This window comes from Triticum dicoccoides, chromosome 5B, assembly GCF_002162155.2.
Source record: "Triticum dicoccoides isolate Atlit2015 ecotype Zavitan chromosome 5B, WEW_v2.0, whole genome shotgun sequence".
NCBI classification, from domain to species: Eukaryota; Viridiplantae; Streptophyta; class Magnoliopsida; order Poales; family Poaceae; genus Triticum; species Triticum dicoccoides.
Window position 1 is genome coordinate 392,387,001 of NC_041389.1, and position 72,089 is coordinate 392,459,089.

General features: G+C 46.2%; 1 protein-coding gene across 1 annotated transcript; it reads right to left on the minus strand.

The window, feature by feature from the left end:
• Positions 1-41,643: 41,643 nt before the first annotated feature.
• Positions 41,644-46,461, minus strand: LOC119309370 (putative receptor-like protein kinase At4g00960). The gene is made up of 3 exons (XM_037585387.1): positions 45,791-46,461; positions 42,506-42,927; positions 41,644-42,408 (listed from the first exon to the last, which is right to left on the minus strand). The coding sequence occupies exons 1-3, from the start codon at positions 46,254-46,256 to the stop codon at positions 41,977-41,979; spliced, it is 1,320 nt and encodes a 439-aa protein (XP_037441284.1). The 5' UTR covers positions 46,257-46,461; the 3' UTR covers positions 41,644-41,976.
• Between the last annotated feature and the right edge of the window lie 25,628 nt (positions 46,462-72,089).

Below are 72,089 nucleotides of genomic sequence, written 5' to 3' on the forward strand. Positions count from 1 at the left end.
CATATTTTCCTTCCATTGTTGATTTAACCTTTCTTGTGATCTATATGATCTGAGCAGTAATATTCTCCTGCTTATGTAAGCACCTTGTGGTACAAATCTGCCAGTAAGACCCTGTTACTATTGTTGGTGACATTTCGGTAACCACCGATGGACGAGAACTTTGCCTATTGGTCCGCCTCGATGCAACGAGCAGGAAAATGGTTCTCTTCGTCCCTCGCCCTTGGTACCAACGTTGTTGCCGACATAACTGACATGGTACTCTCTGCATGCCTTGCTATCATGACCGTGCAAGATGTCACTGCTCCTATAAAAAAACCACATGGTGGGCCCATAACCCACAGTTCCATAGGATCGAAACCTGACTGTCCTGTACACCCCCCTATTCCCAAAGTTATTCCTCGCGCGTGGCCTCGTATGTAATTCACGGGCCACCGTCCTAGTGATCTATTCTGGTACCAGACGCAATACTTACTCTCGCTACTCGGAACCCCTTTCTCACTCTGGTTCAGGCTTCGAGCAACTATCTATCCGCTTGGAGCCTCTTATGGTACCTTCGTACCTTACTCTCGAGGTATTTCATATGTTCAACTCGAGAGATAATCTTATACTCATTCATGGGTTAACCCCAGATTGTTTCCCTCAGAAGCATTATGTCGTAGTGAGCTGCCCCTTATCCTTTCGTAAGTACGATGGAGTTCCCGAAGAAATGATGACAAGTTTATCATGATGCATTGGAATAAAGAATTGAAGACATCAACGAAAGGGATTAACTTCTTCGAGAAGATCCGTTAGAATATCGTAACCAGAACTTTCCCCCTTACTCCCCTCTTAAATCTCGGGACGAGATTTCTTGTAGTGGAGGAGAATTGTGACGCCCGGGTAATTGAGCTACAGTAACCCCCCTCGTAATGATGCCACATCACCCCAGTTACTATTGACAAATCTCGCGTTAGTTCAAAACGATTCAAATTCAAATTCGAATTAGAGGCAAACAACAAAAGTTTTTAAAATACTAAACTAAAATGTTCGAAGTGTGCAAATAAATGCTTAGGTATTTATGGTGAGGGAACCATGCTTTTATAAAAAAAACTAAATACATAAAATTAATTAAAATAGAAAAGAGAAATAAATAAAAGGAAAAGGAAAATACAAAACAAAAAACAAAAAGATAAAAGAAGAGAACCCCCCCCTGGCCAACTGGGCCAGACGACCCAGCCGGCCAGCCCATCTGGCCCTAACCGGCCCAGCCCTACTCCCTTAACCACCCACTACGACCGAACCCTAACCCCTATGCACCCCAATCGCTGCCCACGACCCCCTCTCTGTCGGTCGCTCCTCTCCTCCTCTCCCGATCCGATCTGGGGGGGATCGAACCCCCCCGCGCCTGAGGCCGCTGCCCCTGATGCCGCCCCTACGGCCGCGCCCCTCCACCCGGTGCTGCCAGACGCCGCTTGCTGTTGCCCGCCGACGTCGTTGCTCGTCGCCTCCTCGACCCCGTCGCTGGTGCCGCCCTGGACCGCCGTCGTCGCTCGCCGGAACCACGACGCCACGACTCTGTCGCCGCCCGTCATCCCCGACTCCTCCTCGACCCCCACTGCCCCGGACCCTACTCCCCGCAGTGAGCACCGCACCTCCCTCCTCTCTGTCTCCCCCACGCTACCCCGCGCGCGCCCCCGCGAGCATCTGGCCGGCGCCCTCCTCCGCCACAGCCGGCGCCAGGGACCAGTCGGGCTGCGCGTGCACCATCGCCACGGTGGCCTCGCCCCACTGCACCGCTCGAAGACACCCGCGCCCTGCCTAGTTCGCCGTGGCCATCGGCCTTCCCCGCTGCTCCCCCTCCCCTGAACCCACGACTGCCTCCCCGCGCCTTGTCCTCCTCGTTACATGCCACCCTGGGCCCCCTACGCCCTGCTGCCGCTTGTGCGGTCGCCGGTGGCGCGCCGCCAGCCTCGACCCTCTCTGCGCCTCGCTGGCGCCCCCCTCGGGCGCCTTGTTGGGGGCCGGCCACCACGCCCGCGCCTGTTACCTGCAGCCCCCGTGCCCGCTAAGGGCCCCTGGGCCAATGACAGGGGGGCCCCGCCCCTAAACGTTTTATTAAAAAAAGAATAATTAAGTAAACAATTAAGTAATTAATTAACTTAATTAATCTTGATTAGATTAACCTAATCACTTAGGTTAGTTAATTAATTTGTTGGGTTAATTAGCACTCAATGATAGCTGGGACCCACATGCTAGATTGACCCAGTCAACACCCTGTTGACTGCTGACGTCATGTTGACATCATGATGACATCAGCATACACTATTCTGGATAATGTTAGAATTAAGTAGATAAATAAATTCAAAAAATGATTAAAACTTTAGAAACACATAGAAAAGAAACCGTAGCTCAAATGAAAATGTTTTCTACATGAAAGTTGCTCAGAACGACGAGACGAATCCAGATACGCAGCCCGTTCGTCCGCCACGCGTCCCTAGCATAGTGAACCTGCAACTTTCCACCTCTGGTTCATCTGTCCGGAAACGCGAAACACCGGGGATACTTTCCTGGATGTTCCCCCCCTTCACCGGTATCACCTACTACCGCATTAGGGCACACCGAACACCGTGTATTGCCTTGTTACGCTTTGTGATGCTTTGTTTGCTTTGTTATTTATTGTGTTCCCTCTCCGTTACTTCTTTCCGATAGACCCCGAGACTGCCGGCGACCCCCAGTTCGACTACGGAGTTGACGACCACTCCTTCTTGCCAGAGCAACCAGGCAAGCCCCCCCCCTTTGATCACAAGATATCGCCTATTGTCCTCTATACTGCTTGCATTAGAGTAGTGTAGCATGTTACTGCTTTCCGTTAATCCTATTCTGATGCATAGCCTGACATTGTTGCTACATCTGTTGATACCTTACCTGCAATCCTAAATACTTAGTATAGGATGCTAGTTTATCATCATTGGCCCTACCTTCTTGTCAGTCTGCCTTGCTATACTATTGGGTCGTGATCACTCGGGAGGTGATCACGGGTATATACTATACATACATACATACTATACAGATGGTGACTAAAGTCGGGTCAGCTCGATGAGTACCCGCAAGTGATTCTGATGAAGGGGCTGAAAGGACAGGTGGCTCCATCCCGGTAGAGGTGGGCCTGGGTTCCCGATGGCCCCGGACTGTTACTTTGTGGCGGAGCGGCAGGGCAGGTTGAGACCACCTAGGAGACAGGTGGGCCTGGACCTTCTGCGTTCGCGGATACTTAACACGCTTAACGAGATCTTGGTATTTGATCTGAGTCTGGCCATTTGGTCTATACGCACTAACCATCTACGTGGGAGTAGTTATGGGTATCCCGACGTCGTGGTATCAGCAGAAGCACTTCAGACGTCAGTGACGGAGCGGCGCGCGCCGGATTGGACTGGAACGCCTGCTAGGCTAGGTCTGCTTCCGGCCGCCCTCGCAATGTGCAGGTGTGCTATGGGCGATGGGCCCAGACCCCTGTGCACTTAGGTTTAGACCGGCGTGCTGGCCTCTCTGTTGTGCCTAGGTGGGGCTGCGACGTGTTGATCTTCCGAGACCAGGCATGACCCAGGAAAGTGTGTTCGGCCTAATGGGATCGAGCGTGTTGGGTTATGTGGTGCACCCCTGCAGGGAAGTTAATCTATTCGAATAGCCGTGATCTTCGGTAACAAGACGACTTGGAGTTGTTCCTTGACCTTATGACAACTAGAACCGGATACTTAATAAAACACACCCTTCCAAGTTCCACAGACAACCCGGTGATCGCTTTTCCACAGGGCGACGAGGGGAGGATCGCCGGGTGGGATTATGCTATGCGATGCTACTGGAGATGCTACTTGGAGATGCTACTTGGAGGACTTCAGTCTACTCTCTTCTACATGCTGCAAGCCGGAGGCTGCCAGAAGCGTAGTCTTTGACAGGATTAGCTATCTCCCTCTTATTCTGGCATTTTGCAGTTCAGTCCACTGATATGGCCTCCTTACACATATACCCATGCATATGTAGTGTAGTTCCTTGCTTGCGAGTACTTTGGATGAGTACTCACGGTTGCTTTTCTCCCTCTTTTCCCCTTTCCCTTATACCTGGTTGTCGCAACCAGATGCTGGAGCCCTGGAGCCAGACGCCATCGTCGATGACTACTACTACACGGGAGGTGCCTACTACTACGTGCAGGCTGCTGACGACGACCATGAGTAGTTAGGAGGATCCCAGGCAGGAGGCCTGCGCCTCTTTCGATCTGTATCCCAGTTTGTGCTAGCCATCTTATGGCAACTTGTTTAACTTATGTCTGTACTCAGATATTGTTGCTTCCGCTGACTCGTCTATGATCGAGCACTTGTATTCGAGCCTCGAGGCCCCTGGCTTGTATTATGAGGCTTGTATGACTTATTTATGTTTTAGAGTTGTGTTGTGATATCTTCCCGTGAGTCCCTGATCTTGATCGTACACATTTGCGTGCATGATTAGTGTACGATTGAATCGGGGGCGTCACATTAGTATCAGGGGCAGCGGTTGCCGTTAGGTGTCATTACGTATCCTCCCAACATGGATTCAATACATGAATGACAAAGACGAAACCCAGTTCAACACCTTCCTCGACCATTTATCTGTAAGTATGGTTATGTATGGAAACTAGTAATATCGTCTTGCTCTGTCCCATACTTTCTAGGTTGCTGATAATGATACTCCCATAATTTTCAACAGATGAGGTTCAAGTTGGATAGCCAAGATGATGCAACCAGACAAGCTTGCACCAATGTTTTCAAGTCTACTCTACGACAGTATCGGTATAACTTGAGGAAAACTCACTTTGAAGGCAAGGCTAACCGTGAACTTTTCCAAACATCTCCAGTGGAAAATATATCGGATGAAGACTGGAGGGGCCTTGTTAAACACTGGTCTGATCCGAAGTATCAGGTACATTATATATATGTGATCAGATCACAAGTTGAAGTCCTATTTACGCATGTGCCACACAAATCTATCTTCTTGTAGGTGAACTGTTCAAAGAACAAGGCCACCATATGAAAGTGAAATTCCAACAGATGACAGGATCTCATAGCTATATTGCACACTGCGAGGCTCTTGTAATTAGATATTGTTTCACTCTTTTCGCTGTACCATATTATCAGATCTATATTGACATGTTCGAAATGCAGAGGAAAGCCCGCAAGGACCAAAAAGTACTTGAACCAAATGTTGTGGAAATCTCCAAGGACTGTCACACTAGCAAGAAGAAGGGCATGACTACACCAGTCAAAGCCGCTGTTGTAAGTCCTTAATCCTCATGCCTTTTAGCTACTACTTACTCTGACTTGTGCCTTGAACTGCATGGTTTGCAGCCAATGTCTATTACTCTTTTCAATTTTATACACAATTGTCTTAGCGTATCATTGCACCTTACAAGGTTTAAAAGAGAGGAGTGATGTTCCTTTGATCTTGAACCGTAATCTAGTTCCGTGCTGGACTTGCCCACACAATGTTACAATTGCCTGTTTGTCTGTTCTAAGTTGTTATGTGATATGAATGATGTTATACTATGCTTACCGTATTATAAACTTCGTCTCTTTATCCTTAGCCCTCAATACAATATGAATAAATAGACAATACATTAGCGATGGTACATGGTCATATGTTTGGAAGCTGGTTTTATTATGTACTTTGCAATAAAATACAACTAATATTTTACATGGGTTCACTAGAATAAGTTCTGTATATAGACCAAAGCTATTTTGTTTGGTTTTGCTGCCTCCTTAATATCTTCTGTTCTGGTACTACTAATGTAAAACCTCAACTTTTCAGCAAACTATGAAAAAATTGGTGGAACCGCCACCTTCTGAAGGTGGCGAGGCAACTATAACCGCAATGTCAGCTCTTGCTGCAGTGGGTCAGTACCTGTCCACTAACAGTGCCAAAAGCATGTTCCTGCGTAATACTAGGTTGGTTGTTAAGGCAATATCGTCCAAACTGCCTCATGATCAAGATATGCAAGCTCAAAGCAATGTTGTATCTACGCTCTAAACACATGTCCATTCCCTAACAGAGGCCCTTTGTGAAACAAGGAGAAACATTGCTCAATGTCGTCAAGATATGCATGGTTTTGAAACCAGACTATCAGACATTTGCTATGTTGTCCAGGAGCTTAGGGGAAGTGAAGGCGAAGGTTATGGTGCTCCATCGGACAATACAACATGAAAACGTAACAGTCAGGTCAAATGAACCGAGCTTCTGAACTTCAGGTGGTGCATTTATCTGCTAGACTGTTAAGTTTTATGCCAACCTTCCTTTTGTTATATAGTTGTAATTTGTTTTGGTGCGATACAAAATTTATTCTAATGTGCAGCTTCCGGCTGAAGAAAACAGCAAGCCATTTTTGTATAGTGTAGGGTGTTCCCTACATTTGCACTGGTGGCGATCTTTGATGCCGAGTGGATGTAATCTGTGCAATCGCCTTAATAGCCTAGCGTTAGTTTCGGCCTTATTTATTTCCTAGTTTTCTTTTTCCCTGGTTTGCTAGTGGCGGCAACTACCATGGGCCATATACGGGACGCAGGATCCATGGGTCTCCTACGGGCCATCGATAAATGGGCCTGTAATCGGTGGGCCTCGGGCCGTCGATAAATGGGTCTGTAATCAGTGGGCCTCGGGCCGTCGGATAAATGGGTCTACATGGGCCGTAATCGGGCGTAATTGGTATCAGCCCAGCACGGTAACGGGTCGTTAACAGGCCGTAGGACTGCAAAAGCTTAATTCTATCACAGGCTTAACGGGTCGTTAATGGGCCAGAATATAGGATGGGCTGGCCAGAAACGGGCCGACTCTTGCCATGGGCCGAATTTGGCCCATTAGGGTAACAGGCCAGTAACGGGCCGACTCTTGCCATGGGCTGAATTTGGCCCATTTGGGGAACATGCCAGTAACGGGCCGACTCTTGCCATGGGCCGAATTTGGCCCATTAGGGGAACAGGCCAGTAACGGGCCGGAAGTAATCGAGGGCCGAAAAGGAGCCCAAGAACGTATGGATCGTCAATAGGCCACTGCTAGAGAAAAACTTGCTAGTGGCACTGGTTTTTTACATGCCAGTAGCGCGGGCACCCGCGCTACTGCTAGGGCGCTACAGCTATTATTTACCAGTAGCGCGTTTCTGAACAAGCGCTGCAGCTAAAATACTTATTAGTAGTGATGCTTCCTCCACCAGCGCTACTACTATCATCACGTAGTAGTAGCGCCCTATTTCCTCCCCACGCTACTACTAGGCAAATAGAAATAAAAAATAAAAAAGCAGTCAGGTGCAATATTCATGAAAATCAAGACAAGTCCAGTGCAAATAAATTAAGTTCACAGAACCATCTCACAAACATTAACGATAGTACCACATTTAATATAACCACACAATCTCACAAACTCATATAGTAGTCAACAATGCATGGATAGATCATAGTTGATAAGTCTACTAGGTAGTCATACTAGCATATATATGGTTCAACAGCCACACGCATGCATATGAAGTTCTAGATGATGTCGATGACGACCATCATCCTCAAGCCTGGGCGGTGGGTGTTCCTGATAGTAATGAGGATTGCTTGTCCAACATGAAGATTCTTGCCGACGAGGAAGCTCTTCCACCCAACCGAGTTGAAGTGTGTGCGACCGTCCGTGTCCAAGCCGTACGCACAAGTGGTGACGGAGCCCCTTGCGGTAAGGCGTATTCCAACAGAGCCTTCGTCATCAGGCTTGATACCACAACTCTTAGATAGGCTCTTTGGCAATTTCTGAATAAGAAAAACATATCAATTAATAAGTAGCCTCACACATTCTACACGAAGCATATATATCATCGGACTCTACACTAAGCATATAAGATTCACTAAGCATATATATGATCGGACTCTACACTAAGTATAACAATAAAGCATATAAGATTCACTAAGCATATATATCATCGGACTCTACACTAAGTATAACAATAAAGCATATCATCAAATTACTCTAAAAACTACAGTAAATGCAACATACCATCATATGCCGATCAACCATGGTACTTGTCAAGCGGGTCACGAATGGCACCCCGACAAAGTCAGCACGTGGCGGAATGATGTCCCATAGGTTGCACACCTCCTCCTCACTCAACTTCATTCTTTAAGCTATGATGGCATCACCGAGTGGGTTGTCATCATCCTCATCATCCTCATAATCTTCTGCTTTGTTGATATAAATCACGGCCAGCTTGGGTCTTTCAGCTCTGAAGGAGAAGCTGATCAACTCACCACCGGTGATACGCATGTTGTCGATGAAACGGACCCATCCATCTCCTCCCACCCGCGTCGTCTTTCGTCCTTTCTCGATCTCCATAGTGTAGGGGGCCCAGGAGCCTCAAAGGTCACAGAGTCTCCAGTCAGATTGTTGAATTCTGACCTCCCATTGCATGGGATGATCTGTGTACAAAAAGCAAAATGATATATACACGATGCATTAATGCCAATAACACTAAAAACAAAATAGTGTTACTAGTTTCATATAATTTATTACAGCCGCATGAAGAAAACTAGACTCGAAGTAGATGCCAAATAGTGTGCCAGTTGCAAGGTTGCTGGCGCACCTTGACTTGCACCGTGGACATGGTGGTGGTGGTGGTGGTGGCGCCATTTCCCTAAAGCAATAGGATTAACGCTCCAAAAAGTAAACATAAAGTTTTCATAGCTAGAGTTCACATGGCAAGCAAAATAACAACTAAAAAGTAAACATAAAGTTCAGTCCAACAATCATAAAGCTAGCAATCTAGTAAACTACCCCAACTCTTCAGATGAAGTGTCGCTATCAGCATGAAATTTGCACTAAACACAAGGTTAAAACAATACTAGTAGCTCAATAATCTAGAGATGTAACAAACAAATATATGGCAAAACATAACAATACTTTGATCTCATCTCATATTTGTTAATCACAACAAAGCACACTAAAAAAACTACCCCCTTTTTATCAGTAATCCTAAATCTTGATGATTTCTCACAACAAAGCACACTAAATAAACATGAGCTTGTAGCTTTGTGTCTCACATGAACAACACCGAACCGAGCACTTGATACAACCCGAACCGAGCACTTACACTCCTATAGAAGCAATATCCATAACATGACATCAGAAAAGTCGACCTATAGAAGCAATACTAGTGTATGTGATGAACTACTACTCGGTCTCGGCCTCATGGCTTCACACAAAATTGACTGACAGAAATGCAATATATAAATTACTGCCATGCTAGGAGTAGTTTATGGTAAGGATGAAAAAGAAAACATTAATAAGCAATGGCATGTCAAGTCAAGCAAAATATTGGTACTCCTTCCTGCACTAGACACGTCCAAATCCTATACTACTTTGGCAGGTCAAGTCAAGCAAAATATTGCTCTCTGTTTCTCACTCTCACTCCACTGCTCCCTGCTCTGCTCTACTCTGCTCTCCACTCCACTCCCCGGCAACTACAAGCCCTGCTGCTCCTCGTCTCCGCCTCACCGGCCGGCAGCACAGCGCAGCCCCCGCCGCCTCCTCTCCTGCCCGAACCGCCGTTACTTTGGTGCCCCTATGATGAACCCTAACCGAGAGATCGAGAGGAGCTACTGTGGCGCGCGTAGGAAGGAGTAGATCGAGAGGGGGACTTACGGGGCTGGAGCGTCGGAGGAGGCCGGGGACCACGCGTGGTGGCGGCGCACGGCACCATCGACGGGGGTGAGGAGGCCGGGGACGAACCCTAACCGCGGCGGCGGCGTTGTCGGGCGAATGGGATTGTGTGAGACGAGGGGGGTGTGGGGGCGCTCGCGGGCCGGTTTTCTTTAGCTATAGTAGTAGCGCTGGTTGGAGCACCACGCTACTGCTAAGCCCACCAGCTGTAGCACCCTTTCAGAACAAACGCTACAGCTAAGTGGGCTACAGATGCTGCCCTGTGGCCCATGTAACAGTAGCGCGGCCCAAACAAACAAAAGTTGCTGCTATATGTTAGTAGTAGCGTGTTTTCTACACAACGCTACTGGTAATTACTAGTAGCGTGGGGTAAAAAAACTCGCTAGTCGTAAACTTCTATCTATAAGCATTTTCCTAGTAGTGGGCCGAAAGCTAACATGGGCTGGAAACGGCCCATGTAAATCACGGGCCGTTAACGGGTACAAAGAAAATTACTGTTCATTATGGGCTAGAGTCACCGTGGGCCTGTAAAGGGCCGAAAGATACGAAGGACTCATATGGGCCGAAAGACGTCATGGGCCATACATGGGCCAAAAGTGAAATGGGCTGGTGTTATATTCGACGGCCCACATGACGTTGTTGGGCCGATTTCCTTTAGTGCCTAACGGGCCTTGAGTTAACGGGCCGTAAAATGGGCTATTTGCAAAGAGACCATTAACAGGCTTTTCATGGGCCAGCCCGTTAACTTTTGACCAAGTCAAACCGGCCGGCTTTGTAAGCAAAATGGGCCAGTGGTGGGCCGTGGCACGTGTCGACATATCATAGGCGCCTATCTGACCCACTGACGAGCTGACATGTGTTTCGTCCGGCCAATAAGAATTTTACACGTGGAAATTTCCCATTGGTTGGGGCTGTTAACGGGTTATCGGATCCAAAACCCGACCCGATAGCTTAACGGCGTTCCGTTACGGTGGATGCGATGTGTCGGTCACCCTTGACAAAAGCACTTCTGTGACGCGCGATTTATCATCATGGAAGTGGACACTTCCGTGATGATAATTTTGGTAATGTCATGGAACACTTCTACGATAGCACAGGTATGACTATCTTGATTCTATCATAAATTTGTCATCGATGTACATGCATGACAAAAAATGCAACCTACTATAAAAAATAGGTATCATCACGAAAGTGTATTTTTTGTAGTGTAGGCTCGTCAAGTTTAACCTGAGTATTCCGCGTGTGCAACTGTTTTGCACCCGTTGTATTTGAACGTAGAGCCTATCACACCCGATCATCACGTGGTGCCTCAGCACGAAGAACTTTCACAACTGTGCATACTTAGGGAGAACACTTATATCTTGAAATTTAGTGAGAGATCATCTTATAATGCTACCATCAATCAAAACAAAATAAGATGCATAAAGGATAAACATCACATGCAATCAATATAAGTGATATGATATGGCCATCATCATCTTGTTCTTGTGATCACCATCTCCAAAGCACCATCATGATCACCATCGTCACCGGTGCGACACCTTGATCTTCATCGTAGCATCATTGTCGTTTCGCCACCTATTGCTTCTACGACTATCGCTACCGCTTAGTGATAAAGTAAAGCAATTACAGGGCGATTGCATTGCATACAATAAAGCGACAACCATATGGCTCCTGCCAGTTGCTGATAACTCGGTTACAAAACATGATCATCTCATACAATAAAATATAGCATCACGTCATGACCATATCACATCACAACATGCCCTGCAAAAACAAGTTACACATCCTCTACTTTGTTGTTGCAAGTTTTACGTGGCTGCTACGGGCTGAGCAAGAACCGTTCTTACCTACGCATCAAAACCACAACAATAGTTCGTCCAGTTAGTGTTGTTTTAACCTTCTCAAGGACTAGGCGTAGCCACACTTGGTTCAACTAAAGTTGGAGAAACTGACACCCGCCAGCCACCTGTGTGCAAAGCACGTCGGTAGAACCAGTCTCGCGTAAGCGTACACGTAATGTCGGTCTGGGCCGCTTCATCCAACAATACCGCCGAACCAAAGTATGACATGCTGGTAAGCAGTATGACTTGTATCGCCCACAACTCACTTGTGTTCTACTCGTGCATATAACATCTACGCATAAAACCAGGCTCGGAAGCCACTGTTGGGGAACATAGTAATTTCAAAAATTTCCTATGCACATGCAAGATCATGGTGATGCATAGCAACGAGAGGGGAGAGTGCATTCACGTACCCTTGTAGACCGAAAGCGGAAGCGTTAAAACAACGCGGTTGATGTAGTCGTACGTCTTCACGGCCCGACCGATCAAGCACCAAAACTACAACACCTCCGAGTTCTAGCACACGTTCAGCTCGATGACGTCCCTCGAACTCCGATGCAGCCGAGTGTCGAGGGAGAGTTCCGTCAGCACGACAGCATGGTGACGATCTCGATGTTCTACTGTCGCAGGGCCTAAGCACCGCCACAATATTATCGAGGAGGACTATGGTGGAGGGGGGCGCCGCACACGGCTAAGAGATCAAGAGATCAATTGTTGTGTCTAGAGGTGCCCCGCTGCCCCCGTATATAAAGGAGCAAGGGGGGAGGGGGCGGCCGGCCTAGGAGGGGGCGCGCCATGGGGAGTCCTACTCCCACCGGGAGTAGGACTCCTTCCTTCCTTGTTGAACTAGGAGAGGGGGAAGGAAAGGGAGAGGAGGAGAAGGAAAGACGGGGGCCACCCCCCTTTGCCCTAAACCAATTCAGTTTGGGCCTTGGGGGGGCGCGCCCCACACTCACCTTGTTGTCCTCTATTTCCACTAAGGCCCATGTAGGCCCATTAAGCCCCCGGGGGGTTCCGGTAACCCCCCGGTACTCCGGTAAAATCCCGATTTCACCGGGAACACTTCTGATATCCAAATATAGGCTTCCAATATATCAATCTTCATGTCTCGACCATTTCGAGACTCCTCGTCATGTCCGTAATCATATCCAGGACTCCGAACAACCTTCGGTGCATCAAAACTCATAAACTCACAATATAACTGTCATCGAAACCTTAAGCGTGCGGACCCTACGGGTTCGAGAACTATGTAGACATGACCGAGACATGTTTCTGTTCAATAACTAATAGCGGAACCTGGATGCTCATATTGGCTCCTACATATTCTATGAAGATCTTTATCGGTCAAACCGCATAACAACATATGTTGTTCCCTTTATCATCGGTATGTTACTTGCCCGAGATTCGATCGTCGGTATCTCAATACCTAGTTCAATCTCGTTACCGGCAAGTCTCTTTACTCGTTACATAATGCATCATCCCGTAACTAACTCATTAGCTACAATGCTTGCAAGGCTTATAGTGATGTGCATTACCGAGAGGGCCCAGAGATACCTCTCCGACAATCGGAGTGACAAATCCTAATCTCGAAATACGCCAACTCAACATGTACCTTCGGAGACACCTGTAGAGCTCCTTTATAATCACCCAGTTACGTTGTGACGTCTGGTAGCACACATAGGGTTCCTCCGGTAAACGGGAGTTGCATAATCTCATAGTAATAGGAACATGTATAATTCATGAAGAAAGCAATAGCAACATACTAAACAATCAAGTGCTAAGCTAACGGAATGGGTCAAGTCAATCACACCATTCTCCTAATGATGTGATCCCGTTAATCAAATGACAACATATGTCTATGGCTAGGAAACTTAACCATCTTTAATTCGACGAGCTAGTCAAGTAGAGACATACTAGTGACACTTTGTCTGTCTATCTATTCACACATGTACTAAGTTTCCGGTTAATACAATTCTAGCATGAATAATAAACATTTATCATGAAATAAGGAAATAAATAATAACTTTATTATTGCCTCTAGGTATTTCCTTCACTAAGAGCCCCCTCCCCACGTATATAAATGAGGGAGGGGAGGGAGGCAGCCCTAGGCGCGCCCCAAGTAGGAGGAGCCCTACTTGGGCTCCTAGTAGGATTTGGCCTCCCCCCTTTCCTTTTACCAGAAGGGGGAGAAGGGAAGAGAGAGGGGGGAGAAGGAAAGAGGGGGGCACCGCCCCCTCCTTCTAATCCTATTTAGCCTCCTTCCTTGGGGGGGCACCCCTTATGGGCTGGTGTGCTCCCTTCCTATGGCCCATATGGCCCATATCTTCCCCTGGGGGGTTCCGGTAACCCCCCCGGTACTCTAATATGTACATGATACATTCTGGAACACTTCCAGTGTCCGAATACTAGCATCCAATATATCAATCTTTACCTCTCAACCATTTCGAGACTGCTCGTCATGTCCATGATCTCATCCGGGACTCCGAACAACATTCGATCACCAAATCACATAACTCATATAATACAAATCGTCATCAAATGTTAAGCGTGCAGACCCTGTGGGTTCGAGAACTATGTAGACATGACTGAGACACCTCTCCGGTCAATATCTAATAGCGGAACCTGGATGCTCATATTGGCTCCCACATATTCTACGAAGATCTTTATCGGTCGAACCATTATGACAACATACGTTATTCCCTTTGTCATCGGTATGTTACTTACCCGAGATTCGATCATCGGTATCTTCATACCTAGTTCAATCTTGTTATCGGCAAGTCTCTTTACTTGTTCCATAATGCATCGTCCTGCAACTAACTCATTAGTCACATTACTTACAAGACTTCTTATGATATGCATTACCGAGAGCACCCAGAGTTACCTCTCCGATACTCGGAGTGACAAATCCTAATCTCGATCTACGCCAACCCAACAAACACCTTCGGAGATACCTGTAGAGAATCTTTATAATCACCCACTTACGTTGTGACTTTTGATAGCACATAAGGCATTCCTCCGATGTCCGGGAGTTGCATAATTTCATAGTCGGAGGAATATGTATTTGACATGAAGAAAGCAGTAGCAATAAAATTAAACGATCATTATGCTAAGCAAACGGATGGGTCTTTTCCATCACATCATTCTCCAAATGATGTGATCCCGTTCATCAAATGACAACCCATTTCTATGGCTAGGAAACTTAACCATCTTTGATCAACGAGCTAGTCAAGTAGAGGCATACTAGGGACATAGTGTTTTGTCTATGTATCCACACATGTATCAAGTTTCCGGTTAATACAATTCTAGCATGAATAATAAACATTTATCATGAATAAGGAAATATAAAATAACAACTTTATTATTGCCTCTAGAGCATATTTTCTTCACCTGAGGGGGGCTCTGAGGGGAGCACAATTCACTGCGTGAGTAGTTCATTGTAGACCTACAGGTTTGTTGTTAGTAGCTACATGGCTTCCTCTCTCTCTTTTTATTCTCAATACAATGGTCTCTTGGAGATCTATTTGATGTAACTCTTTTTCCGGTTTGTTTGTTGGGATCCGATGAACTTTGAGTTTATGATTAGATCTATATTTTTATCCATGAAAGTTATTTAAATCTTTTGATCTCTTATAGCCTCGTATTTCTTCTTAGAATCTTTGGTTTAGTTAGGCCAACTAGATCGATTTTTCTTGCCATGGGAAGAGGTGCTTTGTGATGGGTTCGATCTTATGGTGCTTGATCCCAGTGACAGAAGGGGAACCGACCCGTATGTACCGTTGCCATTAAGGATAACAAGATGGGGTCTAATCCCTACATGAATAGATCTTGTCTACATCATGTCATCGTTCTTATTGCATTACTCCCTTTTCCATGAACTTAATACACTAGATGCATGCTGGATAGCGGTCGATGTGTGGAGTAATAGTAGTAGATGCAGGCAGGAGTCGGTCTACAAATCTTGGACGTGATGCCTATATAATGATCATTCCCAGGATATTGTCATAATTATTTGAAGTTCTATCAATTGCGCAAAAGTAATTTGTTTACCCACCGTATGCTATTTTTCTCGAGAGAAGCCATTAGTGAAATCTACGACCCATGGGTCTCTTCTTTATCATATTTTCCTTCGAGATCTATTTTTATTCACTTTTATTTTCAGATCTATTAATCAAAAAACTCAAAAAATACCTCGTTGAATTTTATTTGCTTTTATTTGCATCTATCAATCTACTACAGTTTTATCGCGTCAACTTGACAATTTCTGGCACCGTTAGCCGAAAGGGATTGACAACCCCTTTCACACTTCAGGTTGCAAGTATTTGTTCTTTGTGTGCAGGTACCGTTTATGTAGTGTTGCATGGTTCTCCTACTGGTTCGATAACATTGGTCTCATCATTGCGGGAAATACCTACCGTTGTTGTGCTACATCATCCCCTCCTCTTTGGGGCAATACCGACATAGTTCAAGCCAACATCAAATACTGACATAAAGACAATAATACTTTAAGTATACTAGAAAGCAAAATCACGAAGCTTCAAAAATAATAAGTTATCCCTACAAAATCGTATAGTCTTGTTATGCTCCCTCTTCTCAACACAAAGTATAAATAATGCCCATCCCGGTGTCAGCCAAGCAATTGTTTCATATTTTTTTAATGTGCTTCAGCCTTTTCAACTCTTCATGTAATACATGAGCGTGAGCCATGGACATAGCACTATGGTGGAATAGAAAATGGTGGTAGACAAAATAAGGGAGAAAGTCTCACATCAACTAGGCAAATCAATGGACTATGGATATGTCCATCAATTGATATCAATGTGAGTGAGTAGGGATTTCCATGTAATAGATGAACTAGAGCTATAAGTGTATGAAAGCTCAAAAGAAAACTAGTGGGTGTGCCTCCAAATTGCTTGCTCATGAAGACCTAGGGCATTTGAGGAAGACCATCATTGGAATATACAAGCCAAGTTCTATAACAAAAAATTCCCACTAGTAATATATGAAAGTGACAAAATAGGAGACTCTCTATCATGAAGAACATGGTGCTACTTTGAAGCACCAGTGTGGAAAAGGGTAGTAACATTGTCCCTTCTCTCGTTTTCTCTCATTTTTGGGCTCTTTGGCCTTTTTTCTTGTTTTTTATTTGGTCTTTTGCATTTTTTTATAACATCACATGGGACAATGTTCTAATAATGATGATCATCACACTTTTATTTACTTACCACTCAAGGTAAACTCAAACTCATAATGACGGAACGGTGGAGTTACATGGCAATATATCTCGGGATGGCTATGGAAATGCCACAATAGGTAGGTATGGTGGCTGATTTGAGGAAGGATGTAAGGTGGGTTTAATGCACCGGCGGAAGTTGCGGTACTAGAGTGGCTAGCAAAGGTGGAAGGATGAGGGTGCGTATAATCCATGGCCTCAACATTAGTCATAAAGAACTCACAAACTTATTGCAAAAAGTTTATTAGCCCTCGAAGCAAAGTACTACTACGCATGCTCCTAGGGGAGAGGTTGGTAGGAGTTAACCATCGCGCGCTCCCTACTTTCACACAAAGGAAGACAATCAAGAATAAATTGCGCTCCAATTTCATCACATAACTAGAAGACCATACGTGCATGGTACGGGAATAACAAACCTTAACACAATTATTTCTTTAATTCCACAATTCACTACTATCATGACTCTAATATCACCATCTTCATATCTCGAAATAATTGCAAGGAATCAAACTTCTCATATATTCAATGCTCTTTATGAAAGTTTTTATTATATCCCCCTTGGATGCGCATCATATTAGGACTAAATTCATAAACCAAGAAAATTACCATGATGTTTAGAGACTCTCAAAATCATATAAGTGAAGCAAAAGAGTTCAATAATTTCTATAAAATAAAGCCACTACCATGCTCTAAAAAGATATAAGTGAAGTACTAGAGCAAAAAAACTGCCTAGCTCAAAAGATATAAGTGAAGCACATAGAGTATTCTAATAAATCAGGATTCATGCGTGTCCCTCTCAAAAGGTGTGTACAGCAAAGATGATTGTGGCAAACTAAAAAGCAAAGACTCATATCATAAAAGATGCTCCAAACACATATCATGTGGTGAATAAAATATAGTCCAGAGTAAATTTACCGATGTATTTAAGACGAAAGAGGGGGTTGCCATCCAGGGCATCCCCAAGCTTAGATGCTTGGTTATCCTTGATTATTACCTTGGGGTGCCTCAGGCATCCCCAAGCTTAGGCTCTTGCCACTCCTTATTCCATAGTCCATCAAATCTTTACCCAAAACTTGAAAACTTCACAACACAAAACTCAACAGAAAACTCATGAGATCCGTTAGTATAAGAGAATAAATCACCACTTTTTGGTACTGTTGTGAACTCATTATTTATTTAATATGGTGTTAAATCTACTGTTTTCCAACTTTTCCATGGTTCATACCCCCAATACTACCCACAGATTCATCAAAATAAGCAAAGAACGCAATATAAAACAGAATCTGTCTAAAACAGAACAATGTAGTAATCAGGAAACTTCGTATACTTCTGTAACTCCAAAAATTCTAAAAAATTCAGAAAACATGGGAAATTTGTATGTCAATCTTTTGTAAAAAACTCAGATCAAAATCACGCTTCTTTGATTTTTGAAATTTATTTACTGGGCGCAAAAGTTTCTGGTTTTCAGCAAGATCAAATCAACAATCTTCCAAACTATCCCAAAGGTCTTACTTGGCACAAAACTAAATTAAAACATGAAAAAAAAATCTAACAAGAGGCTAGATGATAAATTTTTTGGAATTGTGGAAATGATAGCACCCAAATCACACAAAGCATGGCACTCATAATATTTAATTTTAATCTTAATAGCAGGTTCCCACTCATCATAAAGCTTTCTAGGGATTGAAACTTCCAACTCAAATTTTTCTTCAAAAGATCTCATCATAGCATCAGTGGTATGTTTAGTAAAAGCTTTATTTTGATTATAAGCATGAGGAGAATTCAACATGGATTGCAACAAGGAAATTCAATCCATCAAAAATCAATTATCATAATTAAAGTCCTTGAAATCCAAAAGAGTGGGTTCATCACTACTTAAAGTTTTGACCTCTCCAATCCCACTTTTATCAATTTTTTCATTAAGATCTTTAAACTCTGAATCACTGGGACGCCTTCTAGCTAAAGTTGACTCATCTCCAGTCCCATATTTATCAAGATTTATATTTGAAAAGATTCAGTAGGAGTCAAACCAGTCACTTTAAGATCTTCATCATTATTATCACAAGAAATAGAAGAGCACGCTTTTACAAACCAATCTCTCTTAGCACGCGTCTTAGCAGTTCTTTCCTTACACTCATCAATAGAAATTTTAATAGCTTTTAGAGATTCATTAATATCATGCTTGGATGGCATAGATCTAGTCTTTAAAGAATCAATCTAAAGAGAAATTCTATCAGCGTTCCTAGCCAAATCATCAAGCTTAAGCAATTTTTCTTCAACCACGGCATTGAAATTCTTTTGAGAATTTATAAAATCTTTAATATTGTTCTCAAGATCAGAAGGCATCTTATTATAATTACCATAAGAATTGTTGTAGGAATTACCATCATTATTAGAGGAATTGCTAGGAAATGACCTAAGGTTGAAATTTCTGAAGGAAATATGCCCTATAGGCAATAATAAAGTTGTTATTTTATATTTCCTTATTCATGATAAATGTTTATTATTCATGCTAGAATTGTATTAACCGGAAATTTGATACATGTGTGAATACATAGACAAAACAACGTGTCCCTAGTATGCCTCTACTAGACTAGCTCGTTGATCAAAGATGGTTAAGTTTCCTAGTCATGGACATGAGTTGTCATTTGATAACGGGATCACATAATTAGTGGAATGATGTGATGGACAAGACCCATCCGTTAGCTTAGCATAATGACCGTTCAGTTTTATTGCTACTGCTTTCTTTGTGTCAAATATATATTCCTCTGACTATGAGGTTATGCAACTCCCGGACACCGAAGAAATGCCTTGTGTGCTATCAAACGTCACAACGTAACTGGGTGATTATAAAGATGCTCTACAGGTATCTCCAAAGGTGTTTGTTAGGTTGGCATAGATCGAGATTAGGATTTGTCACTCTGAGTATCGGAGAGGTATCTCTGGGCCCTCTCGGTAATGCACATCATATGAAGCCTTGCAAGGAATGTAACTAATGTGTTAGTTGTGTGATGATGCACCACGGAACAAGTGAAGAGACTTGCTGGTAACGAGATTGAACTAGGTATGGAGATACCGATGATCGAATCTTGGGCAAGTAACATATCAATGACAAAGGGAATAACTATGTTGACATTGCGGTCCGACCGATAAAGATCTTCGTAGAATATGTGGGAAACAATATGAGCATCTAGGTTCCCCTATTGGTTATTGACTGGAGAGGTGTCTTGGTCATGTCTACACAGTTCTCGAACTCGTAGGGTCTGCACACTTAACGTCCGATGATGATTGGTATTATATGAGTTATGTGTTTTGGTGATCGAAGGTTGTTCGGAGTCCTGGATGAGATCACGTACATGACGAGGAGTCTCGAAATGGTCCAGAGGTAAAGATTGATATATTGGAAGGTTATGTTCGGACACCGGGATGGTTTCAGAAAGGTTCAGACATTTGTTTTCAGAATACCAGGAGGTTACCAGAACCCCTCGGGGAATTGTTGGGCCAACATGGGCCATATGAGAGAGGGGAGGCAGCCCACAAGGGGTGGCCGCACCCCCTCCCATAGGGAGTCCGAATTGGACTAGGGGAGGGGCGCGCCCCATTTCCTTTAACTCTTCCCTCTCCATTCCTCTTTCCCCCCTCTGGTTGAAGGTAACAAAGGGGGGCGAATCCTACTAGGAATGGAGTCCTAGTAGGACTCCTCCCCCCATGGCAAGCCCCTTGTGGCCGGCCTCCTCCCCCTCCTCCTTTATATACGGGGGTAGGGGGAACCCCAAGGACACACCAATTGTTTATCCATGTGCGTTGCACCCCTTCATCGTTTACTCCTCCGGTCATATCGTTGTAGTGCTTAGGCGAAGCCCTACGCGGATCCCTTCACCAACACCGTCATCACGCTGTCGTGCTGATGGAACTCATCGACTCCATCGATACTCTACTGGATCAAGAGTTCGAGGGACGTCATCGAGATGAACGCGTGCAGAACTCAGAGGTGACGTACGTTCGGTACTTGATCCATTGATTTGACAAGACGTTCAACTACATCAACCGCGTTAAGTTAATGCTTCCACTTTCGGTCTACGAGGGTACGTGGACACACTCTCCCCTCTCATTGCTATGCATCTCCTAGATAGATCTTGCGTGAGCGTAGGAAAGTTTTTGAAATTGCATGCTACGTTTCCCAACGGTGGCATCCGAGCCAGCCTATGCATAGATGATATGCACGAGTTGAACACAAAGAGTTGTTGGCAGTGATCGTCATGCTGCTTACCACCAATACCTTATTTAGATTCGACGGTATTTAATATGTGCAGTTTTTATTATGCTTTCCTACTGTTATTTATGTTGTTTTATTGTATAATAATGCTTTTTGGAGTAATTCTAATGCTTTTTCTCTCATAATATGCAAGGTATGCACCAAGGGGGAGAATTCTTGCAGCTGGAAATCTGGACCTGAAAAAGCTACGTCAAGCTACCTATTCTACACAACTCCAAATGAGTTTAAACTCCCCGAGGATTTTTTTGTGGAATATTTAAGTAATATTGGAGCAAATAAGTACCAGAGGAGGGCCACCAGGTGGGCACAACCCACCTGGGCGCGCTAGGAGGCCTAGGCGCGCCCTGGTGGGTGCTGCCCTCCTCGGCCCACCTCCGGCGCACATCTTCTAGTATATAAGTCATTTTGACCTAGAAAAATAAAGGGAGGACATTCAGGATGAAGCGCCGCCGCCTCGAGGCAGAACTTGGGCAGGAGCACTTTTGCCCTCCAGCGAAGCAATTCCACCGGGGGAACTTCCCTCCCGGAGGGAGAAATCATCGTCATCAACATCACCAACAACACTCCCATCTTGGGGAGGGTTATCTTCATCAACATCTTCACAGCACCAACTCCTCTCAAACCCTAGTTCATCTCTTGCATTCAATCTTTGTATCAAAACTATAGATTTGTGCTCGTGGGTGACTAGTAGTGTTGATTACATCTTGTAGTTGATTACTATATGGTTTATTTGGTGGAAGATCATATGTTTAGATCCATTATTTCTATTCAATACCCCTCTAATCTTGAGCATGTTTATCATTTGTGAGTAGTTACTTTCATTCTTGAGGTCACGGGAGAAATCATGTTGCAAGTAATCATGTGAACTTGATATGTGTTTGATATTTTGATGGTATGTATGTTGCCATTATCTTAGTGGTGTCATGTGAACATGAACTACATGACACTTCACCATATTTGGGCCTAAGGGAATGCATTGTGGAGTAGTTATTAGATAGTGGGTTGCGAGAGTGACAGAAGCTTAAACCCCAGTTTATGCGCTATTCCGTAAGGGACCGATTGGATCCAAAAGTTTAAAGCTATGATCAGAATTTATTCTTAATACTTTTCTCGTAGTTGCGGATGCTTGCAAGAGGGTTAATCATAAGTAGGAGGCTTGCTCAAGTAAGAACAACACCTAAGCACCAGTCCACCCATATATCAAATTATCAAAGTACCGAACACAAATTAAGCCAACATGATGAAAGTGACTAGATGAAATTCCCGTGTACCCTCAAGAACACTTTGCTTATCATGAGAAACCGTTTTGGCATGTCCTTTGCCTCAAAAGGATTGGGCTACCTTGCTGCACTTTTGTTACTACTATTGTTACTTGCTCGTTACAAATTATCTTGCTACCAAACTACTCCACTGTAACATCCCAAATTTTCAATTTTGAATGTTATACATTAGATCATCATTGCATATCATATTTTATTGCATTTTGGATTGATCCTAGAAATTTCACCCAACTCAAGGATCCACGGAGAGAGTTGGAGATTTTGTTATTTTCATATTTGAGTTTTTCTTAAATTTTGAAAATAGGATCAGTTGATTTTAATTATTTTATCTTCGAATATTTCTTATACAAAAATAAAAGAGAGGGAATAAAATGACTTTCCCAAAATAAAGAAATATTGAGGATTTAATAATAAAATCAAATAAGATTTTATTTCAGAGTTTATCGCTATTTTTATTTGAATTTAGGAAAAATGCGTGTTTTTCAAAATTGCATTTAGGCCCCAAATGAATGTTCATCTTGTCCTGCTTATTTTTAGAGGACGGGAAAAATTTATTTCGGGATTTTTGGAGTCTGTTTAGTATTTCTTTTCTTTCTTTTTCTGCACGTCTGAATTGTTTAAAAAAACGAACCGACTCCGGGCCGTACCCGAGCGGGACTCCGCCCGAGGGGCCTTTATAAGCCGCGCTGCCCCGGCGCCCGAAGCCCACATCGCCAGCCTAGCCCGCCATCGCTGAAACCCTGGCCGTTGCCCCGTCGCCGCCTCTGGCCGCCGTCGCGCCGTCGCCGACGCCGCCGCCCCACGCCGCCGCCGCTGGAGCCGCCGGACCCCGCCGCCTCGCCGGAGCCGCCGGACCCTGCCGCCACTGAGGGAGTCCTGGATTAGGGGGTATCCGGACAGCCGGACTATATACATCATCCGGACTATTGAAGCGTGAAGATACAAGACCCAAGACTTTGTACCGTGTCTGGATGGGACTCTCCTTTGCGTGGAAGACAAGCTTAGCGATCCGGAGATTGTATTTCCTTCCTTATAACTGAATCCATGTAAACCCTAGCCCTCTCCGGTGTCTATATAAACCGGAGAGCTTGGTCCTTAGAAGGCCGATCACAATTACAATCATAATCATCATAGGCTAGCTTCTAGGGCTTAGGCTCTATGATCTCGTGGTAGATCTACTCTTGTACTAGTCATATCTTCAATATTAATCAAGCAGGAAGTAGGGTTTTACCTCCATCGAGACGGCCTGAACCTGGGTAAACATTGTGTCCCTTGCTTCCTGTTACCATCAGCCTAAGACGCACAGATCGGGACCCCCTACCCGAGATCCGCTGGTTTTGACACCGACATTGGTGCTTTCATTGAGAGTTCCTCTGTGTCGTCGCTGCAAGGCTCGATGGCGCCTTCAATCGTCAACAAAATGGTCCAGGGCGAGACTTTTCTCCCCGAACAGATCTTCGTGTTCAGCGGCTTCGCACTGCGGGCCAATTTGCTTGGCCATCTGGAGCAGATCGACAGCTACGCCCCCGGCCACGAGGTCAAGTTCGGAAACTTGAACTACACGGCCGACATTCGCGGAGACTTGATTTTCGACGGATTCGGGCCTGTGCCAGGAGCACCGGATAGTTAGGATGAGCACGGCTTAGACCTGCTGCCGGACAACGCTCAGGATATCACCCCTGCAGTAGCCCCGGACCTAAATCCGGGGCAGTCTGCGTTGCCTAAGGACGGAGGGATGGACCCCGCCCCGCAGGTCGGACACTCTTCGGCGGTGGAGCCGAACATAGGTCTCACCTCTGTGGAAGCCAGTGACTCCGGACCCCCGGACTCGTGTCCAGTTGTCGGTTCCGGTCCGCGCACTCTCGAGCCAGCCGAGCCAGCCGAGCCAGGTTGGGCTCCGGTAATGGAGTTTACCGCTGCGGATATCTTCCAGCACTCACCCTTTGGCGACATGCTGAATTCATTAAAGTCTCTCTCTTTGTCAGGAGGCTCTTGGCCGAACTATGTCCGGCTCGAGTGGGAAGTAGGCGACGAAGGAATTCGCTGCCCACACACCACCCACTTCATTGCCACGGTCGATGATCTAACCACGTGCTTGACTTCGACTCCGAAGACATTGACGGTATGGATGACGATGCAGGAGAAGTACAGGAACCACCGCTCACAAGGCGGTGGACAGCCACCTCCTCATACGATATGTATGGTGGACACTCCGAAGGAAACCAATGGTGATGAGGCAACGGAGGATAACCCCTCAGGGAGAAAAACAAAGCATGGGCGTCATCAGCGCTGCTCCAAGCCCCACCACAGCAATACCGGCCCAGGAGACAAAAACAATCCAGATGGTGCCGAAGAGGAATACAACCCTGATCAGCCTGCCTTCGAGCAGGCCGAGTAGGAAGATGAGTAGGTCACCCCAGACGAACAGGCGACGGATGTATATCCGGAGGAGGATAACTACATGACCCCCTCCGAAGAGGAGATTAGCCTCGACGACGACGAGTTCGGCGTGCCTGAGGATCCCGTGGAGCAGGAGCGCTTCAAGCGTCGGCTTATAGCCACTGCGAGGAGCCTGAAAAAGAAGCAACAACAACTCCAAGATGATCAAGACCTTCTCACAGATAGGTGGACTAAGGTCCTGGAAGCCGAGGAATACGGACTCGAGCGCCACACGGCTGATCGGCCACCCCGCGGCAGGGATAAAACGGCATATCAGCCCGAATACCAGCCCTCACCCCGACGCCGATACACTACGGCCCGGGGCAATTGGCAAGACCTGCAAGATATATTGGAAAACAAAGAAGGACAGCCAAGATCGATCTACGGATCACGGGGGTGCGCCCCAGCACGCAACGATGACCGTCGCGACGGACACACCATAAACAAGTCCGGCTGGTCCGAACATAGCCACCCAGACCAATTCGAACTGTGTAGCCACATAGCCTGGCACAGAGGCGCCGCACACCCCCTCTGCTTCACCGATGAAGTAATGGATCATGAATTCCCGGAAGGGTTCAAACACGTAAACATCGAATCATACGATGGCACAACAGACCCTGCAGTATGGATTGAAGATTTCCTTCTCCATATTCGCATGGCTCGCGGAGACGACTTACACGCCATCAAGTATCTTCCCCTTAAGCTCAAAGGACCCGCTCGGCACTGGCTAAACAGCCTGCCCGCAAATTCCATTGGCAGTCTGGAAAACCTCGAAGGCGCATTCCTTGACAACTTCCAGGGCACATACGTGCGACCACCGGACGCCGATGATTTGAGCCATGTTACTCAACAGCCCGGAGCGTCAGCCAGGAAATTCTGGACTCGATTCCTAACTAAAAAGAACCAAATAGTCGACTGTCCGGACGCCGAAGCCCTGGCGGCTTTTAAGCATAATATCCGTGACGAGTGGCTCACCCGACACCTCGGCCAGGAAAAACCCAAGTCCATGGCAGGTCTCACGACACTAATGACCCGCTTTTGCGCGGGCGAGGACAGCTAGTTGGCTCGCAGCAGCAGCACACCACATTTTGGCACTTCGGACATCCGTGACAATAACGGCAAGCCACGGCGCAACAGACACAAGCGACGGAACAACGGCGACAACACCGAAGACACGGCAGTCAATGCCGGATTCAGCGAATCCAAATCCGGTCAGCGGAAGAAGCCATTTAAAAGAAATAATCAGGGACCGTCCAGTCTGGACCGCATACTGGAACGCTCGTGCAAAATTCATGGCACCCCAGACAAGCCAGCCAACCACACCAACAAAGACTGTTGGGTGTTCAAACAGGCCGGCAAAATAAACGCCGAAAACAAGGATAAGAGGCTGCACAGCGACGATGACAAGGAGCCCCGGTGTCCGAACACGGGGGGACAGAAGAAATTCCCCCCCCCCCCCAGGTGAAAACGGTCAACATGATCTACGCCACTCACATTCCCAAGCGGGAACGGAAGCGAGCACTACGGGACGTCTATGCGATGGAGCCAGTCGCCCCCAAATTCAACCCATGGTCAGCTTGTCTGATCACCTTTGATCGCAGGGATCACCCTACTAGCATCCGTCATGGCGGCTCCGCTGCATTGGTCCTAGAACCAAGCATCGACGGATTCCACCTCACGCGAGTCCTTATGGACGGCGGCAGCAGCCTGAACCTGCTTTATCAGGACACAGTGCGCAAAATGGGCATCAACCCTTCAAGGATCAAGCCCACCAAAACCACCCTTAAAGGTGTAATTCCTGGAGTAGAGGCCCGTTGTACGGGCTCTATAACATTGGAAGTGGTCTTCGGATCTCCGGGTAACTTCCGAAGCGAAGAGTTAATCTTCGATATTGTCCCTTTCCGTAGTGGTTACCACGCGCTGCTCGGACGAACCGCATTCACTAGATTCAATGCGGCACCACACTATGCATACCTCAAGCTCAAGATGCCAGGTCCGCGCGTGGTCATAACAGTCAACGAAGACATGGACCGCTCTCTCCGCACAGAAGAGCACACTGCAGCCCTAGCGGCAGAAGTACAATGCGGCCTCCTCCGACAAACCACCAATCCGGCGACGACAACCTCGAGCACCATCAAGCGAGTCCGGAGCACCCCGCAACAGGATCACTAGGCACGCCAAGAGCGCGACTAGCAGTCCGGCCTCCGCTCAAGCCCCATCAAAGCAGCATTTGTGCCACGTGTACACAATTACGCACTCAAAATACCATGGGCACAGGCGGAGGCGCAGCAGTGACTCAGTCAACAGTGCGGTATCACTGCAACATACTTTCATACCCCCCCCCCTTTTTTACCATTCAGGACACTGCCTTAGGGCAACCTCTTTAGAAGAGCCGGATTGTCGGACTTATACAGGGGAGAAAACCAAGGAGGCAGCAGGCTTTGCGCACAGAAGGAAATACCCAGGTGGAATCTATTCACGATCGTTATACCTATTTTATATACCTGTACGCGGCCTGCCCCTGGATAGGACATGTCAAATAGTCCTATTTATCTCCGCTTAATGCATTCATTGTAAACATATGCTGAAACCTATTATTCATCAATGGGAGATCATATATAGCGTCAGCTTATTATTCTTATTTGAGCATTTTTTCTTACAAATGTTTATTTGATATTGCATCCGTACACCTTGGTACGGTCAGTTTGCCAGGGGCTTCTTATGGCACCCCGTAATACGGCAAGTAAAGTCCGAACACTTTCAACAGTGCAGCACCCCGAACTTATAGCACTATATGCATCAGCTCCGATGCCTTGGGTCCACAGTTGGGTTAGCCCGGCTCCCTTGTTTTGGTACCTTACGTTTCGTTATATCGGCTAAGGTAGCGCAGGGAGAACTACTGCGATTGTGTCTCGGTTCTTCCGGACGAGCACCTCAGTAGAGAAAGCCGAAAACTGACCGGCATGATGCGGCAAGAGCTGGTCGCTGTTCGAGAGGTCTTAAAATCCTTAAAAGATTTTTTCCGCTTTAGGCGAGGAATCGGCTTCGTCCGATTTACGCGTATATAGCGCCCCAATTCGGTCTTCCGAATTCTAGGGGCTTTGCCGAAATTTAAAATTGTAGACTTCTATGGCTAAGTGAAAGTTATAAAGCCGCATAGTCCGATTGCCTTGTTCGCTGCGCCGGATACCTCCTTAAGGGACCAAAAATTTGGATAAAGAGTATACGGGTTTTTCCAGGAACACCCCGGTACTAGTTACGCGGGGGCGGAAGCCGACGACTGGCCTACTTTCAGAATTTTATAAACAGCCGCACAGAAGGTAATATTTTAAATCAAACGGCGTTGCACAGCGCAAGTAACTTCGTCTTAATATTACAATAACTACAAACGTACATTTACTCAAGGATCGTATCCTTGGTACATTCATCGGCCACGAGACGAGCGCCCTTCATAACTCCATCGTAATACTTCTCGGGATAGCGATGCGCCTTGCCCTTCGGTGGCCCGTCCTTCACCAGCTTCTCCGCATCCAGCTTGCCCCAATGCACCTTCGCGCGGGCAAAGGCCCGGCGGGCACCCTCAATGCAAACGGATCGCTCGATAACTTCAAGCCGCGGATAGGCATTCACCATCCGCTTGATTAGGCCGAAGTAGCTAGTGGGCAGGGGCTCACCAGGCCACATCCGGACTATGAAATCTTTCATAGCCACTTTGGCCGCCCTGTGGAGTTCGACCAACTGCTTCAGTTGGTCACTTAGAGGCATTGGGTGTTCGTCCCCAGCATACAGGGACCAGAACAGCTTCTCCGTTGATCTCCCCTACTTGGCACGGTAGAACTCCGCGGCATCTGATACGCTGCGTGGCAGATCTGCGCATGCCTGATAACCCACAAGTATAGGGGATCGCAACAGTTTTCGAGGGTAGAGTATTCAACCCAAATTTATTGATTCGACAGAAGGGGAGCCAAAGAATATTCTCAAGTATTAGCAGCTGAGTTGTCAATTCAACCACACCTGGAATCTTAGTATCTGCAGCAAAGTGTTTAGTAGCAAAGTAATATGATAGTGGTGGTAACGGTAACGAAAGTAAAGACAGCAAAAGTAATGTTTTTGGTATTTTGTAGTGATTGTAACAGTAGCAACGAAAAAAGTAAATAAGCGAGAACCAATATATGGAAAACTTGTAGGCACCGGATTAGTGATGGATAATTATGCCGGATGCGGTTCGTCATGTAACATTCATAACATAGGGTGACACCGAACTAGCTCCAATTCATCAATGTAATGTAGGCATGTATTCCGTATATAGTCATACGTGCTTATGGAAAAGAACTTGCATGACATCTTTTGTCCTACCCTCCCGTGGCAGCGGGGTCCTATTGGAAACTAAGGGATATTAAGGCCTCCTTTTAATAGAGAACCGGAACAAAGCATTAGTACATAGTGAATACATGAACTCCTCAAACTATGGTCATCACCGGGAGTGGTCCCGATTATTGTCACTTCGGGGTTGCCGGATCATAACACATAGTAGGTGACTATAGACTTGCAAGATATCATCAAGAACACACATATATTCATGAAAACATAATAGGTTCAGATCTGAAATCATGGCACTCGGGCCCTAGTGACAAGCATTAAGCATAGCAAAGTCATAGCAACATCAATATCATAACATAATGGATACTAGGGATCAAACCCTAACAAAACTAACTCAATTACATGATAAATCTCATCCAACCCATCACCGTCCAGCAAGCCTATGATGGAATTACTCACGCACGGCAGTGAGCATCATGAAATTGGTGATGGAGGATGGTTGATGATGACGACGGCGACGAATCCCCCTCTCCGGAGCCCCGAACGGACTCCAGATCAGCGCTCCCGAGAGAGATTAGGGCTTGGCGGCGGCTCTGTATCGTAAAACGCGATGATTTCTTCTCTCTGATTTTTTTCTCCCCGAAAGCCAATATATGGACTTGGAGTTGGCGTCGGAGGGCCACCAGGGGGCCCACGAGGTAGGGGGCGCGCCTAGGAGGGGGGGCGCCCCCCACCCTCGTGAACAGGGTGTGGGCCCCCTGGCCTTCATCTTTGGCGAAGATTTTTTATTATTTTTTCTAAGATGTTCCGTGGAGTTTCAGGTCATTCCGAGAACTTTTGTTTTCTGCACATAAAACAACATCATGGCAATTCTGCTGAAAACAGCGTCAGTCCGGGTTAGTTCCATTCAAATCATACAAGTTAGAGTCCAAAACAAGGGCAAAAGTGTTTGGAAAAGTAGATACGACGGAGACGTATCAACTCCCCCAATCTTAAACCCTTGCTTGTCCTCAAGCAATTCAGTTGACAAACTGAAAGAGAAAAAGAAAAACTTTTACAAACTCTATTTGCTCTTGTTGTTGTAAACATGAAAATCCAGCATTCAAGTTTCAGCAAATATTATGAACTAACCATACTAACAATAACACATAGGTCTCACAATTACTCATATCAATAGCATAATCAACTAGCGAGCTATAATAACAAAACTCGGATGACAACACTTTCTCAAAATAATCATAACATGATATAACAAAATGGTATCTCGCAAGCCCTTTCTGAGACCGCAAAACATAAATGCAGAGCACCTTTAAAGATCAAGGACTGACTAAACATTGTAATTCATGGTAAAAGAGATCCAGTCAAGTCATACCCAATATAAACCAATTATAATGAATGCAAACGACAGTGTGCTCTCCAGCGAGTGCTTTTAATAAGAAGGATGATGACTCAACATAAAAGTAAATGGGTAGGCCCTTCGCAGAGGGAAGCAGGGATTTGTAGAGGTGCCAGAGCTCGGTTTTGAAATAGAGATAAATTATATTTTGAGCGACATACTTTCATTATCAACATGACAACTAAGAGAAGACGATATCTTCCATGCTAAACAAATTATAGGCGGTTCCCAAACAGAATGGTAAAGTTTATACTCCCCCTCCTCCACAAGCATCAATCCATGGCTTGCTCGAAACAATGAGTGTCTCCAACATTCAACGGGTCCCAGGGGGAGTTTTGTTTGCAATTATTGTGATTTAGTTTGCATAAAGCATGGGACTGGGCATCCCGATGACCAGCCATTTTCTCGTGAATGAGGAGCGGAGTCCACTCCTCTTGAGAATAACCCGCCTAACACGGAAGATAAGGGCAGCTCTAGTTGACATATGAGCTATCCGAGCATGCAAAATAGAATGTGTATTTGAAGGTTTAGAGTTTGGCACATACAAATTTACTTGGAACGGCAGGTAAATACCGCATATAGGAAGGTATAGTGGACTCATATGGAACAACTTTGGGGTTTAAGGAGTTTGGATGCACAAGCAGTATTCCCGGTTAGTACAGGTGAAGGCTAGCAAAAGACTGGGAAGCGACCAACTGAGAGAACGACAACAGTCGTAAACATGCATTAAAATTAATTTACACCGAATACAAGCATGAGTAGGATATAATCTACCATGAACATAACTATCATGAAGGCTATGTTGATTTGATTCAACTACATGCATGAACATGTGCCAAGTCAAGTCACTTAATACATTCAAAGGAGGATACCATCCCATCATACCACATCACAATCATTCTAATAGCATGTTGGCACACAAGGTAAACCATTATAACTCATAGCTAATCAAGCATGGCACAAGCAACTATAATCTATAGATGTCAATGCAAATATGTTTACTTCATAATAGCTGACTCAGGAACGATGAATCATCATATTTACAAAAACAAGAGACTTCGAGTTCATACCAGCTTTTCTCATCCCAATAAGTCCATCGTATATCATCATTATTGCCTTTCATTTGCACGACCAAACGATGTGTATAATAATAGGAGTGCACATGCATTGGACTAAGCTGGAATCTGCAAGCATTCAACTCAAGAGAGAATACAAGTAATATGGGCTCTAAATTAGATAAACAATCATGCATATAAGAGCCACTTCAACAATTTAATCATGGTCTTCTCCTACTGACCCCCAAAGAAAAGAAAAGAAAACTATTTACGCGGGAAAGCTCCCAACAAGCAAAAGAAGAACGGGAAATATTTTTGGGTTTTCTTTTTAATTACTACAGCAAAGAAATAAACTACTACTAATTTTTTTGGTTTTTTCTTAAGGTTTATAAACACACAAGAAGAAAGCAAGAAAAAGAAAATAAACTAGCATGGATATTACAGTGAAAGAGTATGAGCACTGACATCTAGCAATGAGTGTGTGTGAACATGAATGTAATGTCGGTGGGAAATACGTACTCCCCCAAGCTTAGGCTTTTGGCCTAAGTTGGTCTATTGCCAGGGATAGCCTGGCGGATACCCGTAGGTGAAGCTGGGGTTATACTGTGATGAAGAAGACTCTGACTGCCATTGGCTGGCAACCTCCTCTGGATCCCAAGAATAAACAGACTGTCGTGGAGGCTCATCTTGTGGCTCGGTTCCGGGGCTGGTGTAGGATTCCGATAGGCTTGAACAGCCGCCCACGAAACGATGTGAGGACCTGCAGACAAGTTAAACAAAGAGGGAGCAGGCAAGGTAATAGTCTTAGGGTGATTTTTATCAAAGTATAATTTATATTTTAGCTCCCTTTCACGACTCTTAATAAGAAAGTCATGTGCTAGCATACTCTTATAATCTAAATAAGCACGGGGCATCGATGTTTCTTCTTTCTGAAGGAAATATGCCCTAGAGGCAATAATAAAGTTATTATTTATTTCCTCATATAATGATAAATGTTTATTATTCATGCTAGAGTTGTATTAACCGGAAACATAATACATGTGTGAATACATAGACAAACATAATGTCACTAGTGTGCCTCTACTTGACTAGCTCATTAATCAAAGATGGTTATGTTTCCTAACCATAGACATGTGTTGTCATTTGATTAATGAGATCACATCATTAGGAGAATGATGTGATTGACTTGACCCATTCCATTAGCCTAGCACTTGATCGTTTAGTATGTTGCTATTGCTTTCTTCATGACTTATACAAAGTTCCTACAACTATGAGATTATGCAACTCCCGTTTACCGGAGGAACACTTTGTGTGCTACCAAACGTCACAACGTAACTGGGTGATTATAAAGGAGCTCTACAGGTGTCTCCAAAGGTACATGTTGAGTTGGCGTATTTCGAGATTAGGTTTTGTCACTCCGATTGTCGGAGAGGTATCTCTGGGCCCTCTCGGTAATGCACATCACTATAAGCCTTGCAAGCAATGTGGCCAATGAGTTGGTTACGGAATGATGCATTACGTAACGAGTAAAGAGACTTACCTGTAATGAGATTGAACTAGGTATTAGATACCGACGATCGAATCTCGGGCAAGTAAGATACCAATGACAAAGGGAACAACGTATGTTGTTATGCGGTTTGACCGATAAAGATCTTCGTAGAATATGTAGGAGCCAATATGAGCATCCAGGTTCCGCTATTGATTATTGACCGGAAACAGTTCTAGGTCATGTCTACATAGTTCTCAAACCCGTAGGGTCCACACGCTTAACGTTACGATGACAATTTTATTATGAGTTTATAAGTTTTGATGTACCGAAGGTTGTTCGGAGTCCCGGATGTGATCACGGACATGACGAGGAGTCTCGAAATGGTCGAGAATAAAGATTGATATATTGGACGACTATATTCAGACACCAGAAGTTTTCTGGGTGATTTCGAAGAAAATCGGAGTGCCGGAGGGGTTACCGGAACCCCCCGGGGAAGTATTGGGCCTTAGTGGGCCTGAGGGGAGAGAGAGGGCAGCAGCCCAGGAGGTGGCATGCCCCCTCCCATGGGGAGTCCGAATTGGACAAGGGGAGGGGGGCGCGGCCCTTCTTTTCCTCTCCCTCTCCCTCTCGTTCCTTCCCCCTTCCTCCTTCCTAGTTGGACTAGGAAAGGGGAGTCCTACTCCCACTAGGAGGAGGACTCCCCCCTCCTTGGCGCACCCCCTAGGGCCGGCCGGCCTCCCCCCATGCTCCTTTATATACGGGGGCAGGGGGCACCTCTAGACACACAAGTTGATCTTCGTGATCGTTCCTTAGCCGTGTGTGGTGCCCCCCTCCACCATATTCCACCTCGGTCATATCATAGCGGTGCTTAGGCGAAGCCCTGCGTCAGTAGAACATCATCTTCGTCACCACGCCGTCGTGCTGACAGAACTCATCCCCGACACCCTGCTAGATCGGAGTCCAGGGATCGTCATTGAGCTGAACGTGTGCTAAACTCGGAGGTGCCGTACGTTCGGTACTTGGATCGGTCGGATCGTGAAGACGTACGACTACATCAACTGCGTTGTCATAACGCTTCCGCTTTCGGTCTACGAGGGTACGTGGACATACTCTCCCCTCTCGTTGCTATGCATCACCATGATCTTAAGTGTGCGTAGGAAATTTTTTGAAATTACTATGTTCGCCAACAGTGGAATACGAGCCTAGGTTTTATGCGTTGATGTTATATGCACGAGTAGAACACAACTGGGTTGTGGGCGATACAAGTCATACTGCTTACCAGCATGTCATACTTTGGTTCAGCGGTATTGTTGGATGAAGCAGCCCGGACCGACATTACGTGTACGCTTACGCGAGACTGGTTTTACCGCCGTGCTTTGCACACAGGTGACTAGCGGGTGTCTGTTTCTCCAACTTTAGTTGAACCGAGTGTGGCTACGCCCGGTCCTTGCGAAGGTTAAAACAACACTAACTTGACGAACTATCGTTGTGGTTTTGATGCGTAGGTAAGAACGGTTCTTGCTCAACCTGTAGCAGCCACGTAAAATTTGCAACAACAAAGTAGAGGACGTCTAACTTGTTTTTGCAGGGCATGTTGTGATGTGATATGGTCAAGACGTGATGCTATATTTTATTGTATGAGATGATCATGTTTTGTAACCGAAGTTATCGGCAACTGGCAGGAGCCATATGGTTGTCGCTTTATTGTATGAAATGCAAACACCCTGTAATTGCTTTACTTTATCACTAAGCGGTAGCGATAGTCGTAGAAGCAATAGATGGTGTAACGACAACGATGCTACGATGGAGATCAAGGTGTCGCGCCGGTGACGATGGTGATCACGACGGTGCTTCGGAGATGGAGATCACAAGCACAAGATGATGATGGCCATATCATATCACTTATATTGATTGCATGTGATGTTTATCCTTTATGCATCTTATCTTGTTTTGATTGACGATAGCATTTTAAGATGATCTCTCACTAAATTATCAAGAAGTGTTCTCCCTGAGTATGCACCGTTGCAAAAGTTCTTCGTGCTGAGACACCACGTGATGATTGGGTGTGATAGGCTCTACGTTCAAATACAACGGGTGCAAAACAGTTGCACACGCGGAATACTCAGGTTAAACTTGACGAGCCTAGCATATACAGATATGGCCTCGGAACACGGAGACCGAAAGGTCGAACGTGAATCATATAGTAGATATGATCAACATAGTGATGTTCACCATTAAAACTACTACATCTCACGTGATGATCGGACATGGTTTAGTTGATTTGGATCACGTGATCACTTAGATGACTAGAGAGATGTCTGTCTAAGTGGGAGTTCTTAAGTAATATGATTAATTGAACTTAAATTTATCATGAACTTAGTACCTGATAGTATTTTGCTTTTCTATGTTTGATGTAGATAGATGGCTCGTGTTGTTGTTCCGTTGAATTTTAATGCGTTCCTTGAGAAAGTTAAGTTGAAAGATGATGGTAGCAATTACACGGACTGGGTCCATAACATGAGGATTATCCTCATTGCTGCACAGAAGAATTACGTCCTGGAAGCACCGCTGGGTGCCAGGCCTGCTGCAGATGCAACTGACGATGTTAAGAACGTCTGGCAGAGCAAAGCTGATGACTACTCGATAGTTCAGTGTGCCATGCTTTACGGCTTGGAACCGGGTCTTCAACGATGTTTTGAACGTCATGGAGCATATGAGATGTTCCAGGAGTTGAAGTTAATATTTCAAGCAAATGCCCGGATTGAGAGATATGAAGTCTCCAATAAGTTCTATAGTTGTAAGATGGAGGAGAATAGTTCTGTCAGTGAACACATACTCAAAATGTCTGGGTATAATAATCACTTGATTCAACTGGGAGTTAATCTTCCTGATGATAGTGTCATTGACAGAATTCTTCAATCACTACCACCAAGCTACAAGAGCTTTGTGATGAACTATAATATGCAAGGGATGGAAAAGACTATTCCCGAGCTCTTCGCAATGCTAAAGGCTGCGGAGGTACAAATCAAGCAGGAGCATCAAGTGTTGATGGTCAATAAGACCACCAGTTTCAAGAAAAAGGGCAAAGGGAAGAAGAAGGGGAACTTCAAGAAGAATAGCAAACAAGTTGCTGCTCAAGAGAAGAAACCCAAGTCTGGACCTAAGCCTGAGACTGAGTGCTTCTACTGCAAGCAGACTGGACACTGGAAGCGGAACTGCCCCAAGTATTTGGCGGATAAGAAGGATGGCAAAGTGAACAAAGGTATATGTGATATACATGTTATTGATGTGTACCTTACTAATGCTCGTAGTAGCACCTGGGTATTTGATACTGGTTCTGTTGCTAATATTTGCAACTCGAAACAGGGACTACGGATTAAGCGAAGATTGGCTAAGGACGAGGTGACGATGCGCGTGGGAAATGGTTCCAAAGTCGATGTGATCGCGGTCGGCACGCTACCTCTACATCTACCACCGGGATTAGTTTTAGACCTAAATAATTGTTATTTGGTGCCAGCGTTGAGCATGAACATTATATCTGGATCTTGTTTGATGCGAGATGGTTATTCATTTAAATCAGAGAATAATGGTTGTTCTATTTATATGAGTAATATCTTTTATGGTCATGCACCCTTGAAGAGTGGTCTATTTTTATTAAATCTCTATAGTAGTGATACACATATTCATAATGTTGAAGCCAAAAGATGCAGAGTTGATAATGATAGTGCAACTTATTTGTGGCACTGCCGTTTAGGTCATATCGGTGTAAAGCGCATGAAGAAACTCCATACTGATGGACTTTTGGAATCACTTGATTATGAATCACTTGGTACTTGCGAACCATGCCTCATGGGTAAGATGACTAAAACGCTGTTCTCCGGAACTATGGAGCGAGCAACTAATTTGTTGGAAATCATACATACTGATGTATGTGGTCCAATGAATATTGAGGGTCGCGGCGGGTATCGTTATTTTCTCACCTTCACAGATGATTTGAGCAGATATGGGTATATCTACTTGATGAAACACAAGTTTGAAACATTTGAAAAGTTCAAAGAATTTCAGAGTGAAGTGGAAAATCATCGTAACAAGAAAATAAAATTTCTACGATCTGATCGTGGAGGAGAATATTTGAGTTACGAGTTTGGTTTACATTTGAAACAATGCGGAATAGTTTCGCAACTCACGCCACCCGGAACACCACAACGAAATGGTGTGTCCGAACGTCGTAATCGTACTTTACTGGATATGGTACGATCTATGATGTCTCTTACTGATTTACCGCTATCATTTTGGGGTTATGCTTTAGAGACGGCCGCATTCACGTTAAATAGGGCACCATCAAAATCCGTTGAGACGACCCTTATGAACTGTGGTTTGCAAGAAACCAAAGTTGTCGTTTCTTAAAGTTTGGGGCTGCGATGCTTATGTGAAGAAACTTCAACCGGATAAGCTCGAACCCAAATCGGAGAAATGTGTCTTCATAGGATACCCAAAAGAGACAATTGGGTGCACCTTCTATCACAGATCTGAGGGCAAGATTTTCATTGCTAAATTTGGATCCTTTCTAGAGAAGGAGTTTCTCTCGAAAGAAGTGAGTGGGAGGAAAGTAGAACTTGATGAGGTAACTGTACCTGCTCCCTTATTGGAAAGTAGTTCATCACAAGAACCGGTTCCTGTGACAACTATACCAATTAGTGAGGAAGCTAATGATATTGATCATGAAACTTCAGATCAAGTTTCTACTGAACCTCGTAGGTCTACCAGAGTAAGATCCGCACCAGAGTGGTACGGTAATCCTATTCTGGAAGTCATGTTACTTGACCATGGCGAACCTACAAACTATGAGGAAGCGATGATGAGCCCAGATTCCGCAAAATGGCTTGAAGCCATGAAATCTGAGATAGGATCCATGTATGAGAACAAAGTATGGACTTTGGTTGACTTGCCCGATGATCGGCAAGCCATTGAGAATAAATGGATCTTCAAGAAGAAGACTGGCGCTGATGGTAATGTGACTGTCTACAAAGCTCGACTTGTTGCAAAAGGTTTTTGACAAGTTCAAGGGGTTGACTACGATGAGACTTTCTCACCCGTAGCGATGCTTAAGTCTGTCCGAATCATGTTAGCAATTGTGAATTTTATGATTATGAAATTGGGCAAATGGATGTCAAAACTGCATTCCTGAATGGATTTCTGGAAGAAGAGCTGTATATGATGCAACCGGAAGGTTTTGTCGATCCAAAAGGTGCTAACAAAGTGTGCAAGCTCCAGCGATCCATTTATGGACTGGTGCAAGCATCTCAGAGTTGGAATAAACGCTTTGATAGTGTGATCAAAGCATATGGTTTTATACAGACTTTTGGAGAAGCCTGTATTTACAAGAGAGTGAGTGGGAGCTCTGTAGCATTTCTGATATTATATGTAGATGACATATTGTTAATTGGAAATGATATAGAATTTCTGGATAGCATAAAGGGATACTTGAATAAAAGTTTTTCAATGAAAGACCTCGGTGAAGCTGCTTACATATTGGGCATCAAGATCTATAGAAATAGATCAAGACGCTTAATTGGACTTTCACAAAGCACATACCTTGATAAAGTTTTGAAAAAGTTCAAAATGGATCAGGCAAAGAAAGGGTTCTTGCCTGTATTACAAGGTATGAAGTTGAGTCAGACTCAATGTCCGACCACCGCAGAAGATAGAGAGAAAATGAAAGATGTTCCCTATGCTTCAGCCATAGGCTCTATCATGTATGCAATGTTGTGTACCAGACCTGACGTATGCTTAGCAATAAGCTTGGTAGGTAGGTACCAAAGTAATCCAGGAGTGGATCACTGGACAATGGTCAAGAACATCCTGAAATACCTGAAAAGGACTAAGGATATGTTTCTCGTTTATGGAGGTGACAAAGAGCTAGTCGTAAATGGTTACGTCGATGCAAGCTTTGACACTGATCCGGACGATTCGAAATCGCAAACCGGATACGTGTTTTTATTAAACGGTGGAGCTGTAAGTTGGTGCAGTTCTAAACAAAGTGTTGTGGCGGGATCTACATGCGAAGTGGAGTACATAGCTACTTCCGAAGCAGCAAATGAAGGAGTCTGGATGAAGGAGTTCATTTTCGATCTAGGTGTCATACCTAGTGCATCGGGACCAATGAAGATCTTCTGTGACAATACTGGTGCAATTGCCTTGGCAAAGGAATCCAGATTTCACAAGAGGACCAAGCACATCAAGAGACGCTTCAATTCCATCCGGGATCAAGTCCAGATGGGAGACATAGACATTTGCAAGATACATACGGATCTGAATGTTGCAGACCCGCTAACTAAGCCTCTTCCACGAGCAAAACATGACCAGCACCAAGACTCCATGGGTGTTAGAATCATTACTGTGTAATCTAGATTATTGACTCTAGTGCAAGTGGGAGACTGAAGGAAATATGCCCTAGAGGCAATAATAAAGTTATTATTTATTTCCTCATATCATGATAAATGTTTATTATTCATGCTAGAATTGTATTAACCGGAAACATAATACATGTGTGAATACATAGACAAACATAATGTCACTAGTGTGCCTCTACTTGACTAGCTCATTAATCAAAGATGGTTATGTTTCCTAACCATAGACATGTGTTGTCATTTGATTAACGAGATCACATCATTAGGAGAATGATGTGATTGACTTGACCCATTCCGTTAGCCTAGCACTTGATCGTTTAGTATGTTGCTATTGCTTTCTTCATGACTTATACAAAGTTCCTACAACTATGAGATTATGCAACTCCCGTTTACCGGAGGAACACTTTGTGTGCTACCAAACGTCACAACGTAACTGGGTGATTATAAAGGAGCTCCACAGGTGTCTCCAAAGGTACATGTTGAGTTGGCGTATTTCGAGATTAGGTTTTGTCACTCCGATTGTCGGAGAGGTATCTTTGGGCCCTCTCGGTAATGCACATCACTATAAGCCTTGCAAGCAATGTGGCCAATGAGTTGGTTACGGAATGATGCATTACGTAACGAGTAAAGAGACTTACCGGTAACGAGATTGAACTAGGTATTAGATACCGACGATCGAATCTCGGGCAAGTAACATACCGATGACAAAGGGAACAACGTATGTTGTTATGCGGTTTGACCGATAAAGATCTTCGTAGAATATGTAGGAGCCAATATGAGCATCCAGGTTCCGCTATTGGTTATTGACCGGAAACAGTTCTAGGTCATGTCTACATAGTTCTCAAACCCGTAGGGTCCACACGCTTAACGTTACGATGACAGTTTTATTATGAGTTTATAAGTTTTGATGTACCGAAGGTTGTTCGGAGTCCCGGATGTGATCACGAACATGACGAGGAGTCTCGAAATGGTCGAGACATAAAGATTGATATATTGGACGACTATATTCGGACACCGGAAGTGTTCCGGGTGATTTCGGAGAAAACCGGAGTGCCGGAGGGGTTACCGGAACCCCCCGGGGAAGTATTGGGCCTTAGCGGGCCTGAGGGGAGAGAGAGGGCAGCAGCCCAGGAGGTGGCGCGCCCCCTCCCATGGGGAGTCCGAGTTGGACAAGGGCAGGGGGTGCGGCCCCTCTTTCCCTCTCCCTCTCCCTCTCTTTCCTTCCCCCTTCCTCCTTCCTAGTTGGACTAGGAAAGGGGAGTCCTGCTCCCACTAGGAGGAGGACTCCCCCCTCCTTGGCGCGCCCCCTAAGGCCGGCCGGCCTGCCCCCTTGCTCCTTTATATACGGGGGCAGGGGGGCACCTCTAGACACACAAGTTGATCTTCGTGATCGTTCCTTAGCCGTGTGCGGTGCCCCCCTCCACCATATTCCACCTCGATCATATCGTAGCAGTGCTTAGGCGAAGCCCTGCGTCGGTAGAACATCATCTTCGTCACCACGCCGTCGTGCTGACGGAACTCATCCCCGACACCCTGCTGGATCGGAGTCCAGGGATCGTCATCGAGCTGAACGTGTGCTGAACTCGGAGGTGCCGTACGTTCGGTACTTGGATCGGTCGGATCATGAAGACGTACGACTACATCAACCGCGTTGTCATAACGCTTCCGCTTTCGGTCTATGAGGGTACGTGGACATACTCTCCCCTTTCGTTGCTATGCATCACCATGATCTTGCGTGTGCGTAGGAAATTTTTTAAAATTACTACGTTCCCCAACACTTTCTCCTCATGCCTGATAGATATTTCAAAACTGGCCTCACGCTAGCCATGAATCTGATATTGGGTAAACACCTCGTTGCTAGGGATGGGGTAGGGAACCGCTTGCTGTCAGTCACTGACGAAGCTTAGGCAAGGCCAAATGGGCCATGGCCCGCCTAGCTCTGCAGCTTTTTCTCACAATATAGCTAGCCCATGGGTTGTAGAATGCCAGCTAGTAGTAATTTCTTGCAGCCTGGCCCATTCAGCCCGCCCAGCTTTTTTTGGCAAGCTCCGCCACAGTGTCAGTAGTACAAACTTCACTCACTCTTGTTGTCAGCGTTGTTGTTTTCGGTTTTGCTTAATTTTCTGCTACGAGGTCACCATCTTTGAAATAAGAGATTGTGAATATTGCTGTGGAGTCACGGATTGGATGCAGTCTCTTCAATTTCCTGGAAAGGAATGTTGTAAACACAGGATTTTTTTTTTAAGCACCAACCGTAGAACTATTAGAACAATAGTTCTACGTTAAAACACGAGATTTATCGCTCTCCATTTGCTATGCACATTCCCTGTCACCGCCAGTAATCGATCGGCCGACAGTTCAGTCATTTTCCTCCGGCTACGAACTACTCGTAGTAGCATCACCCTAAAATAATCCGGCCGATCATTCTACTTCTTCCTACCCACTACCAAAATAATCATACTATCTAGTCTAGAATCTCCGAGCAGACACGAAAAGAGACGAGACGAAAAAGAATGGACATATCTACAGTGAGCTTCAGGCAGTCAGGCTTCAGCTGTCGTTGGGCAACTCCTGCTCTTCCCGTTGCGACGGGAGCCCCCGGCTCCGCAAGGTGCGCGTGCTCGACGTCGTCATCGCGTTCGACGCCGATGCCGATGCCGACGCGGACGCGGACGCATGCGACGTCGACGGGGTCGTGCCCGACGACGACCCGTCGGAGTACTGCGACGAGCTGCGCAGGCCGTGCGCCCTCCTCCGGTACCGCGACCCGGGCGCCCCGGGCCGCGTCGGCTCCTCTAGCGTGCTCTGCTTCTTGGAGAGGATGATCACCACGCGCTTCATGTCCGGCCGCAGCCGCGGGTCCGCCTGCACGCACAGCAGCCCGATGCGGACGCACATGAGCACCTGGTCCGGCGCGGCCGACGACTTCACCGACGGGTCCAGCAGCTCCATGCTGCGCTCCTCCTTGTACAGCTTCCAGGCCTGCATGCATGCAACACATTGTTATCCTTGTAGGCTAGCTGCATGCACGTCATGGCACAGATCATCAACGGAGGAAACCGCACATGCTGCTACATACGTAATCGAGGAGGTTGTCGGCGCTGGATCGAGGCGGCGGGATGAAGGAGGAGTTCTTGCGGCCGGAGAGGATCTCGAGGACGAGGACGCCGAAGCTGAAGACGTCGGCCTTGGCGGAGAGGTGGCCGTGCATGAGGTACTCGGGCGCCATGTAGCCGTTGGTGCCGGCGACGCGGGTCTGGACGTGGGAGCGGCCGTCGCCGGCCTCCGGGAAGAGGCGGGCCATGCCGAAGTCGGCGATCTTGGCGACCCAGCGTTCGTCGAGGAGGATGTTGCTGGCCTTGATATCGCGGTGGATGATGGGCGTGTGCGCGTCCTCGTGCAGGTACAGCAGCCCCCGCGCCACGCCCACCACCACCTCCAGCCGCCGCGGCCACGTCAGCTCCGCCCGCAATGGCCTGTGGCCGTCGCTGCTGCTGCCGGCTGGACATGCAAAAGACAAGAACACCTGACATCAGAGCCACGTACAGTGCAGAGCATGCCCAGATCAAAACCCCGTTCATTCCAGCTTGCGAAACTCAGTTAAACTTGGCACCACACACACGGCAGCCCCGGCAGGCTAGCGTCGCCGTGTGCTGCCCGGCACTCTGCGATGACACATCGGATTGGACCGGACGGCGACGGCGACGTGCCAGCGCCGCCTCATGGACCAGGTCGGCCAGGGGGAGGAACTCAATCAAACGGAGGGAGCAAGAAACGTGCACATGAACTGAATCCAGCCCCGGGTGCAGCGCGGTTGTACACTGCACCCAGAGGCACCCACGTAAGACTAACATGAGGAAAACCACGGCATTCAATGCCGGAAACAGCTAGTGGAAGACTTTGACTCGGTCAAAAGGGTTATCGCAAGAAAAGGCCGCCTGGTCAAAGCAGAAGAATAGTTGGGTTAGGGTTTGGCACTAGGCTACTGCTGCCATCCCATCAGTTCACGTAGAGACTGACTGCGATGTCCATCCACAGGGGGGCGCAAAACAAAAGGATGGTGCACGTTAATTGCTTTTCCTCGTATGTATATGTAAGAACCGCGCGTGCAGGAGTTGGAGATTCGCGCCAAAGCAAGAGCAAGTGCGTCAGAAGTCAGAACTGCCTCACTGTCGAAGCAAGAGGAAGTGGTGTCAAAAGCCAACTTTCCGTGCATGCCTCGAGCCACCTGGTTAAGTTGTACGTATTGATCCTCATTGTATACTATGTTAAATTTTGATCATAAATCTAACTAACAAAATATTTATGCATGTCATAAAAAATTATACTCCAACCGTTCCAAATAAGTGTCTTAAACTTAATACAAAGTTGAGACACTTATTTTAAAACGGAGGGGGTATCATTGAAAACTTTGCCAACGATATAATTTTTGTTGGCATGTATTAACATTTTGTTAGTTAAGTCTTGATCAAAATTTAAAACAAATTATAAAAAAGGCCGATAAACCAGGACGGAGATAGCACTAGCCTAAAAATAAAAGCAACCGACCGATCGGAGAGGAACATTTCGTCACCGATTCTGGTTCCGTCGATCAACCCGTCTCTTTCAGAGGCCCAACGAATTTTGACGGGAAGCGTACGGCCCCTTAATAAGTACTAGGTAATAAGTAAAATAAGCAAACCATTCTTCCTCAGCAAGCGATCGGCCTGCATATGAATCTAGTACATCATCTCGGCGTCATGTGATGCATATGCGTACTTGCCGTGGCAAGGATATACTATTACTTTGCGCTAACAGATTTCTTGTGTTCTCAAAGTGAAACCGGCAAGGCAACGCACTGTGGACATGAATTTTTCAAACAAGGCGTGCTGTGCTGACTGAGCTCTAGGCGGCGGTCGACCATTCGTGCATTGGAATTTTTCAAAAGGGCAGATTGTGCTTTTGCCGTTTATGGCCTGGACCAGTAGTCGGGATAACACGGTTGTTCGCTTCCGTTCGTGCTTCCTAAGGGCATGTCCAATGCGGACGCTTGCGGTCGGCGCCAGGATCTAATTCCCATCGATATCCCGATCGATTGGCAGTTACATGCTTCGAATCCTGGCATCGGACGCCACCAGGCGCAAATAGATGCGCCGAGCGCTTCCTTCCTTTTTTCCCTGCTTGTGACGCATTAGCAGTTTAATTAGCGCACAATTAGCGCCCCTGGTAGCGGCTTGCGTTGGAAGGCTGGGCTCTTAGCTATTTTCTAATTTTTAAAAAATAATTTCTTTTCTATATAAGCGCCTGGTCTGGCGGCAAGCATTGTAGATGCCCTAAAGGGGTAACAGCGACAACAGCGCAGCGTACTACGGGCTACAACAGTGGACCGTTTGTTATTCATCGCGCCTACGTCATGGATGACCCACGAGCTGACATTAACCTATGCATTTCTTTTCTAGTAAAAACTCATAATTCTAGCATCTAGAATTCTAAATCCACGTTTGCAACCTGATACCCAATACAAATGTCAAGTTGCCAACCCAACAACTGTACGGCAGTCTCCTACAGAACCCAATTCAATCTTGGAAGGATATGGATGTGGCTATCAGCCTATGATGCCACGTTATTAAACTAAAAAGACCGAAAATGTTCTCCTGCCTTCTCTCTCCTTGTTGCTCGGTCAAAAAGAAATGTATCTTGTAACTATCGGGCCTTGCCCGGGAAACTCTCTCCCCCGCCCCCCGCCCCCCGCGGGTGAAAATTCAAAAGAAAAAACTATGCATGTAGCATTTCTTTAGTTTTTTTCTCTCCTCTAGGTAGATGCTTCCACTGTTGCAGAGCATGGGCCTATTCCATCATACCGTAGATTGATGTGAATGTGTATACGTATACGGTGCTGGTGCGACATTGCTCTCGTAAAATTGTCTGCACTCACCGGTTCAGCAACCAGCAATTCAGCATGCGTGTGCATTCTGAATATCAATAATTCTAGCAGAAGTCTATGAAGGCATCATTTCGTTGATTTTTCTTTCTGTAAGAGATATGCGCATTCTTGCAGAGAGGCGTCGGCAGCATGACACCCTCACTGACGCGAGCAATGAACGGACATGTAGTACGTTCTAGTCCTACTCTGTGTGAACTCGCTGCTGCAATTTTCCGGTGCATTAATTTCCTACGAAATATCACCACCAACCACGAAGTATCATGTGCATCTGCGCATTCTTCACCTTCCGATCGCACAGGGTTGGTCGGAATTCATGTTTCCAATGCGCAAAATGGGAAGTCCATCACGAATCAACCAACCAAATTAAGAATGGAAGGGGAGCACAAGGGAATGGCGACGAGAAATGAAGCGAGACGGGTGGGATGGGACGGAGCGACTCACAGTGCGTCTTGCTGCTGGCGGTGGGCGGCGGGGCGGCGGCGGAGAAGAGGATCTTGTCGAGGCTCTCGTTGGGGACGTACTCGTAGACGAGCAGCTTCTCGTCGGCGCCGTGGGCGCAGTAGCCGAGCAGGTTGACGACGTTGCGGTGCTGGACGCGGGACAGCAGGTTGGCCTCGTTCTTGAACTCCCGCGCGCCCTGCCTGGACCCGGCGCCCAGCCGCTTGACGGCCACGTCCCGGCCGTCGGGGAGCTGGCCCAGGTAGACGGGGCCGAACCCGCCCTGCCCGAGCTTCTGCTTCTCCGAGAAGTTGCGCGTGGCCGCCGCCAGCGCCTCGTACCGGAACGCGCGCTGCTCCCGCGCCGCGATGGCCTCCAGGTCCTCCTCCTCCCGCCGCGCCGACGCCGACGACCCGCGGCGGGAGGCGAAGGGCCGCCTGATCCGCTCCAGCAGGTCCCGGGGCTTCATGTCCTCCGCCGCCAGACCGGCGGGGCGCGTGGGCTCGGCCGAGAGGGCTTCGCCGGGGAGGGGACGCGGTGCGCGTCTGTCGCGCGCCGTGCGCGTCCGGGCGGGCGAGGGATGGAGGAAGTTTGGTAGTGAGGCCGACGCGCGCGTGTCGTGTCTGTCTTGGGGGTCGGGGTGGTGTGTGCCGTGTGGAGCTGGATGAGGGGTGAGGGGCGCGAGGTGTTTGAGAGCCGTCGCTGCCGCGGGAGAGCGAGGAAAGTTCAGGCGACTGCGCGTTGACAAACGGGCGGCCACGGTGGTGTGCCCGTACGGGCTGCCGGTGCCGTGACCTCGGGCTATCGCTGGCTCTGCGTTTGCATCCGATTCGGTACGTACGTACAAATCTTTACGTGCTGTGCTGCAACAGATATGACCGGAGTGAAGTCTATTTTAAACCTTGAATTCATACAGCTAGTCGGGATCAAACCCTAACCTTTCAATCCCTGAAATCATCCTTGCCCGCTAGTGCCCATGGGCTCCCGCGACCGCACCTGCGTCGGGTGAGCGCCCCCGGCGCCGGCGACTCGATCTCCCTTCTCCGGCTACCCCTGCAGCTGCCGAGGCCAGATCCGGAGTCCCCTGCTTGCCCTCTCTCTTCTCCCTGCGAGGCTCAGCCCGACGTCAAGCGGATGGGAAGGATGGTGCTGTCGCGTCCGTGCAAGTGGCGGCTGGGCGCGCGCCGCCGACGCACGGATCTCCGGCCTCCGTGCTCCGTTGCGGCCGCTGTGACCGGATCCGGGTGCCCTGAGGCGCGCTCTCCCACGTCCTCATCGCCGCCCTGCGCCCCGGTTCGCCCTGCAATGCCGCTCGAGGAGGCCTCCGCGGCGGCCGCCGCTCCGGCGGCGTCTCCGGCTGTTGCAGCCGTCGTCCTTCCGCCGTCTGCATCGCCATCCCGGGCTGATAGCGTCGTGGAGACCAAGGCATGAGTAGGGTCGTGCACTTGGGCTGCAAGCACCATCCCGGCTGCTGGCGTTGTCCCTCGACCGCGGCCGCTGCCGCCAGCTTGCAGATTCAGGAGGGAGGATGGGGGTGTGAAGGCCTCGTGCACGCCCCGTCTCAATCCTGCGTCAACATCTACTTCTGTTCGGACTCATGCCGCCCCTGTCCCTCTTGTCGGTGCCGTCTCAAGTGTGCTGCTGCCGGCCCGTGCTGCCCCGGCGAATGGAGAGGACGGGCGTTGTGAAGAGGATCTGGCTTTGTCGCTGCCCGCCAATGCAAAGAGCACCGTTGTTGTCATGGGGCGTGAGCTAACCAGTGCACCGCGAGCCCGAGCCCTGTTGCCGGCCCCTGTGGCCCCGGCCAATGGAGACAATGAGGGCTGTGGAGAGGAGATGGCCTTGACGCTGCCCGACAATGCAAAAAGCATCGTTGCTGGCATGGGCAACGGGCTGACCAATGCACCGCGAGCTGTGTTGTGGGCCTTCGCTGCTGACAACAATGACGAAGAGGAGTTGGCCCCCCAGACGCCGCCGACTGTCACCAAAGCCCTCGACTCCGAAGGGATTTGCATGGGCCATGACACAGACACAAGTGAGGGTTGGCAGGAGGTGCTACCGCGGCACGGCCCGCGTCGTTTGACTTCGTCGCCATCCTCGATGATGGCTCCTCGTCCTCCTCGTCCCATCCCTGCTTGGCTCCATGGTAGATGCTGTAGATGCCTTGCTTATGGGCATCGTGCGGTGGTTTGCAGAGATCCGTTGCGGTGCTCCCGTTGTTTGGAGAATGGTCATCGTGCGCGTGAATGTCGCAACCCCTGGCGTCCTCTGAGCTCATTATCATGCCTTGATGTGCCGCATGTGTCCCGCCTCGGCACCGTGCATTGTGTTGCTCCTGCTTCATGTGAGGGTTCGGTGAGATCCACACCCCCTTCGAAGGCGCTTCACCGTGGGTCTTGGGCATCTATTGTCTCTGTTCCTGCTGGCTCGGCAACCCCGTCCGAGCTGATGTTGCAGTCCGCTCTGGCTAATCAGACTGCACTGTTGCAAGGTTGTGTGGCACGGGTTGAGAGCTTTCTGGAGCGAGCGGAGGTTGCTCTGGGTAGACTATCCCTTGTGCCGGCTCTGTTGCAGACCACTCTGACGTCACATTCTCCTTGTGTGGCCGGTGTTTGCTCCGTGGAAGACAGGGGTGAGGAGTTGTATGGCTCTTTCTCCCCTCGTGTTGGAGTCCATTCATCGTCGGTGCCTACCTCCCCTCTTATGGTGTCTTCCACTGAGGGCGAGTCCATCGCCATGCTTGTGACTCCGGTGCTGCAGATCATGCCTGAGCTTAGGGAGCTATGCCTGAGTCTATCAGTGGAGCATACGAAGGTGGACATGTCGGCGGCCTCGATTGAAGGACAAGTTTCGCCTCTGTCAAGTGAGCAGTTGGAGGTTTCTTTGGTTGATGATGCTAAAGGGAAGGCAACTGTAATTTCATGATTGGTAGTGCTCAGTGTTTCGCGTTGTCCACGTGGCTTTGGTCTTTTGAGTCGTAGAAGTGGCTGTGGTTTATTGTGTGTTGGGAGCATTTGGTGGACCGTCTACGTGGTGGTGAGAGTGAGTCGCTTCTGGAGTGTCACTTTTGTAGTGTTTGTATCGGTTTTCGCCCGGTTTTCCTAAATTAACCGGGCAATTATCTTCTTCTTAATTAATCGATGAGGCAATCCTTTTGCCTCTGTTTCGAAAAAAAATCCCTGAAATCTGGACCCTATACTTATAGATCCCGGTCTATTTTAACCCTGGATCCGGTTATGCCAGTTTGGTGTGCTGGGAAGATATTGATCCCGGCCAGGACTATTCTCTTCTCTCACTGAGTACATGGGTCCACTTGTCATATTCATCTTCTGCTCATTCTCTTCATCTCTCTCTGTAGGAATCACAATGCTCAAGCCCAGCCAACCGGTGGCCACGGCAACGGGAAGCAGGGCGTGGTGTCTGTCCTCGTGAGTGTGTGACGGCAAGGGAACGCCTCCCTCGACATGGCCGCACCGCCTTGCCTCGCTATGCGCCATGCCATGGACAAGAGAATTCGGGGGTGCTCCACCGGCCGCCGGCCCCTCCTTTCTGTTGGAGTTAAAGATGGCATAACCCGGCGCTGATGCGTGTCTTGGGTCCGTTGACTAACTAGGTCAAGTAGCAACCTAGTGCACGTCCCAGTGGATTGACAAAAGGAGATCGTGCTACTAGGAATCAAGGATCAAGGCAGCCGGAGTTAGTGCTAGCTTTGTACTATGTTGCCGCCGGCCAGGAGAAGCTTCGTCGTCGTCGTCACACCGTCTCCGTGGCCGTGCAGCTCGTGTGGCACCATGTAAGCACACAGGACGTTCGTGTTGCTATCATTCATCCACCTGCGCCGGCCAGTCGTGGTGCTTGCTGCTTGGCAAGGTGAAGCTCTAGCTCTTCATCGCCATCTTCTCCTCCGCGAGGAGGATGAGGAGCCAGTGAGTGCGGCACTCGGCCAAACCCAACACGACTCGCTCGCCGTGCCCCGTCTTCTCTCCGCCGTTAGCAGCACGCGTGCTGGCTTGGAGGGGAGGAGCAGCACGCGCCAATGCCAGGGCGGAGGCCGTTTAGGAACACGAAAACTGCAACGGTTGTTCCACGGGACGGCAGCAGGCCTGGGCGCGACCATCGACGGGCTGCTGCATGCGTTCGCGTACAGCGAGTTGTCCGACTCTAGTGCACAGGGGCGGCAGTTCAACTGCTTCTTCTGCCTCAACAAGTTCGCCGCTAACCAACGCCTCCGCCGTTCTGCGGCCGCCCGTTCCACCATTTTAGGAGAGAGAGGAAAGGAATTGGGGATAAGGTGGAGATTGAAGAACAGAGATGACATGTGGACCAGTGTTGTAAGTGAGAGTACAGATTAAACCCGGCCGGGATCATCTTTTTCCTTGTGCGCCAAACAGGTTCAAGGTTGAAATAGACCGGGAACAATGAGTAGAGGATATCAACTTCAGGGATTGAAAGGTTAGGATTTAATTTGGACTAGTCGTATGAATACAAGGTTTAAAATAGACTTCACTCATATGACCGTGGCTGTGATGGGCGACGTTCCTCTGACTTCACTGTGCTCCCAGCAGTAGGCACGCAGGACAAGCGACGCCCCTTCTCCGTGACTTCGTTCGGCCCCGGGAAACTGCGGCGAAACGGCGGGCGCCAAGATTGACCCACGTTTTTCCATTTTTTTTCCTCGTTGCAAACCGCGCATTTTTGTTTGGTTTTCGGTGGGCACTGGCGACGTCTTCACTCAGAAAGAAAACGGCTGTTTGTTTTTGCTCTGGCGACGTCTCCACTGATCAGGTGACTGCTTGAGAGCGAATCATGTTACTACTAGTATTTTCTAGCCGCCCGGTATCACTGTCTTTGGAGGCTAATCCAGCGTCAGAGTCCGGCTCCGTGATCCGGCGCGCAGGCGGGGCGGCCAACAGAAGAATCCATTTGTAAGCTCCAGCAGTCGCAATCTGCGTGCGTGGTTGAAAACTAGCAGTACGAAACTCTGATAAAATTTTAGACGAGCCTTGCAATTGCGTATACTCGAGACGGATCAGACCACAAGTTCCGACCCGGTAGGCAGCGTCAGCCTGGCCTCGGAGCTCAAGTTTGCAAGACAAATGACGCGCCTATCAATCCGTTAGGCGGATGCGTGCAGCGGAGACGTGTCCATCAGCCAGTTCAGGGCTTTTTTGAATCACAGGATTAGAAAACAAAGGAATTCAAAAAACACAGGAATTTGACGGGATTGTAGGTGCAAAACAGAGGATTACAAAATAGAGGAAAACTATAAGAATGGTCATTTGGATGGAACACAGGAAAAACACAGGAAAAGTGCCTCGATCTTACGCGAATCAATGTAAAAAAGAGGTTATAGTGGATGTTGAAATTCCTATAGGATTGAGGTGTAGGAATGCATCCATAGGAATTTTGGAGGTGTGGTTCCTTTGATCCAAAGGGCTTCTTTAGGAAAAAAATTCAATGGATTGGAATCCTCCAATATTCCTATGAAAATCCTTCAATCCAAAGAGGCCCTCAGCGGGACGCGCCGGTCGTCTGGACGCAAGAAGAAGAGTCAAGAGATGTGCAGGGACGACTTTGACCTCGCCGAGAGGTCGTCGGCCACATTGACGCGGCCGCCGTGGGTTATCCCACCGCCAGCCACCCATTCCTATCGCCTCAAGGTCTGGGAACTGTTTTAAAGCTTCGTCCTCACCTGTCCGCCGGTCTCCCTCTAGCGTGAAGCGTGATGGTTAATTCCTTCCTTCAGGTCACACGGTTCTTCGCAGGAGTACTCAAACGAAGAGTCAAGACGCGTGCGAGGTTTCTTTTTCTTGTCGTTCATCTTCTTTATTACTCCCAAGTATGATTACGTGCGTGAGGACGCACGTACGCGCGCCGTCTCCGGTCATCTCGACAAGCCATCTTCTGTCACTTTAGCAGCAGAAAATTTGGCCATGCATGTTAGCAAAATTGCTTACGGATGGTGCGTTTACAAGTCAGCAATGTAACAACTTGTAAACAAGAACAGTTAATTCCGTAAAAAGCGCTCAAATGTTAAAGTTAGTTTAGCTACTTATAAGTTGTCTGAATTTAATATTTCGGTCAGTCAATCTCACGCAGGCTCGCCAGCGATCTATCTGGGGTGGTGTGTTGGGGTTCGTCGGAAAAATCTGCTCATCCTCGGGGTTAGAGGAATGGCCGGGGTCGACGATACCATGGTGGTGGGCGGTGGTTGAGGGGAGGGTTGGACGACGAGGCTGGGACGGGAGTGCTGGCGGCCGCGGCCGGTGGAGGCCGATGGTACGTGGGGCGGTTGTGAGGCTTGAGGTTGAAGATGAACATCGCCTTTTGTTTTACATGTAATGCTAAGAATAGGTCAACTGAACCAAATTGATTTTTCAGTTATCTGACTCCTAGCCAGTCCCTTAAAGTAAACCAACTGTTAAAATAACATGATCTCAATCGTACAACAACACAAAACACCGGCACGGGACTTTGAGTCACTCCGGAAAAAGGATCGACCCCTGCGTCGTTCTTGAGAGCGACACGGGCGGGGGACTGGCTACACCACAACAGTCCCTTCTACCCGTCTTTTCCCCTAGTTGTCACTAGGAGGCCGCCTTCTGAACGTCGCGCTGCGTTGAGGTTTCTCACGGTGCTCTGGTGGCTGCTCGTGCAATCCCTGCGTGGGACGGCTGTTGTGGCAATGACTTCTATCACACAATGTTTGCACAACATGGTGGTATAGTACAATGCTCATGGCCCTGGATTGGGATGCGCGACGCCAATACGGCGGTTGCGCGCTCCTGATCAAGCGGCGGTTGCGCTCGCGTGGATGCGCATCGGCAATAGTGATTTACCTTTTGTGCTCCAGATCCGGCCATGTAGGCCTATGAGTCGACGGGCCTGGGCATGGATCTCTCCGCGATCGATGTTGGTCCTTAATGCTTATGGTGCCCACTACAGCCTGTGGTGGCGGACTCTTTACGGATTGCGGTGGCCATCAGATCTGAGAGACTTCCTCTCTCCGGATCTAGTGGTTGACTTTGGCAAGAAGATGCAAACTATGAACGACGGCTTGATGTAGAGGGATAGTTGTGTGGCAGTCACACATCACATGTAATTGTTGGGATTGCAAAAAAGTGGTGGCGACAATACATAAGTGACGTTGATGGTGGTGCTAGTCAAATACCTGGTCTCGAGCTCTATGGTGAAAGACTAGGTTCGACCCGAGTTGGTTATACATTGCAACGGTGATGTGTTTATGTCCTTACCTTGTTGAAGGCATTGCTCGGATATGCTCGTTCTGATTCTTTAGCGTGAAAACCTAAATTTCTGCCCTTGGATGGTTGGATCCCGTGACAGCGATGTGAAACGTCTCTAACGTATCTATACTTTTTTATTGTTCCATGCTATTATATTATCAACTTGGGATGTTTTATTTGCATTAATATGCTATTTTATATTATTTTTGGGACTAGCATATTAACCTAGAGCCCAGTGTCAGTTTCTATTTTTTCCTTATTTTTGCGTTTTACAGAAAAGGAATATCGAACGGAGTCCAAACGGAATAAAACTTCCGCGATGATTTTTCTTGGACCAGAAGGCATCCAGAGGACTTGGAGTCCAAGTCAGAAGATCCCCGAGGAGGCGACAAGCCACAGGGGCGCGCCCCTGAGCTTGTGGGTGTTGGGGAACGTAGTAATTTCAAAAAATTTCCTATGCACACGCAAGATCATGGTGATGTATAGCAACGAGAGGGGAGAGTGTTGTCCACGTACCCTCGTAGACCAAAAGCGGAAGCGTTATGACAACGCGGTTGATGTAGTCGTACGTCTTCACGATCCGACCGATCCAAGTACCGAACGTACGACACCTCCGAGTTCAGCACACGTTCAGCTCGATGACGATCCCCGGACTCCGATCCAGTAGGGTGTCGGGGATGAGTTCCGTCAGCACGACGGCGTGGTGACGATGATGATATTCTACCGACGCAGGGCTTCGCCTAAGCACCACTACGATATGACCGAGGTGGAATATGGTGGAGGGGGGCACCGCACACGGCTAAGGAACGACCACGAAGATCAACTTGTGTGTCTAGAGGTGCCCCCCTGGCCCCGTATATAAAGGAGCAAGGGGGAGGCCGGCCGGCCCTAGGGGCGCGCCAAGGAGGGGGGAGTCCTCCTCCTAGTGGGAGTAGGACTCCCCTTTCCTAGTCCAACTAGGAAGGAGGAAGGGGGGAAGGAAAGAGAGGAAGAGGGAGAGGGAAAGAGCCCCCCCCTAGTCCAATTCGGACTCCTAATGGGAGGGGGCGCGCCACCTCTTGGGCTGCTGCCCTCTCTCTTCCCTCAGGCCCACTAAGGCCCAATACTTCCCCGGGGGGTTCCGGTAACCCCTCCGGCACTCCTTTTTCTCCGAAATCACCCGGAACACTTTCGGTGTCCGAATATAGTCGTCCAATATATCAATCTTTATGTCTCGACCATTTTGACACTCCTCGTCATGTCCCTGATCACATCCGGGACTCCGGACAACCTTCGGTACATCAAAACTTATAAACTCATAATAAAACTGTCATCGTAACGTTAAGCGTGCGGACCCTACGGGTTCGAGAATTATGTAGACATGACCTAGAACTATTTCCGGTCAATAACCAATAGCGAAACCTGGATGCTCATATTGGATCCTACATATCCTACGAAGATCTTTATCGGTCAAACCACATAACAACATACGTTGTTCCCTTTGTCATTGATATGTTACTTGCCCGAGATTCGATCGTCAGTATCTCAATACCTAGTTCAATCTCGTTATCGGCAAGTCTCTTTACTCGTTACGTAATGCATCATTCCGTAACCAACTCATTGGTCACATTGCTTGCAAGGCTTATAGTGATGTTCATTACCGAGAGGGCCCAGAGATACCTCTCCGACAATCGGAGTGACAAAACCTAATCTCAAAATACGCCAACTCAACATGTACCTTCGGAGACACCTGTAGAGCTCCTTTATAATCACCCAGTTATGTTGTGACGTTTGGTAGCACACAAAGTGTTCCTCCGGTAAACAGGAGTTGCATAATCTCATAGTCATAGGAACATGTATAAGTCATGAAGAAAGCAATAGCACCATACTAAACGATCAAGTGCTAAGCTAACGGAATGGGTCAAGTAAATCACACCATTCTTCTAATGATGTGATCCCATTAATCAAATGACAACTCATCTCTAAGGTTAGGAAATTTAACCATCTTTGATTAACGAGCTAGTCAAGTAGAGGCATACTAGTGACACTATGTTTGTCTATGTATTCACACATGTATTATGTTTCCGGTTAATACAATTCTAGCATGAATAATAAACATTTATCATGAAATAAGGACATAAATAATAACTTTATTATTGCCTCTAGGGCCTATTTCCTTCAGTCTCCCACTTGCACTAGAGTCAATAATCTAGTTCACATCGCCATGTGATTTAACACCAATATTCACATCTGTATGTGATTAATACCCATAGTTCACATTGTCATGTGATCAACACCCAAAGGGTTTACTAGAGTCAATAATCTAGTTCACATCGCTATGTGATTAACACCCAAAGAGTACTAAGGTATGATCATGTTTTGCTTGCGAGAGAAGTTTAGTCAACGGGCCTGTCATATTTAGGGCCGTATGTATTTTGCAAATATTCTATGTCCACAATGCTCTACACGGAGCTACTCTAGCTAATTGCTCCCACTTTCAATATATATCAAGATTGAGACTTAGAGTCATCTGGATTGGTGTCAAAGCTTGCATCATTGTAAATTTTTATGACAGGCTCTTTTATCACCTCCATAATCGAGAAACATATCCTTAGTCCTCACTAAGGATATTCTTGACCGCTGTCCAGTGATCTACTCTTAGATCAAAATTGTATTCCTTTGTCAAACTCAGAGCAAGGTATATAATAGGTCTGGTTCACAGCATAGCATACTTTATAGAACCTATGACTGAGGCATAGGGAATGACTTTTCATTCTCTTTCTATTTTCTGCCATGGTCGGGTCTTGAGTCTTACTCAACTTCATACCTTTGCATCACAGGCAAGAACTCCTTGTTTGACTGTTCCATTTTGAACTATTTCAAAAATTTATCAAGGTATGTACTCATTGAAAAATCTTATCAAGCGTCTTGATCTATCTATATAGATCTTGATGCTCAATGTGTAAGCAGCTTCACCGAGGTCTTGCTTTGAAAAACTCTTATTCAAGTATCCTTTCATGCTATCCAGAATTTCTATATCATTTCCAATCAATAATATGTCATCCACATATAATATTAGAAATGCTACAGAGCTCCCACTCACTTTCTTGTAAATACAGGCTTCTCAAAAAGTCTGTATAAAACCATATGCTTTGATCAACTCATCAAAGCATATATTCCAACTCCGAGAGGCTTGCACCAGTCCATAAATGGATCGCTGGAGCTTGCACACTTTGTTAGCACCTTTAGGATTGATAAAACCTTCTGGTTGCATCATATACAACTCTTCTTTAATAAATTCAAATTCATTAAGGAATGCAGTTTTGACATCCTTTTGCCAGATTTCATAAAATGTGGCAATTGCTAATATGATTCGGACAGACTTAAGCATCGATACGAGTGAGAAAATCTCATTGTATTCAACACCTTGAACTTGTCGAAAAACCTTTCGTAACATGTCGAGCTTAGTAGATAGTAACACTACTATCAGTGTCCGTCTTCCTCTTGAAGATCCATTTATTTTCTATGGCTTGCCGATCATCGGGCAAGTCAATCAAAGCCCACACTTTGTTTTCATACATGGATCCCATCTCAAATTTCATGGCCTCCAGCCATTTCGCGGAATTTGGGCTCATCATCGCTTCCTCATAGTTCGTAGGTTCATCATGGTCTAGTTACATGACTTCCAAAATAGGATTACCGTACCACTCTGGTGCGGATCTTATTCTGGTTGACCTACGAGGTTCGGTAGTAACTTGATCTGAAGTTTCATGATCAATATCATTAGCTTCCTCACTAATTGGTGTAGTGGTCACTGGAACTGATTTCTGTGATGAACTACTTTCCAATTCGGGAGAAGGTACAATTACCTTATCAAGCTCTACTTTCCTCCCACTCACTTCTTTCGAGAGAAACTTCTTCTCTAGAAAGGATCCATCTTAGCAACGAATAACTTGCCTTTGGATCTGTGATAGAAGGTGTACCCAATAGTTACCTTTGGGTATTCTATGAAGACGCACTTCTTCGATTTGGGTTCGAGCTTATCAGGTTGAAAACCTTTTTCATATAAGCATCGCAAATCCAAACTTTAAGAAACGACAGCTTAGATTTACTGCTAAACCATAGTTCATACGGTGTCGTCTCAACGGATTTAGATGATGCCCTATTAATTGTGAATGCAGTTGTCTCTAATGCATAACCCCAAAATGACAGTGGTAAACCGATAAGAGACATCATAGATCGCACCATATCTAGTAAAGTACGACTACGATGTTCGGACACACCATTACATTGTGCTGTTCCAGGTGGCGTGAGTTGCGAAACTATTTCACATTGTTCCAAATGAAGACCAAACTCGTAACTCAAATATTCGTCTCCACGATCAGATCGTAGAAACTTTATTTTTCTTGTTACGATGATTTTCCACTTCACTCTGAAATTCTTTGAACTTTTCAAATGTTTCAGACTTATGTTTCATCAAGTATATATACCCATATCTGCTCAAATCATTTGTGAAGGTCAGAAAATAACGATACATGCCGTGAGCCTTAACACTCATTGGATCGCATACATCGGTATGTATTATTTCCAATAAGTCAGTAGCTCATTCCATTGTTCCGGAGAACGGAGTTTTAGTCATCTTGCCCAAAAGGCACGGTTCGCAAGCATCAAATGATTCATAACCAAGTGATTCCGAAAACCTATCTTTATGGAGTTTCTTCATGCGATTTACACCGATATGACCCAAACGGCAGTGCCACAAATAAGTTGCACTATCATTATTAACTTTGCATCTTTTGGTATCAATATTATGAATATGTGTATCACTACGATCGAGATCCAACAAACTATTTTCATTGGGTGTATGACCATCGAAGGTTTTATTCATGTAAATAGAACAACAATTATTCTTTGACTTTAAATGAATAAGCGTATCGCAATAAACATGATCAAATCATATTCATGTTCAACGCAAATGCCAAATAACATTTATTTAGGTTTAACACTAATCCTGAAAGTATAGGGAGTGTGTGATGATGATCATATCAATCTTGGAACCACTTCCAATACACATCGTCACTTCACCCTCAACTAGTCTTTGTTTATTCTGTAACTCCTGTTTCGAGTCACTAATTTTTAGCAACCGAACAAGTATCAAATACTCAGGGGCTACTATAAATACTAGTAAGGTACACATCAATAACCTGTATATCAAATATACCCTTGTTCACTCTGCCATCCTTCTTATCCACCAAATATTCAGGGTATTTCCGTTTCCAGTGACCATTTCCTTTGCAATGTAAGCACTCAGTTTCAGGCTTTGGTTCAGACTTGGGCTTCTTCACTTGAGCAGCAACTTGCTTGCTGTTCTTCTTGAAGTTCCCCTTCTTCACTTTGCCCTTTTCTTGAAACTAGTGATCTTGTCAACCATCAACACTTGATGCTCTTTCTTGATTTCTACCTTCATCGATTTCAACATCACGAAGAGCTCGGGAATCGTTTTCGTCATCCCTTGCATACTATAGTTCATCACAAAGTTCTACTAACTTGGTGATGGTGACTAGAGAACTCTGTCAATCACTATCTTATCTGGAAGATTAACTCCCACTTGATTCAAGCGATTGTAGTACCTAGACAATCTAAGCACATGCTCACTAGTTGAGCGATTCTCCTCCATCTTTTAGCTATAGAACTTGTTGGAGACTTCATATCTCTCAACTTGGGTATTTGCTGGAAATATTAACTTCAACTCCTGGAACATCTCATATGGTCCATGATGTTCAAAATGTCTTTGAAGTCCCGATTCTCAGCCATTTAAGCATGGTGCACTAAACTATCAAGTAGTCATCATTTTGAGCTAGCCAAACGTTCATAACGTCTGCATCTGCTCCTGCAATAGGTTTGTCACCTAGCGGTGCATCAAGGACATAATTCTTCTGTGCAACAATGAGGATAAACCTCAAATCATGGATCCAATCCGCATCATTGCTACTAACATCTTTCAACACAATTTTCTCTAGGAACATATCAAAATAAACTTATGAAAGCAACAACGCAAGCTATTGATCTACAACATAATTTGCAAAATACTACCAGGACTAAGTTCATGATAAATTTAAGTTCAATTAATCATATTACTTAAGAACTCCCACTTAGACGGACATCTCTCTAGTCATCTAAGTGATCACGTGATCCAAATCAACTAAACCATGTCCGATCATCACGTGAGATGGAGTAGTTTTCAATGGTGAACATCACTATGTTGATCATATCTACTATATGATTCACGTTCGACCTTTCGGTCTCCGTGTTCCGAGGCCATATCTGTATATGCTAGGCTCGTCAAGTTTAACCTGAGTATTCGGCATGTGCAACTGTTTTGCACCCGTTGTATTTGAACGTAGAGCCTATCACACCCGATTATCATGTGGTGTCTCAGCACGAAGAACTTTCGCAACGGTGCATACTCAGGGAAAACACTTCTTGATAATTTAGTGAGAGATCATCTTAAAATGCTACCGTCAATCAAAGCAAGATAAGATGCATAAAGGATAAACATCACATGCAATCAATATAAGTGATATGATATGGCCATCATCATCTTGTGCTTGTGATCTCCATCTCCGAAGCACCGTCGTGATCACCATCATCACCGGCGCAACACCTTGATCTCCATCCTAGCATCGTTGTCGTTACGCCATCTATTGCTTCTATGACTATCGCTACCGCTTAGTGATAAAGTAAAGCAATTACAGGGGTTTGCATTTCATACAATAAAGCGACAACCATATGGCTCCTGCCAGTTGCCGATAACTTCGGTTACAAAACATGATCATCTCATACAATAAAATATAGCATCACGTCTTGACCATATCACATCACAACATGCCCTGCAAAAACAAGTTAGACGTCCTCTACTTTGTTGTTGCAAATTTTACGTGGCTGCTATGGGCTGAGCAAGAACCATTCTTACCTACGCATCAAAACCACAACGATAGTTCGTCAAGTTAGTGCTGTTTTAACCTTCGCAAGGACCGGGCGTAGCCACACTCGGTTCAACTAAAGTTGGAGAAACAGACACCCGCTAGTCACCTGTGTGCAAAGCACGACGGTAAAACCAGTCTCGCGTAAGCGTACGCGTAATATCGGTCCGGGCCGCTTCATCCAACAATACGGCTGAACCAAAGTATGACATGCTGGTAAGCAGTATGACTTGTATCGCCCACAACTCACTTGTGTTCTACTCGTGCATAACATCTACGCATAAAACCTAGGCTCTGATACCACTGTTGGGGAACGTAGTAATTTCAAAAAAAATCCTACTCACACGCAAGATCATGGTGATGTATAGCAACGAGAGGGGAGAGTGTTGTCCACGTACCCTCGTAGACCAAAAGCGGAAGCGTTATGACAACACGGTTGATGTAGTCGTACGTCTTCACGATCCTACCGATCCAAGTACCGAATGTACGGCACCTCCGAGTTCAGCACACGTTCAGCTCGATGACAATCCCCGGACTCCGATCCAGCAGGGTGTCAGGGATGAGTTCCGTCAGCACGACAGCGTGGTGACGATGATGATGTTCTACCGACGCAGGGCTTCGCCTAAGCACCGCTAAAATATGACCGAGGTGGAATATGATGGAGGGGGGCACCGCACACGGCTAAGGAACGATCACAAAGATCAACTTGTGTGTCTAGAGGTGCCCCCTACCCCCGTATATAAAGGAGCAAGGGGGGAGGCCGGCCGGCCCTAGGGGCGCACCAAGGAGGGGGGAGTCCTCCTCCTAGTGGGAGTAGGACTCCCCTTTCCTAGTCCAACTAGGAAGGAGGAAGGGGGGAAGGAAAGAGAGGGAGAGGGAGAGGGAAAGAGGGGCCGCGCCCCCCTCCCCTAGTCCAATTCGGACTCCTCATGGGAGGGGGCGCGCCACCTCCTGGGCTGCTGCCCTCTCTCTTCCCTCAAGCCCACTAAGGCCCAATACTTCCCCGGGGGCTTCCGGTAACCCCTCCGGCACTCCGGTTTTCTCCGAAATCACCCGGAACACTTCCGGTGTCTGAATATAGTCGTCCAATATATCAATCTTTATGTCTCGACCATTTTGAGACTCCTCATCATGTCCGTGATCACATCCGGGACTCCAAACAACCTTTGGTACATCAAAACTTATAAACTCATAAGAAAACTGTCATCGTAATGTTAAGCGTGCGGACCCTACGGGTTCGAGAACTATGTAGACATGACCTAGAACTGTTTCCGGTCAATAACCAATAGCGGAACCTGGATGCTCATATTGGCTCCTACATATCCTACGAAGATCTTTATCAGTCAAACCGCATAACAACATACGTTGTTCCCTTTGTCATCTGTATGTTACTTGCCCGAGATTCGATCGTCGGTATCTCAATACCTAGTTCAATCTCGTTACCGGCAAGTCTCTTTACTCGTTACATAATGCATCATCCGTAACCAACTCATTGGCCACATTGCTTGCAAGGCTTATAGTGATGTGCATTACCGAGAGGGCCCAGAGATACCTCTTCGACAATCGGAGTGACAAAACCTAATCTCGAAATACACCAACTCAACATGTACCTTCGGAGACACCTGTAGAGCTCCTTTATAATCACCCAGTTATGTTGTGGCGTTTGGTAGCACACAAAGTGTTCTCCGGTAAACGGGAGTTGCATAATCTCATAGTCATAGGAACATGTATAAGTCATGAAGAAAGCAATAGCAACATACTAAACGATCAAGTGCTAAGCTAACGGAATGGGTCAAGTCAATCACATCATTCTTCTAATGATGTGATCCCATTAATCAAATGACAACTCATGTCTATGGTTAGGAAACTTAACCATCTTTGATTAACGAGCTAGTCAAGTAGAGGCATACTAGTGAAACTATGTTTGTCTATGTATTCACACATGTATTATGTTTCCGGTTAATACAATTCTAGCATGAATAATAAACATTTATCATGAAATAAGGAAATAAATAATAACTTTATTATTGCCTCTAGGGCATATTTCCTTCAGTGGGCGCCTCAGAGACCCCCTGACCTCCTACCTTGGCCTATAAATTCAAAATATTTCCAAAACCCTAGAAGCATCCACGAAAACACTTTTCCAGCGCCGCAAGTCTATGATCTCGTGAGATCCCATCTGGAGGCCTTTTCTCGTACCCTGCCGGAGGGGGATTCGATCATGGAGGGCTTCTACATCAACTCTATTGCCCTTCCGATGAAGCATGAGTAGTTTAACTCAGACCTACGGGTCCATAGCTAGTAGCTCGATGGCTTATTCTCTCTCTTTCATCTTCAATACAAAGTTCTCCTCCATGTTCTTGGAGATCTATCCGATGTAATATTCTTTTGCGGTGTGTTTGTCGAGATCCGACAAATTGTGGATTTATGATCAGATTATCTATTAATATTATTTGAATCTTCTTTGGATTCTTATATGCATGATTTGATATCATTGTATTTCTCTTTGAATTATTGGTTTGGTTTGCCCAACTAGATTGGTTCTTATTGCAATGGGAGAGGTGACTAGTTTTGGGTTCAATCTTGCGGAGTCCTCACCGAGTGACATAGTAGGGGTAGCGAGGCATGTATTGTATTGTTGCCATGAAGGGTAAAAATATGGGGTGAAAGCACAAGTGCTCCCTGGGTGATTTTGGTAATTCATGACAACATATCTCTTGTTGGACTAATACTTCTACCTAGTGCATTTCAGAAAAGTTCAACATTGGAGTGGCATTGGACATGGACAAGAAGATGTGGAACCCCTTCAAGATGCCAAGGACAAATATTGGCAAAACCTCAAGAACTCTACATTTTCTATTTTAGTGATCCAAGATCACATTGAGTCCATAGGAAAGCCAATACTATTAAAAGGGGATGAGGTGTTGCTTAAAGGCTTGCTTGCTCAAAGTGCTTAGTGATATGCTCCAAAACCCTCACCCACTTTCTCACATCCACATATGTCCTAAACCTAAATGTCAAACTCGGCCTCACCGACTTTTTCTATCCAGCACCACCGAGTTTCATCTTATTCAGCCACTGCCAAACCCTAGTCACTTCGGCCTCACCGATGGGATCTCGGTCTCACCGAGATGGGCTTGCAAACTCTTTGTGATCTATTGCAACATTTTCGGTCTAACCGAGTTTGTTCAGTCGGTCCCACCGAGTTCGCTTGACCAATCCTCTATTTACTTATTACCAAAATCGGTCTCACCGAGTTTGCGTAATCGGTCAAACCGAGTTGAGGTTTTACCCTAACCCATGCACACCGGTCCCACCGAGATGGCTATATCAGTCCCACCGAAAACTCTAACGTTCATATTTTGACCTAAATTGGTCTGACCGAGTTTGCTGATTCGGTCCCACTGAGTTTGAGAATCTGTGTGTAACGGCTAGATTTTGTGTGGAGGCTATATATAACCCTCCACCCCACTCTTCATTCATGGAGAGAGCCATCAGAAAGTACCTACACTTCCACTACTCATTTTCTGAGAGAGAACCACCTACTCATGTGTTGAGACCAAGATATTCCAATCCTACCATATGAATCTTGATCTCTAGCCTTCCTCGAGTTGCTTTCCACTCAAATCATCTTTCCACCGTAGCCAAATTTGTGTGAGAGAGTTGAGTGTTGGGGACACTATCATTTGAAGCACAAGAGCAAGAAGTTCATCAACAACACACCATCTATTACCTTTTGGAAAGTGGTGTCTCCTAGATTGGTTAGGTGTCACTTGGGAGCCTCCGTCAAGATTGTGGAGTTGAACCAAGGAGTTTGTAAGGGCAAGGAGATCGCCTACTTCATGAAGATCTACCCTAGTGAGGAAAGTCCTTCGTGGGCGATGGCCATGATGGGATAGACAAGGTTGCTTCTTCGTGGACCCTTCGTGGGTGGAGCCCTCCGTGGACTCGCGCAGCCATTACCCTTCGTGGGTTGAAGTCTCCATCGACGTGGATGTACGATAGCACCACCTATCGGAACCACGCCAAAAATATCCGTGTCTCCAATTGCGTTTGCACACTCCAATCCCATCCCTTTACTTTCTTGCAAGTTGCATATTCTTTACTTTCCGCTACTCATATACTCTTTGCATGGTTGCTTGAATTGTATTGTGTATGCTTGAAATTGTGCTAATCTACCACCTCAACTTGAAAAACTTAAAAACTGCCAACTTTATTAGTTGAGGGTCTAATCACCCCCCTCTAGACACCTCTTCTCGATCCTTCCAATTGGTATCATAGATTTGGTCTCCATTGCTTTGGTTTAATCACCATTGGAGGAAGATGGACGAGTCTGCGTTGGGGAGTCTTAGACGTAGAGTGACTATGCTTGATGGAGAGTTCTTTAGTGAGTGGAAAAATGAGATGCTTGGAATTTCTCATGAATATCAATTGAACAAGTACATTACTACTCCTTGTGAACCCCTTACTGATCCCTTGCATCCTACCCATGATGAGTCTCTTGACATGATTCGCAATCTTATAACTATCAATCTTATCATTAGAGGATTGCCAAGAAATTTGATTGTTCACTTGCCTACTCTTGATTGTGCTTATACTATATGGAGATCTCTTGAGGAACGATTTCCTGACTATTCGTTGAAAAACTTAGATGAGATTCTTCACAAGTCTATTGCTTTGAATAAGATGAATCTCAATGATCCTAATTTTGGAGATTGTTTATTTGAGGTTACCAATCTTATGTGTGCCAAAGGAGATGTTGGAATCATTAGCAATATTATTTCCAAAGCTATTAGAATTCATAGAGATGAACATTGTCAAAGTTCTACATTTAATGAATCACTCTCTCTAGGAAATGATCATTTTCAAGATGATGTTGAACATGGATACTATGATGAGGATGATGATAATGACTTTGATCTTGAAGAGTCTATGAGACACTTTGGTCTTATGGCTAATCTTCGCGGCTACATGGCTGGAGGAAAGGAATGGGTCCTTGATAGTGGATGTACCAATCACATGACCGGAGATAAAGATATGTTTTGTGAGCTTGCTGAAAACGACGGCCCTCGAAAGTATGTCACTTTCGGTGATAACTCAAAGGGTAAGCTAGTTGGCCTCGGTAAGGTGGCCATCTCACATGACAGCTCCATACAAAATGTTATGCTCGTTGAATCTCTTGGCTATAATCTACTTTATGTATCTAGACTAGCCGACTTTGGTTTCAATGTCTTATTTACTAAAGTAGATTGCCAACTATTTCAAAGAGATAATCATAAAATGGTCTTTACCGGCATAGGTAGAGGTGATTATACATTGTTGACTTCACTAAAAAGGCTTAGCCTAGAACTTGCTTAATTGCTAAATCTTCCGAAGGCTGGTTGTGGCATAGACGGTTAGGTCATGTGGTCATGCGAAACGTTGACAAGCTTATTAAAGGTGATCATATCCTTGGTGTTAAAGATGTCATATTTGACAGGGATAGACTTTGCAGCGCTTGCCAACCAGGAAAATAGGTTGGAGGAAGCCACCCCATGAAGAACATCATGACCACGAGAAGACCGCTCGAGCTACTTCACATGGATCTTTTCGGTCCCAATGCCTACAAGTCTCGGTGGTAACTCGTTTGGACTAGTCATCGTTGATGATTTTTCAAGATTTACGTGGGTGTTCTTTCTCGACGATAAATCGCAGGTTCAAAAGATCTTCAAAAACTTTGCTAGGAAGGCCTAAAACCAATTTGAAGTGAAGATCAAGAAGGTTCGTAGCGACAACGGAACGGAGTTCAAGAACGCCAATGTGGACACCTTTCTTGATGAAGAAGGGATCTCACATGAGTTCTCGGCTACGTACACACCTCAACAAAATGGAGTTGTTGAGAGGAAGAACCGGACGCTCATTGAAATGGCAAGAACGATGCTTGATGAGTACAAGATGCCAAAACACTTTTGGGCAGAAGCGGTTGAGACAGCTTGTCATGCAACGAATTTCCTATATATTCACAAGCTACTCGGCAAGACGGCATACGAGCTCCTCACCGGTAACAAACCCCAAGTTGGATACTTTCGGGTATTCAGCTCAAAGTGTTACATTCTTGACAAGCATCCTCGTTCAAAATTTTCTCCTAAGTCTCATGAAGGTTTCCTACTTGATTATGGCTCAAACTCTCACACTTACCGTCTCTACAACAATTTCACCCAAAAGGTTGAAGAGACGGTAGATGTGAAGTTTGATGAATCTAACAACTCACAAGTAGAGAAATTGCCAATTGATGTAGGTGACAAAGATCCTTCGGAAGCAATCCAAGACTTGTCTATCGGCAAGATTCGCCCAAAGGAGGTGAAGGAGAGTACCTCATCTGTCCAAGTGGAAGCCTCAACCTCACACCAAGGTGAACCGCGAGTTGACTTGGAGGAATCCACAAGTGGGACACGTCAAGACGATGAGAACGAGGGTGTACAACAAGATGAACCTCGACGACCTCCTTCTCCACCTCCACGGGAGAACAACCACGCCAACACCAACGAAGAAAGACAAGAAGAAGAACAAGACTATGAAGAGGATGTTCCACCCCGACCCAAACAAAAGCTATCACGAGTTCGAGCAAGAGTCTCAAGAGATCATCCTGTCGAACAAATCTTTGATGACATTCAAACCGGGAGAATTACTCGCCCTAAAACTTGTTTGGCTAACTTTTGTGAACATTACTCATTCATTTCTAGCGTTGAACCTATGAAGGTTGAAGAAGCATTGGAAGATCCAGACTGGATAAATGCCATGCACGAAGAGCTACACAACTATGAGAGGAACCAACTATGGACGTTGGTTGAGAAGCCCGATGAGAAGCACAATGTCATTGGAACCAAATGGGTATTTAGGAACAAGAAAGATGAAGATGGACAAGTTGTACGCAACAAGGCTTGTCTCGTTGCTCAAGGCTACACTCAACTTGAAGGTATGGACTATGGTGAGACTTATGGACCCGTTGCTAGACTTGAGTCCATTCGCATCTTACTTGCTTATGCCAATCATCATGACATTACCTTATATCAAATGGACATCAAAAGTGATTTTCTTAATGGTAAAATTGACGAGGAAGTTTATGTTAAAAAACCTCCCGGCTTTGTTAATCCTAAGAAACCCAACCATGTTTACAAACTTCACAAAGCTCTTTATGGTCTTAAGCAAGCTTCTAGAGCTTGGTATAAATGCTTGACTAAGTTTCTTCTTGATAAAGGGTTTGAAATTGGTAAAATTGATTCTACACTCTTTACCAAAAGGGTTAATGGAGAATTATTTGTGTGCCAAATTTATGTTGATGATATCATATTTGGATCAACTAACCCTCATTTTAGTGAGAAGTTTGGGAAGCTTATGTCAGAGAAGTGTGAGATGTCTATGATGAGTGAACTTAAGTTCTTTCTTGGTTTGCAAATCAAGCAAACTAAGGAGGGAACCTTTATCTCTCAAACTAAGTATACCAAGGACTTATTGAAGAAGTTCAACATGCAAGAATGCAGAGGTTGAATACCCCCATGCCTACTAGTGGACATCTTGACTTGACAAAGGATGGCGAACCGGTTGACCAAAAGGTTTACCGCTCTATGATTGGTTCATTGTTATATCTATGTGCCTACCATCCTGATATCATGCTAAGTGTGTGCATGTGTGCACGATATCAAGCAGCCCCCAAAGAGTGTCACATTAAGGCTGTGAAAAGGATAGTGAGATACTTAATACATACACCAAATTTTGGCATTTGGTATCCTAAGAGGTATTATTTTGATCTTGTTGGCTACTCCTACTCGGACTATGCCGGTGACAAGGTTGATAGAAAGTCCACTTCAGGTACTTGTCAATTTCTTGGTAGATCTCTTGTGTCTTGGTCCTCCAAGAAACAAAACTCAGTATCCTTATCCACTACCGAAGCGGAATACATTGCCGCTGGTTCATGTTGTGCTCAATTTACTTTGGATGACCCAAACTCTTAAAGATTATGGGATATATGTGAAACATGTTCCATTACTTTGCGACAATGAGAGTGCTATTAAGATTGCTCATAATCCCGTGCAACATTCTTGAACTAAGCATATTGAAGTTCGTCATCATTTCATTCGAGATCATGTTGCTAAGGGAGATACCAAACTTAAGCATGTTTGTATCGACAAGCTGTTGGTGGATATATTCACTAAACCACTAGATGAAAAAGTGTTTTGAAGGTTGAGAGGTGAATTGAACATCATTGATGCCTCAAATTTGGAGTAGAAACTCCATGTGGATGCATGCAAGGCATGAGCCTTACTATGACTAACCCTTGACCATTCTCTTATGACGATGATCATATGCCTTGGATACTCTTGTACTCTTGAATGCTATCTAACCCTTGTAGGTACTTGGATAAGCCCAAATCTATGAGATTGCAACTCAATCGCATTTTAAGCAATCTCTACATCTCCAAGTCTCTACAAAATGGTGGATGAAGACAAGGAAGTACGAATTCAATATATCCTTTGACAAATTCCTTATGTCAAATTTCAATTGATATCAAATTTTATGATTGTCACTTTGGATACACAAGTGCTCTTCCTTACAAGACTAACCCATGTAGGAAGATGAACTTCAACTACAAGTGGTGCTCCCAACTCTTCATGATCTACATCAACTTGATCACCCTACACAAGTTCAACTACATGACCAAGTTCTTCACCACCACCCATGGTATGTCATTCCATCTTAGAGAAGCTTAACCCCAAGACATGGGTCAAAGCAACTCAACGAGATGAGAATACAGGGGAAGAAAGACATCTTAGGGAAGAAAATCTTTGGAATTCATTGCATATCTTTATTCGTGGGGACATGTCAATATCCAAATAGAGTACCTAGTACTCACACTCTACATGTCATCCCAGTCTTGGTATTCTTGTGCTCTTAAGTTCTTGCTCTGTCTAGTAGATGTTCTTGTGTTATCTAACCTTGTTTACCCAGGTATATCTTCTTCAAGCTATCTCAAGACCACAAGGTAAGTATATGCATCACACTCATGTGCATGAAGATCTCTTGACGTGGTACATATTGTTTGCAAGAGAGACTCATGAACATGAAGGTATATTTCCAGTATCTATATCATTTGCTCTGATGCATATAGCCAAGACACATGTAACTCATTGCTTGCTCTCACATGTTTATGCATTCTCATACTCTTATGATCTATCATCACTTGATTGCATACATGTAGGGGGACACAATGCATGTTGCATGTCCTTCCGAAGCTTTACTTGCTATTTCCTTATATCTTCATCTAAAGCTTTGATGTATGTTGTCATCAATTACCAAAAAGCGGGAGATTGAAAGCACAAGTGCTCCCTGGGTGATTTTGGTAATTCATGACAACAATCTCTTGTTGGACTAATACTTCTACCTAGTGCATTTCAGAAAAGTTCAACATTGGAGTGGCATGGACATGGACAAGAGGATGTGGAACCCCTTCAAGATGCTAAGGACAAATATTGGCAAAAGCTCAAGACTCTACATTTTCTATTTTAGTGATCCAAGATCACATTGAGTCCATAGGAAAGCCAATACTATTAAAAGGGGATGATGTGTTGCTTAATGGCTTGCTTGCTCAAAGTGCTTAGTGATATGCTCCAAAACCCTCAGCCACTTTCTCACATCCACATATGTCCTAAACCTAAATGTCAAACTCGGCCCCACCGACTTTGTCTATCCGGCGCCACCGAGTTTCATCTTATTCAGCCACTGCCAAACCCTAGTCACTTCGATCTCACCGATGGGATCTCGGTCTCACCGAGATGGGCTTGCGAACTCTCTATGATCTATTGCAACATATTTGGTCTAACCGAGTTTGTTCAGTCGCTCCCACCGAGTTCGCTTGACCAATCCTCTGTTTACTTATTACCAAAATCTGTCTCAGCGAGTTTGCGTAATCGGTCAAACCGAGTTGAGGCTTTACCCTCACCCATGCACACGGTCCCATCGGGATGGCTATATCGGTCCCACCGAAAACTCTAACGTTCATATTTTGACCTAAATCGGTCTGACCGAGTTTGCTGATTTAGTCCCACCAAGTTTGGGAATCTGTGTGTAACGGCTAGATTTTGTGTGGAGGCTATATATACCCCTCCACCCACTCTTCATTTATGGAGAGAGCCATCAGAACGTACCTACACTTCCACTACTCATTTTCTAAGAGAGAACCACCTACTCATGTGTTGAGAGCAAGATATTCCAATCGTACCATATGAATCTTGATCTCTAGCCTTACCCAAGTTGCTTTCCACTTAGATCATCTTTCCACCATAGCCAAATCTGTGTGAGAGAGAGTTGAGTGTTGGGGAGACTATCATTTGAAGTAGAAGAGCAAGGAGTTCATCAACAACACACCATCTATTACCTTTCGGAGAGTGGTGTCTCCTAGATTGGTTAGGTGTCACTTGGGAGGCTTCGTCAAGATTGTGGAGTTGAACCAAGGAGTTTGTAAGGGCAAGGAGATCGCCTACTTCGTGAAGATCTACCCTAGTGAGGCAAGTCCTTCGTGGGTGATGGCCATGATGGGATAGACAAGGTTGCTTCTTCGTGGACCCTTCGTGGGCGGAGCGCTCACTAAAAAAAAGACATATCCATGTCATTTTGGGCCGAATGAATTTTTTTTGTCATACTTATGACACTTCTATGACGATAATTGTGACAAAACTCGGTTCATCGTAGATGTGGTGGGCTCCTACTTCTATGACAAAAAATCATGACAGAAAATGGGCTTTTCGTCCTGGGCGGGCCGGATACGCAGCTGCATGACATTCTTTGGGCCGTCCATGGCGGAAAAAACCATGGTAGAAGCGAGGGCGAGGAAAATTTCGGGGAGTTCCCAGTTATGGTGGGTGGTCGGGGGACGAGTGATGCACGTTTCTCTCGTACCGTACACGCGTGGGTGCGAGGCGTTGGGCTCTAACTGAACCCGAGCGAGGCGTCGCCTAACTGAACCCGAGCGATTGCACTGCAGGCTACACGTTATTGAACCCTGAGCGATCGAGCGATTCCTTCGCTACTGCTGCTAACTGAAGCTGATCGATGCTGCCTCTGGATGAACAGTGAGCATTGCTGGGGAGTTTGGATGAACAGTGAGCGTTGCAGCTGGGGGGTTTGGATGAACAATGAGTGTTGCTAGGGGGGTTTGGATGAACAGTTCCCGGTGGGGGTGGATGAACAGGACCCTGTGGTTGCCTCTGGATGAATAGGACCCCGACCGATCGAGCCGGTTGGGGCTGGATGAACAGGACCCCGTGGAGGGCTGGATGAACAGGACGACCCCGTGGAGGGCTGGATGAACAGGACGACCCCGTGGAGGGCTGGTTGAATAGTAGTCGGTGGAGGGCTGGATGAACAGTAGCCCATGGAGGGCTGGATGAACAGTAGCCCGTGGAGAGGGCTGGTTGAACAGTAGTTGGTGGAGTAGCGCGCGGTGGAGGGTGGATGAACAGTCGCAGGTGGAGGCTGGAGGAGGTTGACGGTGGATGAACAATAGCCCGTGGAGGCCGGAGGAGGTTGACTGTGGAGATGAACAATATTCCATGGAGTCCCGTTTTGCGGTATGCCACCCCGCTCCCGATGAACAGGACCCCTGTTTCGATCGTAGCGCTCCAACACAAGTCCATTTCCTCCATTTTGCAGTACGCCACACCCCTCCCGATCAATGGGACACCGTTTCGACCGTAGGAGGTCCAACAGAAGTCCGTTTCCTCCATTGCAGTACGCCAAACCCCTCCCGATGAACAGGATCCCGTTTCGAACGAGGCCGGTCGAACACAAGGCCGTTTCCTCCATTCTGCGGTACGCCGGGCCTTGTTTCCATCGGCTGTTCCATCCAAGCTGGTTGGCTCCCACGCGTTGCATTGCCTCCCGATGAACACAACGCATTCCGTTGCCTCCCCATGAACACGACGACGATGCAGTTTTTCCGTTCCGACCCAGCCATGTACACGAGCCCTGGTCGTACGTATGCGCGAGTAGGCATTCGAGACCCCGCCCATATGTACGTATGTGGCCGTATTTTGTTTCTTGCACACTGGCCGATGTACGTAG

Coding starts and splice junctions, on each gene's coding strand:
- LOC119309370 (XM_037585387.1), bottom strand. CDS start 46,256: ATGAAGCCCCGGGACCTGCTGGAGCGGATCAGGCGGCCCTTCGCCTCC. Junction 42,928..45,790: donor CGCCAGCAGCAAGACGCACT/GTGAGTCGCTCC, acceptor TTGCATGTCCAG/CCGGCAGCAGCAGCGACGGC. Junction 42,409..42,505: donor CCGACAACCTCCTCGATTAC/GTATGTAGCAGC, acceptor GCATGCATGCAG/GCCTGGAAGCTGTACAAGGA.